Genomic DNA, 68501 nt, shown 5'->3' with positions numbered 1-68501 from the left:
TGCGGGTAAGGGCATCTGGCCTGGGAGGCACCATAGGTCCCTGCACGGCCCTCTTTGGAAGTCTGCATGGGGCTTCCCTGACGTCAGCAGGGCCGTCCTTGGAGACACACCTATGGAGCTGTTACAGAGGTGTAGACCAAGGTGAGTACCCTCACCTCGGTGGTCCTCGTCTCCTTGTACCTGGGCTGTCACTTGGGACTGGAACCTCGCTCATGTATGGTGTAGCTTCAGAGGACTCTGGGGCTCTGTCCTGTCCCCGTCCCTGCACAGGAGGGGCCTCTTGCTTTGGGGCATCAGAAGTCTCCAGTGGGGCTGTGGTGGGGACCCTGAGGCTGGGCTGCAGGGAGGAAGATGACCCCTGTGCCCCATGGTGCCTATGTCCCCAGCCCACCTGCTCGAAACGCCAGCCGTCAGACATGGTGGAGACCATCTGAGTGAGCTCCTCCTCCTGGCACTGCAGCACGCGGTACACGTGCTTGGGTGGCACCTGTGGGGGGAAGGGTCACATGGAGGGCAGCTGCCACCTCCTCAAACATCTACCCTAGGAGGAGGACAGGAGAGAAAGAAGAGAGAGGAGGGAGCCACGCTCTGAGTACCTACTATGTGCCAGGCGCTCAACATGCATGAGCTTATTTAATTCTTCTAGGACCCTGTGCATTGTGGGATTTTTCACTGAGGCTCAGAAAGGCTGAGGGTGGCGCCGCCGGGACTGGAACACAGGTGATACAAGAGGGAGGGCGGGCAGAGCTTGGGAGACATCTGGTCACCAGCTGAGCCTCCCCTCTTCAGATCTGGGCTGGCGAGGTGGGGTGGGGTGCCTCTCTCCCTGTGTGCAGCCCTGCACCTCCCAGGGTGGTGGAGAGCTCCACTCCCTCCCGCAGACCGGTCTCTTTGAAGAAGAGATGACTTGACAACTCTGGCACCTCTCCAGTCCACGAGAGAAAATCAAGGTCCAGAGAAGGACACACAGCAAAAGGAACAGAGGCAGGGACAGAACCCCAGCATGCTGTGACCACCCTCCCCTCACAGATGCTCCGCCTCCCCCAGCCTCCTTTCCTCTCCCCACCTGCCCCACCGCAGGCTGGATGACGCGCGTCCTGACCTGTGTCACTGTGTAGTCCTTCTCCTCCATCCGGTCTTTGATGATGCGGATCAGCGGGCCGATGTTGTAGAACTCAGCCTCCTCCAGGACCCCTGGCAGACACAGCAGCCGCAGTCAGTCTTGCTGCCTGAGCCCCATTTTCCCCTTGTCCCTTCTGTCCCAAACCCACTTCCTGTTCTGGTCATATGCCCTGAGGGGGTGAGCTGGGCATCTGTGGGCTCAGGGGTCAGGCAAGAGGGAGCATTTCCTTCTGGGAGTCCCACATTCCCCATGGAAGCGGTGAGCTGCTACCCTACATCTCCACAGCACTGAGCATGGGGACCCGGCCAGTGCATCACCTGGGACTGTCCAGCACTATGAGGGGCCTGGGTCCCTGAACCACCACGAGGACAGTCTGGGCCCAGCCTGCTACACTGTCGCATTTACCAGGCATGTGCTCAGTGCCAGCCCCTGTGCTCAGAATGTGATGTTCTTTATGGTATTTAATTCTCAGAACTAGAGGTGGGTACTTACATCATCTCCCTGAACTGGGGAAATGCAGGCTCTGAGAGAGGAGCAATCTATCTGAAGTCACAAGCCAGTATGCTGCAGAGGAAACTCAAGCTCCTCGGCCTTCAGAGCCCATGTTTTCCCACCACAGATGCACACACTCCTGTACGTGCAGACCCCCAACTACAGTACTTTACAGTTTGCAGAGCCACTTGTGCTCATCCTAGGTCATGGGGACAAGGGGACAACATCTGTCACCATCCCACTTTACAGCTAAATCTGAGAGATGAAGCAAGTCACCCCCCACACACAAGAAAGCAGGGGCTCCCCGTGTTTGACTTCTTACACTGCAGGACAGGTGACCTCCTGGTCCCTTCTGGCCTCTGGGCTCCTGAGGGACTGTTGTGTTCCCCCCAAATTCATACACTGAAATCTAATGCCCAGGGTGATGGTATTAGGAGGGAACGGGCCTGTAGAGATGACAAGGTCATGAAGATGGTGTCCTTTACGGGATCAGTGCCCTGATGGGAAGTGGCCAGGCTATGGCCCTGAACCTGACCCTACACGCACCACGATGTCAGGCTTCCGGCCTCCAGAACTGGAAGAAAGACATCTCTGTGGTTTATAAGCCATGCAGCCTGCAGTACTTTGTGGTCACAGCTACAATGGGCTATTCTGGGGCCCCTCTCTGACCTCCCCTGCCTTCCCGATGCCCACAGGGACCTCACACAGAGGGGGAAGTCAGTGAGTGCTGCTGCCTGCAGCAAGTGACGGATGAGACATGTAGCCCTGCAGGGCCAGTGTGGTGGGTGCTGCTGTCCCCTCATTTCACAGAAAGGGAGGAACAGAGGGGTTGAATGAAATTGCCAGAGTCATAGAGCTCACCAAATCCCCTCTCAGATCTCCCACCTGCCTGAATGAAGGTGCTGGCAAGTAGCAGGGCTTTGAGAAGCCCAGAACCTGTAAACAGGTGTTGGGTGTGACGCACCTGCAGTGTTCACTTCCCCTCCCGTGGGATCTGCTCTAGGCCCAGGCCACGCCCAGAGCGCCTGGGCTCCCAGAGGGGCTGCTGCTAGGGCTCAGCAGAGCTGGGAAGTACTTGCACTTAGTGTTGAAGGCTTGATCTACTGGAAAGTCACTTGGCCCACCTGGGGGTCAGGGAAGGGAGAGCATGGCCCGAGCGGAGAGGGATAAGATGGGCTGTGTCAACATCCCCAGTGGCATGGGACTCAGGATACCTCTAAGACCAATGTGTGCTCTGCAGAATGCAGGCCATTGCCCCGTTTTAGAGACACCAGTGGAGATGCAGAGAGAAGTAATGTGTCCTAGCTGGCCCCGCTGGGTCAGCTGACCACAGACACACGCTGTGCTCTGGGGAAAGTTGACTCAGCACTGACTGTAGGCCTTGGCCCTGGCTGGGCTATGTGAAGGGACCGTTCTCCCTGCCATGGCTTCCCCACCGTGTGCTAGGCCCAGATGTGGGCATGGCAGGCTTGGGAGAGCCGAAGCCCTCCCAGAGAGCAACCCCTGCCTCCACCCACAACCAGTGCAGTGTGCAGAGGGTGCCAGATTGGGGAGGAGGTACCCACTCCGCCCACCTGCTGCCTGCCAGCCCTTGCCAAGCAGCATCTGAGACGCTGGATCACCCGGAGAATAAGGCTGAGCCTTTCCCACGCCCATCTCCACCCATGCCCCTACCCCTGCCTCTGGGTGAGAAAGGGCATTCCTGCCTACAACAGGCAGTCACTGGCCTCCTCTGCCCGCTGTGTATGTCTCTGTCAACTTCCCTGACAGCATTCATTCAGTGAAAGCTTGGCAGAGACCCTGAGAATGCAACCCTGCCCACATAGGAGAAAGCAGGCATCCAACCTGGCTGGGAGAAAAGGCTCTAGGCCTCCAGGGAAGGACACAGCAGGCTGCAGAGGCAGCGCTAGGACACGGGCCCCAGGCCAGCCCCCTGGACCAACTCACCCTCCTCCGCCATGTCCTTGTCCAGGACCAGCTTGCCATGTCGGAGAAAGTTCAGAATGGGCCCAAAGTAGGTGGGGTCACGGTCGATGAGATAGGCCCCGGTCTCATCCTAGGGAGAAGAGGGCATAGGTGGTAAGAGAAGTGAGCCCACCCCTGGACCTCCCAGACAACCTTTATATGCATGCTCTCAGCAGATCCGGGAAGGGACTTCAGGGAGGGAGAAGGCAGAGGCAGGATGGTGAGATAAGGCCCTGGAGTCAGGTGGACCTAAGTTCAAACCCTGTGCCTGCCTTTTCCAGACTCTGGGTCAGCAATTTGCCCTGTCTGAACCTCTCTCCTCTCCCCATAATTAAGGGTCGCTGTGGACATATGCTGAGAGGCATGTGGTCCAGCACAGAGCTCTGGGAGGGTCCCCCAAGGCCAGCCCCATGGTCCACCAGCTCCCTAGTCTTTCAGGGATGTTTACAAGTTTCCAAAGGAGCCACACTCTGATTGGAGACTCGCAGCCCGCAGGGAGGCAGGGCAGGCATGGATACATCACAGGATAAGGCACTTGCCCAAGGTCACAGCTTAGGCATGAGAGACAGGGAATCTTTAAAGTATCTCCAGACCAGCCCCTTAGGTTACAGAGGAGGAGGTTGAGCCCGGAGGCGGGAAGGGTTCCACCCAAGGTCATGCAGGTGACTAGAGCACCGCGGCTGCCCAGAAATAGTGTCCGATGGGCCAGTGCTCCTCCCAGATTAAGCCCAGCTCAGAAGGCACCCAGGCTCCTCTAGTGTTCTCTTCGTCCCTCCACCACCCACAGCCCGAAGAGCAGGAAGGCGGCCCCTTCAACTCGTCTCCGCAGCGGGGGTCCTGTCTGGGAAGCGGGTCCACCCCACTCCAGGGCCCCAGATGGGGCGGCCTCCAGGCTCCAAGGGGCCGCGGCCTGCGTCGCCCCGTTGCCACGGCAATGGGCATACCTTGGGCTCCACTCCCTCCCCCTCCTGCCAATTCTTCCCGCCTCCCGCTCCTGGGAAAGAATCCAGCCGGGCCCCAGGCTGCGGGCGGAGGCGCTGGCCGGGCCGGGCGGGACAGGGCAGCGTCAGGAGCCCGGACCCCAGTCGCCGCCCCCGCGCGCTCACCCGATCCGACTGCAGCTCTTCCCCCTGGCACAGGCGGCTGAGGAAGGACTTCTGCTCCCGGCACAGCGTCTGCCGGGTGGTCAGGAACACTGTGCCCCCCACGTTGAGCCGCACCCACTTGCCCCAACCGCCCGCGGCGCGGCCACCCGCCCCCGCCGGCCGCGCTCCCTCCCCAGCCTCCATCCTCATCGCCCCCCTCGGCGTCTGCATCCTCGGCTCCGCGCCGCGGACGGTGTGCGCCGGGCATGCCGGGAGCTGTAGTCCGCACGCATTCCAAGCCCCGCCCACCACGTCGCCACGCCCACCACCCCTCCTCTCCCTCCTGCCCTCCCGACGCCCCGCCCACTCCACCGCCACCGCCTCCCCACGCCCACTACCATCGCCACGCCCACTCCATACCTCCTTTCCCTGCCCCACCCCACCTGGCGGGTCCAAGCACCTATGCGTTCCAAAAAGCACGTTGGCAACTCCCTATGTTTAGGGAAGGTCAGGTTCCCAGATACATAAAAAAGAGTCATGTCCCAAGCCAGCAATCCTACCGTTTGTTTGTCCCGCACCGTCGCTTCTTGGCCTTTTGGCTAAGCTCAAGTGTTTGTCCCTACATTATAGTATTGTCCTTTCTTTATGCAGTTCAGCCCCTGCGGGGGCTGAGACTTCTCCCCCTGCGATTCCTGTAACATTTACCTCGATCTATTTTATAGTAATGCGTGTGTGTGCTCTGCAGTGCTGGGTTGCGAACCAGTCCCAAGAGTTGCTGTCACTGAGCTGCCCCCCGGCCAGCTCCGAGAAAGTGCTCCCTGTACCCTGTGCATGTGCAGGGGCGCAAGGATGAGGTGGATTCTTTCCCCACAGTTCTTTGAGGACAGAAGAGCAGCGTGGGCTGGAGAGCACGGGCAGCTGTCCTCTGCCTTGGGAGCAGAGCAGACCGAAAATCCCAGACAAAGGAGCTCAGGGAGGAAAGCGGGAGGGGGGGACCGGGCAGAATGGGTCACGCTTGGGGAGAGGAAGGAGCAGGTTCGAGATCCAGAAGGCGGGGCCCGTTGTGGAGCAGGCCCCGCCCACCTGGGGCCGTCTCACGGAGGGGCGGGCTCTGCCGCAGGACCTGACGGCATCGTGGCTTCCACCCAAGCAGGAAGGTCGTGAACGTGGCATTTTGGGACTGGTGTTCAAGGTGGATGGCGGAGGTTAGGGGAGCAGCTGGGGCTAGGAAGGGAAAAATGGGGGACACTATTCATGTCGTCGGGGCTGCCCCTCCTCCTCTCTCCCACTCCGTTTTTCTCTTGCCCTCCCCTACCGCTCCCTGAACTTCTCGGGGACAACGCTGACCCTGCGCCACTGTATCTCAGGACCCTCGGTGCTTAATCTAGGGCGGTGAATAGGACAAAATATAAAGATCCCTGGCTGTTTTCTGCCTTCTTGCCGCACTTGTGTGTGTGTGTGTGTGCGCACGCGCTTGCGCGTGCACCCGTGTATTTTATGTGGTGCTGGGGACTGAATCCAGGGCATTTACCCTGAACTACACCCCCAGCTCTTTTAAAAATTTGTATTTTTGAGACAGGGTCTCGCTGAGTTACCAAGCTGCCCACGCTGGGCTTGAAGGTGCAAGCCTCCTGCTTAAGCCTCCCAGAGTGCTGGGATTACAGGGGTGCACCACTACATCCAGCCTGTTTTATTTAACTGCTCTGTTTCCCTGGGCCAATGCATCATGGCATGTACCATGAACATCCAATAATGACAAGTTGCCATCTCCTTCATGCCTCCAGCCATGTGCCAGGCATTCTGTCACAACCCCAGCACTGCCAGAGCAGCGTCTCTCACCACTGAGGGCTTTGCCTGGGCCAGGTGGTACCTGCTGCCGGCTCCCACCCTCACGACAACTCGCTTCCCACTTCCACCTTACTGATGTGAGTCAAGGCTCAGAGACCGAGCTGTCCCTAAGCTGTGCTGGAGAAGACCCAGAGAGCACAGCTGGCCTCAAAGCCTCATTGACCCTGAAGCCAAAGCCGGTAGATGGTTTCCCCCACCCCCAGCATCCCACAGTGCCTCGCCTTAGGGGCCCTGATACCATGCAATAGATGAGAAAGCCCTGGACCAGGGCAGATTCATCTCAGCCCCGTGCAGGGCTGTGTACTGTCATGCCTCCGAGCTGGCCTTGTGGCTGAAGTTCTGGAGGTATCCAGTGGAAGCTGGCCCAGAGGGAGGCTTGTCTGACCCTCCTTCCCTCCTCAGAGTCTGTCCCTCCAGTGGATACAGCATGGCTCTCAGCAGGCTCTTAAAATCTCCCTGCTGGAGCAATAATCTCATGGATGAGGAACACAGCCAAAAGCCAGGTGACAAGACCCAAGGTCCCCGAACAGAGCTGACAGCATCCACTGCATCCCTGCCTGTGTCCAGCCTGCGTCTGGAGGAGGCCAGGTTTGGAGGAAAATCATGGGGGCTAGGAGGCAGGAGGGGCTGACCCCACCTGTGTGTGGGTAGGACCCCTCCCTTCCTCTGTCCTGTAACCAGGCCACCATTGTGTTTGCTGAGCACCAGCCATACAGACCCTGGGGACGAAAATGTCAGGGGTTGTCCCTGCCCTCCAGGCAGCTTTGGTCTGGGGGAGGTGGGTTTGAGGGGGATCCCAGAGGCCCCTGTCTGTAACCCCAGACTGTCACTCTTCAATGTTTTTTGCACGTCCTCTATGTAGAAAATAATGGGGAAAAGCCTAAACATTCCTGGGGTGATGCTAAGTTGGAAAAGTCCCAGACTTCAAGGGCATACTGGGTACATTGCCCCTCACTGTCCCCTTGGTTCTGGATTGGCTGGGAAGTGAGACAGGACAGAGCAGGCTCCCAGAGGGGAATACCAGCTTGACTTTGTAGCTTGCTAGCTGGGTGGCCTCAGAAAAATCACCCTCCCTCTCCAAACGTGTTTCCTCATGTATAAGTGGGAAATAGTAACTGTACCTTCCTCCTGCAGTTGCAGTGAGGGTGTCAGGTGCCAAGACGGGGTGATGTCAGAAAGATGCTTGTTATGCCATCTGTGTAAAGGCTGGTGAATATGGCCTTTTGTGCAGCCGTGTATATCCCGATGCCCTGTCCTGTTCAGTGTCTGAGTCATTGGCTGCCCACTGGGTGAACCGAATTACCCTCTCCTCCCTACTGGGGGTCAAGGGGAGGCAGGGGAGAAAGAGTATCCCGAGTGACCCGAGCTCCAGGACTGAGTGGGTGCTATTTCTTCATGCTAAGCCTACATGACCTAAAGCCACCCGCATGTCACTCTGCCACAATAGAACGGAAAGAACAAAGTGGATCTGTGATTCTCATCTGAGTACACCTTGGGGTGTCCTGCTTTGAACCCTGTCTTCCTCTTAGCAGCAGCTCCATATCTGAGTGACTTGTGTCACATCTGCTGGCAGTTCCACGACTAGCATGTCACTCATCCTGGCTGGCATTTGGCATTTGGCATTCAGTTCTCTTCCCCAGGTTCAGGATGTCAGAACATTCGCCTCCTCTGCTAGTTTGGTCTTTCCTGCAAATCCTATCCTGGCATTGCCCAGGGTGTGGGGAGGAGTGGTAGTTCTGCCACTGAGCTTTGATGTAGGGTGCTGGCTTGAGCCCCTACATCTTCGGGTCACCTGGGGAGAGAAAGGGCGGATCCAGGCAAAGACAGTACATCCAACCCGCCAGAAATAGCCCTGCTCAGAGCAAGCTTTGGAAGGCAGCGGCCCAGGGTCTGACTCTGCCCCCAGCACCCTGACTCATGGGTAGTTAGATATGCAATCTCGTCAAAACTCGCCTTAAGCCATTTGCATTATTGAAACCATAGCGCTATTACATACAGCAGAAGTTAACTGCCACGGTTGAGCGTCGGCTGTGTGCTCAGTTCTGGACCAGGGCTGCAGTCTTGGAGAAGCTAAACACGGCCCCATGGACTTGAATGTTTATAACACCTTGGTTACCATGCCTTCACTTAGATGATCCTCGAACTGTCAACAGATACTCACCAGCCTGTCTCCAGTGCTGGGCTGTAGTTTGAGAGAGGAAAGAGACCCTGACGCTCCCCTGGAGCTCAAACAGGGCCAGTAACGTCCGCAGAGAGAACAGCCAAGCTCCTCCCACCTGAGCAAAAGTATATAGGTGGGGGCACCAGAGTCTGGGCTCTGCTCCCTTTAACCAGTAGAGGGCGCGCAGTGAACCCCTCAGCCGGTCTTGGCTCCTGACTCAGTTTCACCACCAGGGGACGCGCCAGCCATGCTGCGTCGCCGAGCAGAAGCAGTAGTCCAGGTGGCCTACTTGCTCAGGAGGAGCTCCTGTCTGGGGTTGGAGGGTCCCTTTTCTTAAACTCAGCTCTGGGAGTGAGACCCTGACAGCTGGCTCGACTCTCACCAGCTCTGCCCTCTCAGCGTCCCTTACACCCCAGGAGACGCGGTTCCACAGCTTGAGCACATTGAACCAGGAATCCACTGTGTCCTGCGCTCCCGCCCCTACTGCCAAGGACGCATTTGTGAGCACTTCCCATGCCTGGCGCTGCAGCCAGCACTTTCCTGGACGATCTCTAATCCTGACCCAGTGGGAGATGCAGCTGACATCGGAAGGGTGCACAAGGTATCCCCTCTTCCTCGGACCCGTTCCACACTCTGCAGCCTCAGCTCCTCTTCGAGCCCCTAGAACCCAGGACGCACAGGTCAAGCTGTGGCTTCCTCCAAGCCCCTCCATCAGCTGGTGAGACCAAGGCGGTTGATCCCAGCACCTGTGCGCCCTCCACAGCTCCCAACCATTGTTTCTTGGAAAGCTCTCTGCCTCCCAGATGCCTCTGAGGTCTCCTCTCTATCTCGCTGTCCCCTTGTTTTAGGACTGGAGCTCACTTAACAGCCTGGCTGAAACTGAATCAGAAAAATCTGCATTAAAACAACAAAACGCCAAGCATGGCGGTTCACATCTGTAATACCTGGACTCTGGGAAGCTGAGGTGGAAGGTTGCAAATTCTAGCCTAACTTGAGTAGCTTAATTACCTAGGGAGACCCTGTCTCAAAATTTAAAAAAAAGTTAAGGAAGGACTGGGGGTGTCATTTAGTGTAAAGACCCTGGGTTCAATCCCCAGTGTCACTAAAAAAAAATCAAAACATATCATGAAAGTAATTTCAGGCACAGAGAAAAGTTGCAAAAATAGTTCAAAAAATTTTTTACACTTTACTGTTTACACTTTACTGCTCTTGTTTTTTCATTCTTCCTCCTTGAACCTTTCTTGCTTTTCTGAACTGTTTTTGAATAAACTGAAGAGTTAGTGACCTTTCATTCCCAAACTCTTCAGCGTGGTTTCCTGAAAACAAAGACATTCTCTTCTACTGCCACAGTGCTATGTTCAAAGCCAGGAAATTTAACATCATCGATAAAATCTCCCTAGGTTATCTATAGATGTCTTTGAACCTCCATCACATCCTTTATAGCACAAGAAAAAAAATGCTAAAAGCATCTGGGATCCAATCCAGGAGGCACTGTGCTCAGTCACCCCTTCTCTTCAGCCTCCTTTAATCTGGAACCATCTCTCTGCTCGTTTCTGAAGCTGCTGGGCTGTCTATTTGGTAGAATGACCTTCACTGTGGGTTTTCCTCATGATCAGATTCACTCGATGGGTTTTCGGCAGCAACGTCACGGAAGAGACGCTCTGTCCCTTCTGCATCTCTGCATCACATCAGGAGGTGCCTAGTGTGGCTCTGTCCCATCACTGGCGAGACTAATGCCGGTCATTTTGTTAAGCTGGTGTCCTCCTGTTTCTGAGCTGTCGTCGCTCTTTTCCCTTTTGAATTAATCAGTACCTCATGGGGAGATACAGTGAAATCGTGCTAATATTCTGTTTTTCATCAAACCAATTTATCTCATCAGTAATTTTAGTATCATTAATTATTCTTCTCTGACATAGTCATTGCTTTGATGCTTGCCAAATTGTGATGTTCTGATTTCATCAGTCCTACATCTATTAGGAGGCGATCTACAGGAGGGAGAGGTTTCTCTTTTCTTTCCTGCCTGTACACACTCATTTGTTTATATCAATATGGACCATTAGATTCTTATTTTCTTCTGGGTTATAATCTGTTTCTATTATCGTTTACTTTGGTGTTCAAATTATCTAAGATTTAGTCAAATCTGTTTAGCTGTTTCGGTATTCATTTTTAAAAAAATAAATAGAATAAAACACAATTTTTAAAATGGTAAAATGTATAAAACATAAAAATTTGCCATCTGCTCCATTTTTAATGTCTAGTTCACAGCATTAAGTACATATGCATTGTTGTGATAGGATCACCACCATCCTGCACAGAAATGTTTTTGCCTTGCAAAGCTTAAACTCTGCATCTGTTAAATAATAACTTGCCATCATCTACGCGGGACCTGGCCAAGATCCCCAACTGCCTGTATGAGGGGTACGGTGAAGGATGAAATCAGAGACAGAGACAATTTTAGTAATGCATGAAAAAGGTGCTGGGAGGTCAGTGCCTCAGGGTGGGCAAAGACAAAGCCCTCTTCGGCTGGCATGCTATTTATTGAGCACATACACACATTTTCAGAGGGGGTAGGGTACTTTTCCCTGGAACAGGGTGGTAACTGCCGTGGGCTAGTAAAAAGGACAAAACATGTCAAAGGATGAGACAAGTGCCAATAGGGAAACTGTTTTTACCCTAGGAGAAATTTTTACTACTGCTACTGCATCACTTTAGAGGTCCTTGTCATCCTCAGCAGGTCTTATCCTGGTCTGTGAATGCCACAGCGTCACTAGCCACAGGCCTGCAGCTGTGACTGGAGAAAGCGGGACATGTCCAAGTTCCGGCTTACAGGGCAGGACAAAGATGGCCTTGAACATCCTCTGGACTCAATTTATAATTTGTGGTCCCCAACATTTCCCCCTTTCTGCTTATTTGATTGCAGAAGTTGAATGAGAGTGAGCTGCGGCTCCAGGGCTTCTAGATGCCGATGGGTTTGAGTTCCTCTGCAGCAGACTAAGAATAAAACCAGAAGACATAAACAAATCACTGCAAGTATAGCCACACAAAACCAGAAATGAGCCTTGAGATATTGAAAAGGAGTCAGCTGATAGAGGGCTTCAGAAAACTTATCCCAACCCCTTATTTGTTCATCAAAATTTTGAGTTTGTTGAGACATAAACAATACTTTTTGTAAAGCGTCTATGTCCAGAGTTATATTTTGATGCTTGGCCCCCTGCGTGTTTTTCAGTGTGTTTCCAGGGGTGAGCAGACCGATTATAAGGTAGGGGAGTTATGCAAAACTGGTGACATTATAGTGACATTTGAGTCTTTGCTGTATCTGTAGGCTTTCAGTTTGATCTCCCGTTCAAAGAACTGTGGTCTCTAGCATGCTTATTTGTGATTGAAGCTTGGTGTATCTTCCAAGCCTTGTCTGCTGTTTTGGTCCAGTTGTCTGCAAAGTGAGCTGTCTGGATGAAGCGAGCAAGAGCAACAGAATAGACAGATACATTGGAAATCAGCAGTACTAAAGAGATTATTCCGGCAATAATCAGGCCAATTATTCTTTTAGTTCTATGTACAAGATGATCAACTAAGGACTGCAAAAGATGTAGCACTGGAGCGTGAGGCCAAGGCTCAGTTACATTAACGAATATCCACACTCTTGGCACACGTCCAGGACTACTGAACTTTTATCAGTAGTATCTCTCTTGAACCCAACAACTTAAGGTACATGTAAGGGAAGTTTCATTCCAGACTACAGTTCTGTAAAGGAAGACTCAAGGATTGCAAATACATACTGAAATTCTCTGACTGCCACTTCATTTAGCCAACATAGTAACAATGTCCTTAGTGGGGTGCATATTACGACCCATCCATTTTTCCAACACAGTACAGGGCAGAGTGAGTTTCCAAACAGTAATTTGTATAGGTGCAAGCTTGCCATTACTCAAAGCACATGGGATTGGTGTGTTAAATCCTGCACCCTCCGAGGTAAGTTCCCCTTCAGGGAGGGTCTCTATGGCTTTCATGTTAATCCAGTTCCATATGCCTCATGCCAATCAGAAACATTGTTAACTCTTCATTGTAGGGATCCCCTAGGTCCCCAATCAATAAAATTTTATTGAGCTGTAGTCATTTTGTCCCCCTTTCCCCTTCCTCTTCATTGTAGGGATCCCCTAGGTCCCCAATCAATAAAATTTTATTGAGCTGTAGGCATTTTGTCCCCTTTTCCCCTTGCAAAGGTCCCAGAGAGGAGGGGCAGTTTTTGCTGAATTATTCCAATAAGTGCGGTTTTCACAGAGGGACATTAAGGTCAAAGGAATCGATCTCTTCTCCCATTACATGAATTGAATCGAGGATCAAAAGGATTGATTGATCATGATTATGTATCAGCTAATTTTGGGCAGCAACAGGAAGGCAATAATTGGACTGTATTGTCCTGTATCCTACACACAATAGAGGGTAAGTGAAATGAGAGGTGTAATTTATCACAGCCTTATCCTACATCTAATAATGATGAAGGGCCAGGTACCCTATCAACCTGACTATGATAAACTTTTGACTCATGATAGATCTCAGGAGAGTCAGCCCAAATAATGTGTCTGAGCAGGGGCAGATCTGGCACATGTACCCAATATTCTTGTCCCATCACAGGGGTTATGTGTAAAGGTCAGGCCATAATAGCCATCATAGCAATGGACATATTTTGGTACCACCATGGTGTCATTGTTTTCTTCTCTCCATGATCACACAGTCTTGGGTGGCAGCCACACTGTTGATCCATCACCTGTTAACACACAAGCTTACCCTCATCCCCATGTGATTAGCAGCGAGGGATCTTCCCAGGTGCCTATTTGGTTATCCTTCCATACGCTGGAGCACAAGGAGAGCTGAAAACAGAAGTAGACTGCCAATGAAGTTCAGCAGGAGCGCGTCTACTTGCTGTGTACAGATTCAAAAAGTTTAAAGTGAAAGTAGCAATGTCTAATTGTGCTTTGGGGGGCAACCGCACTCCACTTTCTGTTTATTTGGTACAGGTGTAAAGAATAGGTGTGCTGTCTCTACAACTGCTTCTCCTTCAGGATTGTAAGGAATGCCTGTGATGTGCTTAATACGCCAGAGCTGAAAGAAGTAAGAAAAGGCTCTAGTTATATAAGAAGGGTATTATCAGTTTTTATGGTATGGGGAACTCCCATAGCTGCCAAGGCAGATAAGCAATGCCGTTGAGTGTGTCCCACCTTCTCTCCTATAAGGCAAGTGGCATGAATCATGTAAGAATAAGTATCTATGAAAACATGAACATATTGGCCAAAGGAGGGGAGATGGGTAACACCTATTTGCCAAATTCAATTTCGATTCAGTTTCTGGGGATTGCTACCCTGAGGCGGGAACAGATCGAGGAATTCTTTGGCAAATAGGGCAGGATAGTACAATCTTTCTAGCTTATGACTGAGACCATTGAAATTCTGTAGTTAAAACTTTGCTATTTTGATGATGATGAGTTTTGGATTGTCTAGCCAAATCAAAGGGAGTCACATATGCTATTAAAGAATCAGCTGGTTGATTACCAAGAGCCAATGGTTCTGGTAGATTGGAATGTGATCTAATATGTCCAGTAATAGTGGGAGAAGAGTGACTTTGAATCACCCATTGTAGTCTAAGGAATAGGTTAAATAATGGAGGTTCTAGAGTGGCTTATACGGTGGCACTTTCTAATGCTTGGGAAAGAAACACGGCACAGGCAGAATCAGTAAGAATGTTAACAGAGGTTTGCCTAGTTAATCCCATAACATAAAGAATAGCAGTGATTTTTAACTGTTGAGCTTAAAACCCTGAGGTCAAAATGACACGTTGGAAGTCCTTACTCCAGACAGCTACCTTTCCTTTGAGGAGCTGTCTGTAAAGTGAGTTGGTTCTAATTGTGTAACTTTAGGTATGATACATGATGTTTAAGGAAGAATTGAAAAATAAGTCCATTAGGAAAATGATTATCAATTTGTCCTATAAAGTCAACAATAGCAACTTGTCAATATATCACTTGTTGTAATAAAATAGACCATTGAGATAAATCTATAGGCAATACTATCATAGGTGGATCAACAGCAAACAACCAACAGGAGCAGGTCCTTCTCAAGACAACAATTTTAGCAATCTGTTCAGTATATTACTATAAGGTCTTTTTTGTTGTTGTTGTTTGTTGTTTGTTTTTCTTCTGGTACCGGGAATCGAACTCACGACCTTGTGCTTGCCAGGCAGATGCTGTGCTGCTGAGCTAAATCCCAAGCCCCCTACTATAAGGTCTTTATCAATTGATGAGGAAGATACAACCACTTAATATGAAACAATTGTAAATCATAAAATTGACCCAAAAGTCCAGTAGGAGAATAAGGAGCATTTAAAATGTACAAGACAGAGGGTTGATTACTATTGATATGATACACTTGCTGTTCTTGTAACATTTTCTCCACTAATTGTAATTCTTTCTGTGCTTCAGGGGTTAATTGTTGTGGAGAGTTGATCTGAGAGTCTCCCTGCAGGGTATCATACAGATGTCTTAATTTGATAAGAGGCTACCCAATTTAGGATGGATCTAGTCAATGTCTCCGAGCAACTTTTGGCAATCATTTAAAGTCAACAGCTGATCTTGTCTTCTTTTAATTTTTTGAGGCCTCACCACCAGCTCTGTTAATAAAGTTCCTAAATAATAATAAGGGCTGGAAGTCTGTACCTTACCAGGAGCTAGGCAAAGGCCAAAAGCCTTTAAATCCCCTTTCACGAAGGCAATCAAGTCATAGAGCTGAGATTTAGAATCAGTTGCTAATAAAATACTGCCCATGTAATGGACAAGATACACTTGAGGAAATTGTTCTCTGGCACTTTGCAGGGCTTGTCCTATAAAATGTTGACACAAGGTGGGGCTGTTTCTCATCCCTTGAGGCAGAACTGCCCATTGCTATCTTTTCACGGGTTCCTTAAAGTGTACACTAGGTAGAGAGAAAGCAAACGTCTGCTGATCAGAAGGATGCAAAAGAACTGTAAAGAAGTGATCCTTGAGATCTATAACAATCAGTGGCCACTCCCTATGCACAGCAGTGGGGGATGGAATCCCTGGCTTCAATGCCCCCGTCAGTTGCAAACAAGCATTAACTGCTCTCAAATCCTGTAGCAGTCTCCATTGACCAGCTTTTCGGGAGTAACACACACTGGAGTATTCCAGGGACTAACTGATGGCTCCAAGTGGCCCAACTGAATCTGTCCCTGTATTAACTCTCACAGACGTACAAGCTTCTCCTTTCTGAGGGGCCATTGATCTACCCAAACAGAGTTTTAGTGTTCCATTCTAAGGGTAAAGCTGTTTTGGGAGGAGAAGCATCAGTGACTCCCACTAAAAATGGGATTGATAGCCAATTCCTGTCTGAGCTGGTTTGACTTCAACATTTGAAGGACTGCCTTGTAAGTTTTTTCCCAATGCCCGTCCAGACTGATATCCCATCCTTTCAACCACAGATGTAGATTCAGTGGTTAATTTTATTTTCCATTTGTTTAATAAGTCTCCCCCCATAGATTAACAGGTATGGGTGCCATATAAGGCAAGAAGGAACCAGATTGGTCCTCTGGCCCTGAATAAGATAAAGGAAGCATACTTTGTAAAACCAGTTGTAGTGATCTGAACACTACTAATGAGGCTGAAGCTAGTTTTTAGGCCTAAAGACAGCCTGCTGATAAGAAGACATCACAAAAATGTTGGTGCCTGTATCTAACAAGCTCCAAAAATATTATATAAATATTAATAGAACACATAGGTCTCTCCTCATTTAGCAATTGAGTAAACTATACATCTCTTTTAGATGTGTCTCTGAAACCTTTGGTTATTATTTGTGGATGTCTATAATTTGCATCATCAAACTTAGGTGCAGGCAATAGAATTAACTGGGTTACATTATTACCTGGCTCAAATACCCAAGTATCCATGGATTGAACAGCAACCTGAATTTCCCTTTTACAGTCAGCATCTATTATACTGGGGAGCACTGTGATACCTTTTAAATTTAAATCTGCCTTTCCCGTGATCAATCTGAGAGTGCCATCTGGTTGGGATCCCCCTGTTCCTCTGGGTGCCTCTACAGGTTTGTCTCCCCCATGAGGGCAACCTTCTGAGCAGCAGAGAGATCTAATTCTGCACTCCTTGGAGTTCTGTAATTGAGGCCTGGGACCCAAGCCTGCTGGCGGGTTTGTACTTGATAAAAAAAACTTTTTTTTGGTACTGGGAATCATACTTAGGACCTCACACTTGTCAGGCAGGTGCTGCACCACTGAGCTAAATCCCCAGCCCCCATGTACCGGATACATTTGGTTGAGGTTCTGACCTGAGGCAAGAGTCACACCTGTTATCTGGGTAGCCCGTGGCTGGCTCCGACCCCAGTTTCCCATCAGAGGGGTTCCATCTTTATGGTATTTTGAGCAAAAGTGTTTTACCCAATGTTTCCCCTTCTCACAGCGAGGGCATGGCCTAGGAGGCACCTCCTTTGTTTCATTTCCCCCAATAATAACATTTCCTGGACCTACAGGAGCAGGGGAATTACCTCCTTTAATGGGTAGGAGCAGTCCATTGTCAATGGAAGTGTTCCGTTTTTCCACAGTTGAAACATCTAACACTCTCGTTGGTATTTCTGACTCTCTTAGTGAGGGTCAGAATTGCTTGAGCTAACACAGCACCCTTGTGGCTCTCTGTGCCAAGATCCTGGCAAGTCTTAGTATAACTGGCCAAATTCTTTGTAGCCTTAACCATAGCCAGAGCTTGCTTGCAATCTTGGTTTAGCATCATCGTAAGCAAGCTGGAGAATAAGGATGTTAGCTGCCTGGGTATGAGGAACCTGACAAGAAACTGTCTCTTGCAACTGAATATAGGATTCTCTTGGATCTTGTAAAATATTGAGAAAGGACTAGACCAATGCCATGTCATTGGGAACAGTAAGCCAAGGCTCCCTCGATAAATGACCAATTTGTTCAAATACCTCATTAGTATATTATATTTGTTGAGCTATATCAGCAAAAACCCCAGTGCCCAATAGCATTTCAGTAGTTATATTGGCTCTAGCATTGTCCCACCTGTTTCTGGCAGCCTGATCCGTTGCAGCCTCTTGTAGCTGAACACTAAGATATAAATATTGGCTAGATGACAAACAAGATTGAGCCAAATGTCTCACATCATTGGGAGTTAGATGCTAAGTTCCTACCACCAAATCTAAAATTCCGAGGGTAAATGGTCCCTCAGCTCCATCATTAACCACAGTCTGTTTTAATTCCTTTAACAATTTGAAATCAAATATCTGATAATGTGGAATAGCTTGGTTTTAATTATTAGGGTCTGGTTGGGCTATCACTAGAAAACAGCAAGGCCCGAGAACCTGCCTATGTTTAGCTGCTTCTTGGACTAAGTTTTGATACTTAGACATACAAGGCACCATATGCTTTTGTTTTAAGAAATCCAGTGGCATGGGTCATGGAGTCTTGTGATATTCCTCATTGGCCCTTGGATCTTCCCCACGTGCAGGGGTTGTACAAGGTGATGCGAATTTTCCTATCCTATTTTTATTTCCCGACAGATCTCTGTCATCCACATCATATTCTTCTGAGTCTTGTTTTCTTTCATTTTGTATAAGGACTTCTTCTGGACTCAATTATAGTTTGTGGTCCCCAACAATCACCCCCTCCTGGATCCTTCGGAGGGGCCCCTGTTACACTGTGAGCACTTTCTTCCTTTCCTACGCAGCACGGTGATCCTGGGCTCAGCAGTAGACAACTTGCTTAGCCTGTGCAAGGTTCATGAACCCGCCCAGCACTGAAAACAAAACAGGCAAACAAATAAACAAAAACAAAACAAAAAGCCAGCAACAGCAACAACCACAAAGCAGTTAGGCTCATGTTGTCCTGTTCCTACTCCTGCAGCCCCTGACACCTAGAACCACAGGCGAGGTGGGCTCTTTGCCCTGAGTGTCAATGCTTCCTACCGCTCTCAGGGCATAGAGCTGGAGCATAAGCATGTGTGCACACTAGTACATGCAAGCACACACACACACACGCACACCTGTTTCTGTGTTTATCTCCCATTGGAACCCTGAGTTCACTACCTCTTCAGCTCCAGCCCAGCACCATAAATTCATTCTCATTCTCCCCTACCCCTTCCTGAATTCATTTTCTTCTCTTCCATAGGGAAGCAGTTGGCTCCCAGGACCCTCAACATAGTCAATTACTTGCTTGGCCCTAGTTTGTAACTGGTAACCTATATCCTGTGAATACCAAATCTACTAGCAAGAGTTCAATGTCTTTTCCAATGTTTTGGTTTGGTTTTGTCTTTTGCCTGAGGTATAAAATGAAAACAGCCAAACACCATGTTCCAGAGCTACTTGGATGGGCAGGTGGCATGGTAAAGTTATGGAGTGGACCTTCCCTTCCTCAGAGGAGTAGTATATCCATTTGAAGACCAGTTAGATTCACTTATTTCTGTGTGTGTTGTAATCTCTTCCTCTCATCATTGTTGATTGATTGATTTTTTATTTAGTATGCCACAACTATGAAAGAAGCTATACCCAGGCTTGGTGTGGTAGTGCATATGTGTAATTCCAGCACTCTGGGAGGCTGAGGCAGGAAGATCAAAAGTTTAAACCCAGCTTGGGCAATTTAGAGACTTAGTGAGACCGTGTCTGAAAATAAAAAATAAAAAGGTCTGGGGGGTTGTAGTTCAGTGCAAATGCCCTAGGTTTAATCCCCAGTACAACAAAACAAAATGAAACAAAACAAAACAAAACAAAACAAAACACTATATGCAGAAGAGTTTCACTAAACAAAACACTATATGCAGAAGAGTTTCACTGCCCGTCTCCCCATCCCCATGGGGAATCAATTTCAATTTCAGGGTTATTTTTTGCTGTCTTTTTACAAGAATTATTAGATACATATATTTTCTCTTATTTCCCTTTTCTTATCAAAGGACCTTTGAATGTGACCTTACGTAGAAATGGTCTGTACAGAGATAATCAAGCTAAAATGAGGAAATTAGGGTGGTCCTAATCCTGATAGGTCTTGTGGCCTTATAAAAAGGAGAAATTTGAGTATGGCAGGGCCACACACACCTGTGATCCTAGCACTCTGGGAGCCTGAGGCAGGAGGATCCCAAGTTTAAGCCCAGCCTAGGCAATTTAGCAAGATGTTCACAAAACAAAACAAAACAAAACAAAACAAAACAAAACAAAACAAAACAAAAAAAACAGCACTGGGGAGGGGATATAGCTAGGTGCAAGGGTCCTAAGTTCAATCCTCAGTACCACAATACAAAGGAAAGAAGGAAGGAGGGAAGTGTCATGGTTTGTGTCTAGATGTCCCCTCAAAGCCTCATGCAGTTATGGGGTGGGCTTCAAGAGCTTATGATTGACCCATGGTCCAATGCTGGGATTATGGGTGTGAGAATCACACCTGTCCTGGGGTGGGTAATTTGCATACAATGTAAGAGAGGTGTCTTGGTTACTTTTCTCTCCTTGCTGAGACAAAATACTCAACCCCCCAAACTAAGGAAGGAAAGGTTTATTTAGCTCACAGTTCGTGGAGGTTTCAGTCCATACTTGGCTGGCTCCGAGGCAGAAGATAGCAAAACAACAAGAGCAAAAAGGGGAAAGGCGGCCGAACAGCAATGCAGCCAGAGCAAAAGGGAGGAATGGCGGCAAGCAGCTTCTTTCTCTGCCTTACATTGTAAACAGGCTACCCCCACCTAAAGGGGTATGTGTAGCTCTCACATAATCTCCATGCCCTCCTCTTCCACAGGCTCAGGATGTATACAAAGTAAGCACCCTGGCTTCCTGCTGAGTCACTTAGCCAAACCTCTAGACTCCCCAAGTTGACATAATGTATCAACCATAACAGAGGGAAAGAGGCTTCTTTGCTGCTCCCCCATTTTGCTCTTGCTGCTTTTGCTATCTTTGGCTGCCATGAACTGTTGCTCTCTGCCATGTGCCACCGTGCCTTGAAGCCAGCAAAATATGGACTGAAACCTCCATAAATTGTGAGTTAAATAAACCTTCCCTTCCTTAATTCTAGGTATCAGGTATTTTGTCTCAGCAATGAGAGAAAAGTAACTAAGACAGAAGATAGGAGAAATTTGGACAAGACACACACACAGAGGGAAGTGATTAACACAGGGGATTGGAGGCAGGTGGGCACAAGCAGAAGCAACTTGGCCACCTACCCCCGGGTAGGTCCCAGCCCCAAGAGGACTAAACTAAGAGAGACAAATGTGCCTGTACTCATGATAGAGGGGTCACCACACTCAGAAGAGCTGGACAGTCCCAGCCCTGTCCCTTGCCCACTGTCAGGTAGCACGAAGGTCTCTGAATCTCTCCAGCCTCAGTTTCCTCATCAATAGGAACAACCCAAGCTTAATCGAATGATGGCAGAGTGGCCATGTGATATTATTGCTTTTTGTTGCTTTTATAAAGATGAGAGCAAAGGGAATGTAATTGCTTATGAACCACAAGTCTTAACCTGTGACCTGTTTCTCAACCACTCTGCCACATGGGCTACAGAAGCAACACCTGTCAGTATGGACCTCTGGCCTCGTACAGGCCTCTAGGGCCCAAAGCTGGGACTAGCACAGAAGAGAGAACATGGCTCTTGTGTCACAATGTGGAGCCGAGTCTCACAGGGCCTGCGCTTTCCCTGGGGCCTAGAACCCCTGAGAAGTCAAGGCCAAGCTGGCAGTGAGGATGAGAAGGACCATTCTGGGCAGAGCCCTCTCTCCCAGGTAGATCCCCAAACCCCGCTGTGTTGGCTCCCAGCTGTGCTCAGAACTCGCAGCGCCCACTTCCTGTCCAGATCCATGGGCAGAGCTGGCAGCACAAGCCCCACCTTATCTGCCCAGGTAGCGGCCAGCTGGTCTACCACGCTTTCCCCAGGCCACAGGGCACCACCCCAGCCAGCCGCTGGACAGGGGACAGGCGGCTCAGTGCAGCAGCCAGTCCCCTCAGCCCCAGCCTCAGCGCTGCAGCTCTGGCAAAGTGTCACCCCAGGCCTGCAGCACAGGACCTGTCACTGAGTGTTCTGACTCCACTGGGACTTGATTTCTTGCCCCAGAGATATCCTCATGGCTGTGTGTGGCAGGTCCAGGTGCTGCTGCATCACTAGCAGAGCCTCCCAGAAGAAGCACAGCCACTTCTCCTCCAACTGCGAACACCGCTCAAACCCCTGCTCCCTGTTCTCCATGCACCGTGGTGCGCTCTGGTCCAGCTCCTTCAAGACCTTCTTCTTGGTCTGCATAAAACCCAGGCATAGGCGGAAGCTCAGTTCCATTGCACCCCAGTCCGTCCCACCCACCTGTAGCTTGTCAGGCACCACTTCCCCAGGTCCCAACCCAAGGAAAATAGCTCTGGAGTGTGCTAGGCTGCAAGTCACAGTCCCATCACTTCTGTATGGTGAATCACACTGCCACCACCATGTGGGGAGGGGGCGGTCACCCTGGAGCTCAGCGTGCAAGGTGCCCAGGGTGTCACACTGCTGTGCTCTCTGTGCCTGCAGAGAAGGGCTGTGCTGAGCCACTCTGCAGCCTCACAGGTTGATAACTGACTGCCCCATATTTCAGCAAGGATGTAGAGCGATGAGAATTCTCATACATTGCCCAGATTAGAAAATACTAAGTCTCCATCTGTTAGTGAGTGGACAGACATGTTTTGGCATAATTACAGTGTGGAATACTGTGCTCCAGAAAGCGCCCTGATAGATGGTAGCATCATGAATCCCAAAGAGCTGATGCTACCTGATCAAAGCCAGTCACCAACGTCTACACACTGGATGGTCCAGGAATATGGCATTCTGGGAGAAATCCATCAACCAAGAGCTGCTTGCTGTGGGAAGGACCGTACGTCAGAATCATTGTGACATGTGTGAGCCACTCTTTTGCGGAGCAAAAGAGAACTTAGAGGAAGACCTCGTCTCCTAATGGCAAACAGGTACTCTCCTCTTCTGGGGTCCCCAGCAGTCTAACAGGTGTCAAGCTTCATTAACGAGATTTCTCTCCATGGGTCCTTCCTCCAGGTGGGGGAGTTTGGAGGCTTTGCTCACAGCTAGAACCCTAATGCCTCCTTTCTAGCCAGGAAAAGTAGAAGGAAGGCTTTCCCACAGTAGCCCCAAAGCAGTCAGAATGGCAGAGAATGAGAAAAAAAGAACAGTGTCAAAGAACAAACAGGAGCAGGCTGACACCTGAGACCTGAGGAATCAGGAAACACTCGGCTGAGTCGCTGCAGGTCCTCGTTGCCTTCTGCGCAACTGGATTTGCTGTTTCTTTTCTGTCAAGATAAAGTCATCCTGCTTTGGCTGGGGTCAGTGGAGATGGCACTTAGTTTATGTAGCTTGTTCCAGCTCATCCTGAGCTTGCCGAAAGCCAAATGCCTGCACTGTCATAGAATGAATTCATAGTGGAGATAAGCACAGGCTCTGTGCCTTGCTCCTGGAGGCCACCAGCAGTGGACTTCCATTAGTGTTGAAAGAGAGGGAGTGATGCTGGGTGTGGTGGCGCATCCCTGTTATCTCAGCACTCAGGAGGCTAAGGCAGGAAGACTGCCATGAGTTTGAGGCCAGCCTGGGCTCCATAGCGAGTTCAAGGCCAGCCTGGACTACGTAGTGAGACCCTACCTCAAAAAGCCAAAAAGAAAAAGGACTGCGATCTCTCAGACACATCATTTTGGTGTTGAGCAGAAACGTTGGGGGTAAAAACTTGCTGAAGTTTGCCTTATCTTATTTCTGCCACCCTCTACACGCTCAGCCAGTGCACCCTGGGAAATTCACAAATGCCCTATTTCCAAGATATAGTATTTCGAAGATTACTGATTGACTGATTTTATAGGAATTTAAGCTGATAATATTACATCCTTTAATGGGGGCAAATGGTTTGGAATATCTTCATTACTGTACTATTTGTAATTTTGGGCAAAAATAATTGGAATGCAAAGTGAAAACTTATGTTCACCAAGAGTCTTCTACTTGAAGGCTTGAAACACATTTATTTGTAATTGTGCAGCACTAGGAACAAACAAACACGCTCCACCGGGATTAAGAAATCCTGGTACCTGCATTCCGTGGGAAATACCTACGAGAAGAAAGAACGCGATGCTGATAGGCGAAGCCGTGTGAGCGCATCTCAGGTGAATGCTGTGGAAGGAAACAGACGGCAGTCTCCAAAAGCTCCTGTTGTGCGGTCCCAGTCTTTGGACTCTCGGAAAGAGTCAAATCTATAGAACTAGAAGGTAGACCAGTGGTATCAAGAGATCTGGGGCGTAAAGAGGGGATGGCTAGAAAGGACGGGGGAAACTTGGAGGAGAACAAATTCTGCATCCTGACGGGGTTGTGGTCACATGACTGTGTGTGTTATGAACACTTGCAGAGCTGTACGCTAACACCAGCGTATTTGACGGTGGGCAGCACAGGATGAGTGGAACATCATGCAGCCATTTGGTGTCACGCCCAGTGGAAGCATATTCAGGGAATTAAGGTCATGCTGGGGAAATTTATTCCAATTCTAGGTCTTGTCTCTTCAGCCAATAATGTATTTTTAAAAAACCACTTATTTAGAGGGACTGGGCGTGGAGCTCAGTGGGTACAGTGCATAGACAAATAAATAAATATACACCATTTATTTATTTATTTGTTTGTTTTGTTTTGTTTTTCTTCTGGTATCAGGAATCGAACTCATGACCTTGAGCTTGCCAGACAGGCACTTTGCCGCTGAGCTAAATCCCCAGCCCCTACACCAGTTATTTAGAAATAGTGAGTCCGCAGCTTCCTCTAGCTGCCCATTCTACTATGCTATTTGGGGGTCTTCAATAAATATTTCTTGTGGCCACTTTTTAAAAGAGCAGCAGGCATGTGAGTGAGTATGGCAGTAACTCAGAGCTCAGTTATTGCAACTACTGTCTGGATACTACTGTTGCCACTGGCGGGCAGGTGGCTTCCTCTAGTGACACTCTAGCTCATCCTCTATTGCCCAGCTCTGAACCTGCCAGCTGGCCCAACACAGCCATGCCCAGTGTGCCCACAGTGGGCTCTGGGATCCTCCACCCAATCCCCCCTGCCAGGCTGCAGCCCTGCTCCTTCCTGTACCCACCCTCCAGGCTGGCATTTGAAAGATCCCCGTTCCAAAGCCACTTTCTAGCTCTTTCTGCCCCAGGTCACCCCACACTGATTACTCTGCCCTCCCTCCCACCTCTGGGGTCCCAGCCCGGTACCAGCACCTCTGCTGAGGACTGGCAGAGCCTCCCTCTGGGCTTTTTGGTGTCTTCCCATCTTGCCTACTTTTTCGTGGCTCTTGGCGTGGTCCATGCTAGAGGGGAGGAGGAAGAGGGTAGCTTCTAAGGGAGGCTGGCACGCATGTGTAGGTGGCAGCTGGTGTGGCCAGAGCAGATGGGTTCCTGGGTCATGCCAGGGGTCCCTGAGTCTAGATAGCAGAAGCTAGACATGAATGCAGGACCTAGGGAGGGCAGGCAGGCAGCCAGGAACTCCCGGAACTGGTTGTGGGGGTGGGAAGTGAGCAGCCTGAGGGAGGGCGTGCTGGGGCCCCATGTGATCCTAGATGCTCTCTGGCTCTGCTCACAGAGGGCCCCAGAGCAGCTGGTTGGGAGCTTCCCACTGGCCTACAGTAGCTCTTGCCTCTAGTCTCTGCCCCTCCCTGCCAGTCACGCATCTCAGGCTCCTACGTCAGGCTCTGCACTTTACTTCCACTTCTGCTGCCGCGTGTGCAGCCCAGCCTGTCAGAAGAGCAAGTGTAACCCGGACCTGAATTCCTTCCCTGAGTCCCTCACCGCGGGGCTCCCCGGGGAAAGAAAGAAACGGAGGCAAACAGAACCCATTTCTACATATTTTGTTTGTTTCCTTTCTTTTAAAGCCGACCAGGCAAAGCAGGCAGCTTAAATCCCCGTCCTGTATGAGGCTCTGTTTATGGGTCAGCATGTGTCATGTGAGCCCAGAGCCTCTGCCCTGCTCTCTAAGCCCTTGGCCTCCCCACACCCCCTTTACCCTCCTGGAGCCACTTTCCTAATGGGCTTGAGGTGGATGGGCAAGCCTTTCACGGACCGGAAATGGGGAAAGCCTGCAAAGCAGGAACCAGAGGGAGTGGAGGACAGCGGCCAGCCTCTGGGTACATTAACCTCCCCACTTCACCTCCCCCGGCCCTGGCTCACCTAGGGACTCCCGGAGGCCCTGCCCACCTCTTCTGGGCCTGCTGCAGTTTAGCTGATGCTTGCAACTAGTTATGGCACCCAGTTTTTGGCGCCCTGGTGATTGTCTGGTTGCTTACATTGTTCTCTACCAAGCGTGACTGTTTTTGTTTGTTTACAGAGAAGGCATCTTTTTCCTCCTTCTTCTCTGAACGAGTCCTGGAGAAAGGTATCCAGTCAGGCAAATGAATTAGCCCCTGGTTGCTTTAGCTCTCATTTGGGAGCAAAGGTGTGGTCATCGATGTGCGTGTGTGTATGTGTGTGAGCATGTGTGTGAGTGAGTGCGTCTGGAGGGGGCTCATGCACTGCCCCTCCCCTCAGAGAACTGCTCTCCCTTTTCTCAGATTTCTTTCTCAATCTTGTCCTGGGGCTGGGGATTTAGCTCAGTGGCAAAAGCGCCTGCCTCGCAAGCGCAAGGTCATGAGTTCGGTTCCCGGTACCGGAGAAAAACCAAAATCAATCTTGTCCTGTAGCACATGGAAGCCCAGTAGTTATCGTACCCGCCCTATGCATAATACAACCCAATCTTCCTGTGTGCAGCACCTGGTTTATCATTTATTGAAGCCTTCTTACCTGTGCAGTGGAGAACGATTACAACAGTTTCTCAGGGCGGTCGGAGGAAGTGGATGCAAAGCACTTAGCATCCTTCTTGGTCCATGGAAAGTGCTCAGTGCATAGGAGGGATCACTAATGCCTTCTGTAGCCCTAAGAGCATATCCAGGTCCACATCGCACGTTCACTGGCCCTGTCCACGTCAGTCAGGGCGTGGTGCCAGGAAGAGGACTGTGAGTGTTATCTCACCCCACAGGGGCTCACAGCCCAGCAAGGAGGCGGGTGCTGAGACAGGGGCGGACAGTAGTGGTGGGGGCTTTGACTTACGGGGCAGTTACTCTGCCAGCTTCTGATCCTAGCACTTTGTACGAAGCAGATCATTCCATCCCCATAGCAACTCACACCCTCATACCACAGATGAGGAAACTGAGGCAGCTGCACATGCCCACAGCCAAGGAGGCTGGGGGCTCTGGGGGCTGCAGTGTGAGCCCTTGCTGCCTGCCTCGTAGGGTCTGTCTGTCTGTCCTCTTCTTCTGCCCAGGCAGGGCTGCCTCTCTGGGACCGGTGAGGGTGGTCGCCAGCATTTCCAGGTGAGACAGGCCACATCTGCTTGTTTCTGGGGCACGTGGGGTAGGTGGGCAACCTGGACTGGGGCAGTAGGGAACAGGTGGAAGTTCCGGACCCCGTGCGGACAGGCAGTGGGGAAGGGAGGCAGAGTCGCCACCAGGTGCAGGCAGCCTCTCGGTGGTGGCTGTGCATGCTGAGCTGGAGAGAGGATGAGGGGCAGAGTGGAGCTGGGGTCCAGCAGACAGCAGCTGTAAGGCTCTCAGATCAGGAGGCAGCAGGTCCAGATCCGGCTCAACGGTGTAGTTGGCATGGGTGGCAGCACGCAGTGAGGGGCGGCCCACCCAGGAGCAGATGGAGGGGTGTGTGGAGGGACAGGACCCTGGAGAACAGACCTTAAATGGGAAGTACGGCCAGCAAGGTCAGGGCACCAAGGACTCAGGCGCTGCGACGTCTTAAGAGTGGGGGCCGCAGGGTATAGGGACAAGCAGCCCCTGTAGGTACCACTGTGTGGCAAAGCCTGAACCAGAACCAGAAGGACGTCTGGGTAGTCACACCCCCTCACAGGTTCGTACGTTAACCCACTACAGCCGTCATCTAGCCTCAACATTTTATGTTCCCCTGAATGACTAATTCTCTGTGAATTACAGATAATAAAGCTCCAGTAGTAAAGCTCCCCTGTGCTTCTATAGCTGAGGCTCTTCCTGTAGGAGGGACACCTGCCATGGTCTTCAGCTTTACCTACCCTACATCACAGCCACCCTGTTCTTGGCAGGACCAAGTTTGCTCCCATTTGTCAGATGAGAAGACTGAGGTCCAGAAGGAAGGCTCTCGGAGACAGGCCTCTGGAAACCTGATGCTAAGCTGATTCCATAGCCCTGGGACCCAACCACTGTACAGACCCATTATTCAGCACCCAGGGGCTCTGGACCATGGTCCCTGCGGCAGCAATCCAGAGAGCGGAGAGGTTCTGGTGCAGCTGGTTCAGCAAGGTTAGGAAGTGCACTTCTACCATCCCTCGGGCAGAGGGCTGCTCAGCAAATATTTGCCAAAACTTTCGCCATCTTCACTGCCTGGTGTGGCAATTCCTGGCTGGGATGCACAGTGGGTGGGGCGGGTGCTGCCCAACTGTGGCCCTGCAGAGACGGGGTTTATTATTCCGGAAGCTGAGGCTTTCGGGGTGGTGGTGGGGGCGGTGGTGCAAGACAGCTCAGGCGCAGCCCTGAGTCCCTGCTGGAAGCTGCCGCCAGGCTACAGCGAAGCTCCAAGCACTCTGGGAAGGCACAGCTGGCTCCTCTGTTCCCCTGAACCTGTCCACATCTGCCCAGGACCGCATCAGAGAGAAAAATAAGCCAGACTCCCATCAGCCTAGGTTTCCATTTTGGAGGTTGAGCTGGGCTCTGGGAGGAGCCCGACTCAAACCGCCTGCTTAAATCCCCTTGCTCAAGGGCTCTCTGTGCAGCTGGGGAAACACTCCACTCTCTGTGTACCCAAATCTGGAAACCCTCACAGGCGAGGCCCATCAGAAAGACTCCCACCCTGAGAATCCTAACTCCAGGTAGGGTCCTTCCAGACTAGCTGTGTGTCCTTATGCAAACTGCTCAACCTTTCTGAGCTCATGTTCTCTCCTGTAAAGTCAGTCTGTTGTAAAATAGAGCATTTCACTGTAAACTTCCCTCTCTGTAAACATGATGGGAAGGACTGGCTTCTCTTGGCTTGGAAGTTTCTCGAAGGCAGTGGTACAATTCTTGTATCCATTCTTCTCTCCTCCCCGTACCCAAAGTACAGAAAGCACGTAACATGCTGAATTCGTAAAAACCCTTTAAAAATAATGACAGTACTTGTTTACTCTGCGCCTGGCACCAGCCTAAACAGTTTCTGTGAGTTATCTCATTAACCCTCCCACTGCTCAAGGAAGGTGTGATTATGCCCATTTGAAAGATAGGAAACCAAGGCCCAGAGAGGGTTAGCAGCCAGTCCAAGGTCAGGCAGCCCCATGTGGCATGGCCAAGGCGGGAAGGCAGATGAGAAGCTCCCGTGTATTTGTGGACAAATGTGTCTCCCGGCAGACACAGAGACAGTCTGGGGAGAGAAAGCAAGGTGCATCTGAGGGGGCAGGAGGGAGAGGGTTCCTAACCTGCTATATCCAGCCCCAGGGGGAGGGGCTCAGGATGAGGGTTAGGGAGCCCCTTCCATATTGGGGTTCCCTGCCTACACTGTTCCTGGCTGCTGTGGTCAACTTCCATTCGCCCCTGGAGCAGTGGTTCTCAACTGGGGGTGATTTTTGCTCCCCCCAGGGGACACTGGGCGCTGACTGGAAATGCCTACGGTTGTCATAACTGAGCAGTGCTACTGACATCCAGTGATAGAGGCCAGAAATGCTAAGCACCAACTGTGCAGGCCCCGTGCCCCCTCCACAGTGAGCTCCCCAGTCTGATGTCTGTGGGGTGGCTGAGTCTGGGAAAGCCAGTCTAGGAAAAGGAGAGCTGTGTGGGGCTCTGGGCCAGATTCTTGTCTGATTTCCCTTTCTCTGAAGCAGACATGTTCCCATTTCATAGATGAGGAGACTGAGGCTCAGAGGGGTTGGCTCTCCCTCCCTGTCCCTGAGGACTTGGAAGAGGGAGAAGAATCAAGTCAGTTAGGAACCTGGACTGGGCCCCAGCTATGTTGTAAATGCCCCTGGGTAAGCCATGGTCCTCTCTGGAAGGAGAGAAAAGCCAAGGTCCCTTCTAAGGTTTCTCCCAGTAACAACAGACAGGCTGCTGCTCCTCTGCTGCTGAGATAGCATCCAGGAAGATGGGGTCAGGTGGCCCAGGCCCTAATGAGGCGGCACCAGGACGCAGACACCTGTGTCCACCTCTGCACAGAGGACACACACAGAAGCAGAGCGAGCCTGGGGTCCACGAGCAGGAAGCCTGCCCCCCCAGGCTCACCCTGCCTGCAAACATGAGCTCCCAGATTTAGGGCCAGGTCCTGCTGCAGGTTGGCTTGACTCAGCCTGCAGTGCCAGGGGAGCCTCCCTGGACATCCTGGCAGTGCCAGGGGAGCCTCCTGCAGGTTTTGGGCCCATCTCCTTCTTGAAAGCAGACATACAGTTGACCTGTATGGAGGCGGCCAAGTCACAGCAGAATTCATCTAGAAGCCAGAGAGAGGCCTGGAGGGTTATGGGGCGGGCGGAGGACTGCTTGCTAGGGAGCATTCCAGTCATAGGCACAGGGGGCTCTGGCCCCCAGCACTGCTCAGGAAGTAGGAACAGGATCCCCAAGACCCGAGGCTCCTCTGAGCCACCTTTGCTGGGTGTGCGGGAACCCTCACTCCTGAGGAGAATCAGGCAGCCCCACAGCTACAAGGATTTCACACTTGGCTGTTTTATTTCCTCAACTGTAAAATGGAAGCAAGGCGGGGCCCCAGCTTAGCACCATTAGGAGCAGTTCTGTGTCCTGTTGGCCCTTCCTGCGCCTGTGTCACCTTTCTCCTGCCTCCTCTGGGACCCCACGAGTACTAATTTCTCAGGTGTCACCCCAAACGTCATCTGAACTAGATGATGGTAAACACTCACACAAAACAGAGTCAGGCCTACCAGGCTGTGCACCGCTGGCGGCCGGGTGTCAGCTGAGCTGGCCCGTGTCCCCTCCAGCCTCAGTGGGTCTTCCCCCGACCCTCAGAGATGATGTTCTCGGGCTGGGCACGCATGTACCACTCCACCCAGGAGCCATCGTAGACGGGCACGTCGGGCTTGCCGCAGAGGTAGGCCCCCAGCACCACGTGGCAGGCTGTGACGCCAGAGCCACACGTGGCCACCAGGGGCTGGGACAGGTCCACCTTCCTCTCCTGGAACAGGTGTCGGATCTCCTCGGGGCTCTTCTCCAGGCCCTCCTCCGTCAGGAATTCCGTGAAGGGGATGTTCACAGTGCCGGGGATGTGGCCGGGCTCGATGCCTGCAGCAGAAGGGCAGCACGGAGGGCACTGTGTTTGTGGCACTCCGGTGCCCAGAGCTCCCACACTAGCAAACCCTCTGTCCACAGCACCTCATTTCATCCTCGCAACCGTGAAACTAGGGCACCAGTGAGGCGGGTCCCATGGCACTGTCAGTGATGCTGAGGGCACGAACCACCCAGGACCAGCAGATCTAGCAAACTCCAGGCTGGAGTCTGAGCTGAAAATGAAGATACCACCACGGCCCCACTGGGACCCAGGTGTTCTGACTTGTGTGTCCAGGGGACAGAGGATACGTGTGACTCCCATCCCGCTAGGATTTGTGGCAACTGTAGGCAAGGCATATGAATCTAGCAGGGCAGACAGCAATGACCGGACAACTGTAAGAGTCCCCCAAACTCCCCACCCCTTGTACGAATGCAGAGAACAAGGCACTAAGAGAAGGCTTGGCTAGGAAGAGGCAGAGGATTGAAGCCGGGGCTCCTGGAGGCTGGCCACGCTGCCTGGGGAGGGGCTGGGCGTCTCCAGGTGAAGAGCGGTCAGCCAGGTTCTGGGTCTGGGCCGGGCATCCCAGGCACAGGGAATCTAAGGGGGCAGGGATTGCACGGTGCGTGGAGGGGAGAAAGGGCATCATGGCAAAGGGCCAGACAGAGGGAGGCAGAGGACCAGACTGTCTCAGTGGGCTGGAGTGAGGCTTTACCGTCAAACAAAAAGAAATCAAATTTTCCTTCCTTCCTTCCTTCCTTCCTTCCTTCCTTCCTCCTAGTGCAGATCGAATCCAGGGGTATTCTATTTCTGAGCTACATCCTCAGCCCTTTTAATTTTTTCTTTTGAGACACGGACTTGCTAAAATGCCCAGGCTTGGTTTGAACATATGATCCTCCCGCCTCAGCCTCCCAGGGTGCTGGGATTACAGGTGTGCACCACCACACCTGGCTCAGATGTCAAACTTAAAAGACTGTTCAGGCTGGAGTAGGGAGAAGAGGACCCGGGCAGGGGCAGAGAGCCATTAATTATTGTGTTATCCCCCTCTATCAGCAGGTGTTTCATCATAGTTGCATTTTCATGGGAGGACCAAGACTTAAAGCAAAATGAACCCTCACTGTTGGTGACTTGAATCTGAGCCGCTCGGACACTAGAGCAGGGCTCCAGGGCACCTTCTGCCTCAATTTCCCTGCACAGTGGATGGTGGCCCTAAGGAAGCTGCTAATCTACATTGGTCTCTATCTTCAGAGAGACAGGAGTGGGCTGTGGGTCTCTATCTACCCGATGCAGAAACTGCGCTTGGTCCACACATCACAGAGCTCAGCGCACAGCAGGGACAAAGAGCGAGCCCTAAGCTAGGGCAACAGCTGTGAAGTCAAGGCTTCCCTGCACCTGGATCCCCACCAGGGGGTCTCTGCCCTGCTGGACGCAGGTGTCAAATTACAGGTGCACCTGGCCAGGCCAGGGGCAGTGGAGCAGGCACAGAGATGACAGGAGCCCTGGGCACCTGTGACTCAGGCTTACACCTGACAGCAGGCCTGTGGACAGTGGCAGGGGGCGGGGTGGGGGGGACCAGCTCCCTTATTGGATGAGCCAGTGGGATAGAGGGACCTGTGATTAAGTGTCTCCTAAGAGTCAGGCCAGAGACGCATTATTAATGCTATCACTGCCCATCTCTGGAATGCAGCTTAGCAGTGTGCAAACAGAGCCAAGTGCTTTACACACTCACTCTCTCTGCCCCTCCCCTGTCGTTGCTCTCTGTTACTGCTCTCTTTGTAACTACACAGAGCTTTGGGTCAGAGAGGTTGGGTGACCTGCTGGGTGTCACATAGTGGGTGCGACCTGGAGCCAGGTGCTAAACCCAGATCTGGGGCCTGGCTGCCTGATGTTGCTCCACCCTGAGGGGCTGAGCTGGGGATCCGATTGTGATTGGGGACTGTCCTTGCCCTGAGGCCATCTACACACCCATCCCTACTCAGGATAGGGTGTCCCCAAGAACTCTGGAAGCACACAGGCCCCATCTGGGCCCTGGGGCCCTGGACGGCAGTTCCTTGGGCCCTTGCAGGCTTGATAGACACAGTGGAAGAATTACTGGTTTCTCTCTGTGGTTAAGGGGACATGCTCGAACTCCCCCTGGGCTGTTTCCTGAGATCTTGGATAAGTTGGGCATCCCAGGCTCTTCCTCCTTTGTGCAGTGACAGCACAGTTGGTCCTTGCTACCTGTGGGAGTTGGTTCCAGAAGCCCCCAAAGGTAAAAATCCATGGATGCCCAAGTCCCTTCTTTAAAATGATGCACTATTTGCATCTACCTAAGCCCATCCTCCCACACACCTACATTACCTCTGAACTACTTTTAATATCTAACACACTGTAGATGGCATGTAAGTAGCCGGGTGTGGTGGTGTGCACCTGTGACCCCAGCAGGTTGGGAGGCTAAGGCAGGAGGATTGCAAGTGTGAGCTCAGCCTAGGCAACTTGTCTCAAGCAGGGTGGGCGTAGGCTATAGTTCAGTGCCAAGATGGGGTTCAAATTCTCTCCCACTGTACCACCAAAAAAAATGATGGTTGTTATATTGTGTCATTTAGGGGATGCAAACAAGGAAAAAGATTTGCACACCTTCAATATAGACAAAATTTTTTTCCCCAAATATTTTTGATCTGAGGCTGGTTAAAGCCATAATCCAGAACCTACAGGTACAGAGAACAGGTAGGGAGGTGGGGGGACCCGGCCACTAAGGTCAGTTTTGTGGGGACCCCTCCCATATTCTACCAGGTTTTCCTAGGGTTTTTTCCTGGGAAAACCGAGTGCCAAGCAGACAGCTCCAGCAGGCTGGGGGCAGCAACCACCCTGTTTGGTGCACCTTATGTTTCTTCTCCCCAAGCTATGCTCCTGAGATTCCTTCCTGCCTCAGCCTCAGTCTCCTCTTCCTCCTGCTCTACCAACTCAGGCTCTACTGCCCAGACCTAACTGAGAGCAGCCCCCCATCATTCTGTAGGGACGGCACACAAGCACCGTAGTGCTGGGGGCAGCTTGGGTTTTCACACTTAGAAATGGCATCCTGGATTCCCAATGCACTTGCGGTGGTCACTGCTCAAAGCCGAGGAGGGAGGGACCAGCAGCAGCATCACCCCACTAAGGAATACAGTGAGTGAGGCTCAGCCCCCCACCTTGCCCCCCGGAACCTCCCACTCCTCTCCGCAGCCCGGTACCGTCTCGGGGCTCCGGGTCAGTGCCGCGGAAGCGGCCGGCGGCTCGGGCATCCACCACCTGGAAGCGGTGGGACTCCAGGTTGTCCTTGATGTCCTCATAGGTCTTGATGAAGGTGGGGTCCAGCCGGGCGCTGAACTCGGTGGGCACAGGGCGGCTCTTGCCAGAGCTGAGCGGAAGATTCAGGTGCAACCAATGGCGGAGGCCGCCGTCCAGCAGAGACACCGCGTGATGGCCGAAGGCACGGAACATCCACCAGACGCGTGGTGCTGAGTAGAGGCCCTGGTCACTGGTGTCATAGACCACAACGTGCGTGGTGGCGCCCACGCCCAGGCGGCCCGCGTACTCTGCGAAGTGCTCCGCGCTGGGCAGCATGTGGTCATAGGGCGAAGTGTGGTCGCTGCAGTGGTCGATGTCAAAGAAAGTGGCACCCGGGATGTGGCGATCTTCAAACTCGCGTCTTGTGTCCCGGCCTAGCTTGGCCAGGTACCAGGACGCATCCAGCAGCTGCAGGGGCCGGCCGGCCTGTGGGGCCCGCAGCGCCTCCGCCACCCACTGCGCCGACACGAGCGCACGGAAGAGCTGCGTGGCAGCCATGGCGGAGGTGGTGGTGACGCGGGGGTTGCAGGCCTGCGGGACAGGGAGGATGTCAGTAGCGAAGGGAGGGAGAGACTGGTCCCAGGTTGCAAAACTGACAGTGCAACACCCCTGGGCTGTGCCAGTGGGTGAGGTGGTTTCCGGGGCAAAGTCCAGGAAAGCAGACACCCTCTAGGGGTGAGCCCTAGCACAGACTTTGGTCACACAGGCTTCCCCTGCCAGGCCACCCTGGAGAGGGTCTGGTGGCTCCTCGTGGACTCCAGCTGGCCCTTTAAGGTACGCAGGGTCAAAGTTTCAGCCCCTCCCTAAAAGGCAGGGACCAAATCCTTGTCAGAGCTCATTACTCCGTCATCAAGCAGTCCCATAAGGTGCCGCCCTGTAGGAACAGTAGCTGGACTTTATTGTCTTTCCTGTGCGCTATTTAATCCTCACCATACCTTAGGACAATACTGGGCACAGCAGACTAGCAAGTACTTATTGAACCAGTCATCTTAAGAGGGTGGGTCTTGTCACTGAGAGAATTAAGGCTCATAGAAGTGCTTAAAGTGCGCCTGGTGGCACCAAGCTCTAAGCTAGGTGACCTGGTCCAGAAGTCCAAGGGCTCAGCACCACATCCTTGGCTGGCCCTAGCAATCTGGAGAGGCTGAGCTTGCATCCAGCCTCAGCTTTCTCTTGGGCCATTTTGGCAGCAGCAAGAGACACAGCCTCTCCTTCCCCTCCCCTGCATGAGATGCACCAGCCCTCTGCCTTCCAGGATGGAGACTTTGTAATCACTGGGACCACTTCAGCCCCTGGGGTTGCATGGCTGATAGTGCACAGGACCTTGTGCATGTTAGAGAAAAAGGGGCCCCCAGCAGGGCGCATGGCTTCGCATGCAAGCCAGGCAGTCCTGCCAAGGAGGTGAAGGATTAGCTAGAAAGCAGTGTTGATGGAGGGTCCTCGTGGTCCAGGCCACATGCTAGGGCCACAGTCCTGGGTAGTGGGTACTACAGTGCCCCCTTTAAAAACCAGGTAACTGGCAGCTCTGGCTGTTCCTGAGCCCGCTCCTTCCCCAGCTCCATAGTGACCAGGGCTTAATGCAATGCTATCTGCCCACCACCACCACAACTTTGTCACAGCTGGCTTTCAGGAAGCCACTTGGTCCAGCGCTGGACTTCACCAGGCCCTAAGGGTGAGGACAGGCCTCTGCACACTCAGGCAGTTGAGGAAGTAATTTGAGACTTTGTGGGGGTGGGGTGGGGACAGGAACTTCAGCTTGACCTTCAGGGTGAGAAGGCTGTGGGGAAAGGGCAAGCTTGTTATCTTTGGGTTACTCCACAGCTGGGTTAGGCTGAGAGAAGGCACAGGCTCCTTCTTGGAGATCCCACTTATGGACCACAGCAATTCCTGTGCCCCTATCATTCTTGGGGATCCTTCCTTTTCCCTCCCAAGGATCTATTAGGAGTAGAAATATCCCTGATTTGGGGACCCCCCCCCCACTTAACTGCTTGTGCGATGGTGGGTATGTCAGGGGCCCTGCGCAGCTCATTATTTAGAATGGTACCTCCAACCTCTACCTCTTACAGAGACATTTAAATAATGAATGTAGAGACACCACTATAATGTAAAACATGTAGCTGGTTTTAATAATCTTTAAGAATGGTTTCATGGAATCCTATTATTTCTTGCATTATTCTTAGGTTACCCTTGGATCCACAGGAGCAAATCAAGAATCTGAGAATTTCAAGGCTGTACAGGATTTAAGAGGTTAGAGATCACCTTGCCCCCACTCTGCTTGGTGGGCAGTTGTTACAAAGGTGTGTGGGCTCTAGAGGGGTAGGGAGGGCAGGTTCTGCCTGTACCCAGGGGGACAGAAATTAGGAAAAAGACCCTGGTCCCTGCGTGCACAGTGGACCAGGCTCCCTGTAGGGAGGGATAACATGCTCCAAGACATAAGGGACAGTCTCAGGCCCATCTCAGGGGGCACAAAACTGCACCAAGTGTGATCCCACCCTGCACCCAGATGGCCTGCGCTGACCAGGTAGTCTCAGGTACTCAAGGATGTCCCCAGCCTGACCCTCCTTCACCCTTTCCTCCCCCACTATTGCGCTCCCAGCTTAGAAGATTCCCTGGATGAATGCTTATTAATGTTTGGATCTTGCAACATGCAACAAACAACAAGTAATTGTAACATGTAACAAGTATTTCTGCACAAAACCAAATTTTAAAAGGGCAGGTCCCCTAGGGAAAAAGCGTTCCAGGCTAGGGCACCGCCCACAGAGGTGGTGTCCCACAGGTTTGCAAGCACCAGTGCTCGATTTTGGTACTTTTTTGCCAGCTGGTTGGGGAACAGCTATTATAAAAACTCAATTGCTGGGCATGGTGGCGCACACCTGTAATCCCAGCACTCCTGAGAATGAGGATTGCCGAAAGTTTGAGGCCAGCCTGGGCTACATAGTGAGTTCAAAGCCAGCCTGAACTGCATAAGCAAGACTCTGTCTCAAAAAACCAAAACAAAGCAAGCCCCACACTTATAAATGAACAGGTCGTTAACAACAAAGGCAATATTGTAAAGAAGCCTGAGCCGTCCCATATGAGCCAGGTAAACAAAGGATCCCACCCACCACGTGGGCTTCAGACCCGTCAAACCCACTGTGTGCCCTGGGCATCTCCCTCTGCCTGGTGCTCCTGAGCTGAAAAAAGTTTCTGGCCTACCCGGCAGGACTTTACAGATTTAATTAACACCCTCGGAGTGCTCAGCAAGGTCACCCCAAGCAAGTGCAAACGTTATTTTCATTTCACCTTAGCAAATTCCCCACGGGTTTCTATTCCTGGGGGGCTCGGGGTCAGCAGCTGTCTTCCCCGTCTCTCCAAATGGCTTTATATGTCCTCCTCTCTCCTTCTTACCTTCTCTGATGACGCCAGGTCACTCCACCCCACCCCACTCAGTGCTCGCCACCCCCCCATGCAGGTGGTCCCAAGCAGCGGCAGAGTCCCCGTCGGGCGAAGTTAGGGGTCCCCAGCACGCCCCTCTCTCCTAGCGGGTGACTCCTCCGCTCGGGCCCCGCGCTGCGCCCAGACAGCGCCCTCTCTCCGTGCCAGGCCCCGCGAGGCGCAGCCGGCGGCAGCAGTTAACCCGCTCTCGGGCTCCCGGCTCCCCAGCCCCGCTAGGGCGCCCCCCTCCCCGCGCCCGCACCCTCCGCTCCCTCCGCCACCAACCTGCCCTGGGCCGAAAGGAGGAAACTTGGGCACAACCCCCTTGTATCCGCGACTGCCCGCGCCTTCCACTGGCCGGGCCCGGGGGACACCCGCGCCGCGCCGCCCAGCCCCGTTTCGCCCCCGCGCTGCCCGGCGTCCCCGGAGCCCTCCGGGGCTCTGAGCGGTCCCCACGAGCGGAGTGGCAGCCCGGACGCCGAGCGGCGGCGAGGGGGGCAGCTCGGAGTCGCGGCGGACGGCGCGAGGTCCCCCCGCGGGTGGCGGGCGATGGTGCAGGCCGCCGGGGGCGCTCCGGCTCTAGCTCTCGGCACCCCTGCTTCTCCGGAGGTCAGGGCGAGCACTCGCGCAGCGCCCCGGCGAGTGAGTGCGACGGGCCACCTCCGGCCTAGGGTAGGGTCCCCGTGGAGAGAGCGGGGCGGGGTGCACGGAAACCCCAGGCCCAACTAGGGCAGTGGGCAGAGAGCCGGGGGCTGCACGCCGGCGAGTCCCGGCTGACTAGAAAGGGCGCAGAAGGGCTGGCGAGGGCGCAGGCCAGGGCGCGCAGGGACTCCAGCGCAGCCCACCCTTTGCCCCCCAGGAAGAAGTCTTCAAGGCCTGTCTTCCCCCATCTTGTGCGTCTGGTCACCGCTCGTTTCTGGCAGGATCCGGAGAGCGGGTATTGTAGCTTATGGGTGCCTGGCGTCTTCCCCACCTGCTGTCCAACCCAAGAGCTCAAAAACTTTTGCCCCACCCTCTTCCGCGCGGGGGGCGGGACCGGGACGGAGGGGCGGGGCCGGCTTTCCTAGGGAGTCTGCAGACCTGCCTGCTGCTCGCCCCAGACTCGCTGGGGTGCTGTTGACACTGCTCGCTGGGTGAGTGCCTGGGAGGAAAACATCTCCTCCTCCCCGCCCCACCCACTGCACCTACAGTCCTTTCAGACCTCTTTGCTGGTTCCCACCTGCGCCAGGTGACACACAGAGCTGCCACCATGGTTCATCAGGTGCTCTACCGGGCTCTGGTCTCCACCAAGTGGTTGGCAGAGTCCCTCCGGAGTGGCAAGCTGGGGCCCAGCCTGCGGGTGCTGGACGCATCCTGGTACTCACCAGGCACCCGGGAGGCCCGCAAGGAGTACCAAGAGCGCCATGTGCCCGGCGCCTCCTTCTTTGATATAGAGGAGTGCCGGGACACGGCGTCACCCTACGAGATGATGCTGCCCAGCGAGGCGCACTTCGGGAATTACGTGGGCCGCCTGGGCATCAGCAACGACACGCACGTGGTGGTGTATGATGGTGACCACCTGGGCAGCTTCTATGCTCCCCGAGTCTGGTGGATGTTCCGTGTGTTTGGCCACCGCACGGTGTCAGTGCTCAATGGTGGCTTTCGGAACTGGCTGAAGGAGGGACACCCAGTAACATCCGAACCTTCAACCCCAGAGCCTGCTGTTTTCAAAGCTACACTGGACCGCTCCTTGTTGAAGACCTATGAGCAGGTCCTGGAGAACCTCCAATCTAGAAGGTTCCAGCTGGTGGATTCACGGGCCCAAGGCCGGTACCTGGGCACCGAGCCAGAGCCAGATGCAGTAGGTAGGTGTCCTGATGGGTAGGTGGTCCATGGGAGGATGGGGTAGGAATGACTGGCACCTTCCCTGGGTTTTGCCCTCACATAGGTCTCACATAGGTCTCAGTCTTTCCATCTGTAAAATGAGAGGGTGCACCTAAGCCCAAAGGCTGTTTCAGCTCTGGTGCACAAGGACCTGTGTATGTGTGGCCATAGCCACGTGCTAACAAGTGACCCAGCATCAGCAGAGGTGTCCGCCAGTGCACACACCCACGCTCCAGTGCCCCCATGTGCACTAGGGCGTATCAAAGGGCGTCATGCCCCTGAGCCAGCATATGCATCGCTGCACAGAAGCCTCCCAAGACACCCAGCTTCTCGAGTCTCTAAGAAACCCTTGCAGCCACCAGCAGTGTCACTCCCCAGCTCCTGCCCTCCCAGCTCTCCCGGGACCCAGACTGGTGTTTGCCAAGGGCAGCCTGCTTGATAACCTTTTTGAGCAACTGCGGTCTGTTTACAGTTGTCTGAGTTGTTAATAGCAGCTTCCAGCTCATGCCAGATGCTTGGCACTGCATTATCCCATCCAACAAGGTGTAGATGCCAGGATATTAAGCCACTTGCTCCATGGCAGAGGCAGGATTTGCACCCAGGACTGTTTGTTTCAAACCAGTACTCTAAACCTAGGTGTATGCCATTCTGACCCATCCACTGTCCTGGGACTCAGAGGGAGTTCCCTCTACCAGGCCTTTCGAGAGGTGGCTCTTGAGTTCCTTCTGATAGAAGGGGAGGCCTGGAGGATGTACTTTACTTGAAGGGCAGGGGCACCCTTAGAAGAGGAAGTGCTGATTTCTAGAAGCTCCTAACCAGAGAGAACCTCAGTTTCTACTCTTCCTGGGCGCAGGGCACAAGACTGGCGGCTGGCACTTCCTGGGTGGCTCTCCCCTAGTCAGAGCCCCTCTGCAGGATCTTGCTCCAGTGCAACCTTTTGTCTAACTTATTGCAAAATGTCTGTTTCTTTGTGTGCCTCTGAGGGAGAGAACAGAATGCTGGGAAAGCCATTTTGTAGTCTCAGAGCTGCAGGGTCTGAAACAAACGGGAGACTGAGGCACAGAGAGGCAGGGCAGTCAAGGCCACACAAACTGTTAGTGACGGAGCCAGCAGAGTGCAGGACTCTGCCCTCCTTGCCCAGCGTTTTCCAGCCCCCTGCTTTCCTTGCCTGGCCTGCTCCCTGAAGGTTTGGAACAGAAGATTCAAGTTCATTTGGCACCGTCCAGAGACTCCTGGCACCGGACACTCACGGCCCCCTTCTGGTCTTGGTTCAGGCGCCTTCTCTCCTTGGGACTTAGAACTGCCCTTGGGGGATGAGCTATGGAGTTAGCTCTCTAGCTGTTTCCCAGCCTGCTTGGAAGCCAATGGAAAAATAAGTGATGCCAGCCCCAGTTATAGCGTGCCCATTGTTTAAGGAGGAAACTGAGGCTCAGAGAGGAGAAATAGCCTGCTCTTGGTAATATCTCCTGAGAGCCCTGAATTCTGAAGTCCGACCCCTTCTCTGTGGCCCAATCCCCACTCTAGTTTCCAGACAGCTCCAGAGATTCTCACTTCAGTGTGGCACCTGCTTTGTGCTGTGATCTTAATCCAGTTGCTTGGCCTTGGGTTTCCCTGCCCTAAAACGATCAGAGTTCTGTCACCCTACCCACCTGGCATGCATGCACTTGTTTAAATGTAGCAGTGACTGCAGTTCTGAGGAGATAAGCAACTGTTCAATGTCCAGGGCCATCGAGAATAACATAGGAGACATACCACCTCCCTCCGTCATTCTCTAAGAGGATTTGCTGCCTCCCATATAAAATGGTTGAGGACATAAAGGTACATATGACTCTGCCAGGTTCATGGTCCTCAGTTGGGTGGGGTAAAGGAGGCACCTGTGGCCTTAGCATTCCAGAAGTAAAACAGTGGGGAGGCCTTAGGGACAGGGAGAGTCCTGCAGGGAGTGACCCCAAGGAGGAACTGGGAACAGGGCCTTAGAAACCTGAGGCTACTTTCTACCCACCTAGGGCCTTAGCGTTGTGTTCCCACCCTGTGGTCCTTTGGTAGAGGGTACAGGGTAGGAATCAGAGGGACCTAAGTTTGCCTCTGGGTGTGGTGCGTATCTGTGGCCACAAGCAGGTCCCTTCCCCTTGACAAAAGGAATCCTGCCTTGTCAGAGGGATGGGGACAAGAACAGTGGCAGTTTTTGTGACCATTGATCTCTTTGCCCCTGCCTGAGGGAGGGGTTGACCCCTAATGGCCCTCAAAGGGAGGGGACAGGGTGGGCGGGGCTTGGTCCTGTTCTGCACATGGGGCCCGAGAAGGGTTTTCTCTGCCACGGCAGGGCACCGTGGCCAAGCCTTGACCCCGGTGCAGCAGGCATCAAAGCCCAGCTGCTCCCCAAGGCCACTGCTGTGGGTGGGGTGAGCGGTGGCAAACATGGGGCCTGGGGAAAGGTCACTGCCGCACCACCGTGTTGCTGGTGTTGCTTCATGGAGCCAAGGAACATGCTGCCTGGGTCCCACCCCTCGCAGGGCCTGGGGCCACTGTCTGTGCAGCATTCTGGTAGTTTCCTTTTCAGCACTGGATTCTCTGGCAGCTTTAGGAGGAAAGCCCAAAGGACCAACCAGGTTCTCCTGGCCTTGAACATCTGCACCTATCTGTGGCCTGTAGAATGTAAACTCACCAGCTTGACATACATTCTTTGCCAAAACTAGAACACAAATTCCTAGACCTGAGCAGTGGCGGAACGAGAGGTCATCTCATCCATTCTCCTGCCTCAGCTTCCTTTTCTCAGGAGGCTGAGGGTTGCAAAGAACACAGACTTTGGCACCCAGCTGACCTGACTTCATATACTCTTGGCCCATGTCCTGGGGCAAGTTACCTCCCCTCGCTGAGCCTGGGCTTCCCTTCACGGATGGGAGGATAAATAACATCCGCAGCTTTGTGAGGACTGTGGGCTGTGGGGGATAGAATTCCCAGGAGAACCCGCTGACTGGGGCTGCCTGGTGCCAGTTTGCAGAATGGAGGTACGAGGGTGGTGAGGAGGGGCTGCCGTGACTGTGACGCTGATGATGGTGGGGAGGGGAGCAGCAGCAGGTGCTGCCTCCAGCCCCGGGGCCCGTTCTTCCAGTTGGCCATGCTCCTGGGCTCCAGCCCAGGCTGACCTTGGTGCTGCCACCCTGCAGCGGCCGTGGTCACTCCTGCTCATTGAAATTACCCAGGCAGGCCCCCGGCTGCAGCCCCAGTGCCACAGAAGCCCCGACCTCTTTCATCTGCAGTGCGAGGGGAGGAAACCAAGCAGCGTTCAAATGTTCGTGCGTCTAAACACCCTTCAGCTCGCCTGCATGCTGATCGCTGAGCGTGTACAGCTGAGTTTCTTTAGAAAGTTCTGGAAACCGGCAGATCAGCTGCTCCTTGCAGCAGGTTGAGTGCTCATCTGCTCTCAGGCTGAAGTCTTCAGACAAAAAAGATGAGATTTAAATAGGAAGCTGGAATTCACCAGTTGAACTTCTGTTCAGTCTGAGGAGCTCTTGTGGAATCCTCTTTGGAACTTGGGGTGAGGGGCTGGGACATTTCTGGCTTGAGTGTACCTGCTGTGTGCCTGGGGTCATTTAGGGGCTTTTATCTGCAGGGGGTAAACTTCCCCACATGTGTATGAGGTTTGGGGGCCTTTCTCCCCATTAAGCAGAAGGGGAGACTGAGGCTCTGAGGGGCAGAGCCTGTCTGGCTCTATGCTGTGGCGGATGGCTCCAGGATATACCTTGCTCACACCAGGCAGGTCCTTTCCCTCCTGCTCCCATCACAGGGCCCTGCCCTGCCCCACGGTCTAGGCTTAATGTGGTGGTGGGATGTGGGAAGGAAGCAGAGCCCCGAAAGATGGGGGCAAACCTGAGCCAGTGCCTCCCTGTGCCCAGTGTCTGTGGGTGCGGGTGTCTGAGGAAGAGCAGCATCCTGGGCATGCTGAGCAGCTGACCAGGCCTGGGCCCTGTGGGTGGTGCCAGCTCTGGCTGGGGCCCATCCCCTCTGGTCCTCTTGCTGGCTTTTCTGAAGTCGGTGTTAGCAGAGGCCTCACTGGGTAAGACAGTTCTAGAAGGACCCCAGGGTCAGCCCAGGCCCACCCTGCTTCCTTCCAAACCTCAGAGGCCCTCGGAGGGGCCTGAAGCGACCACACAGCCTGCGCCTGTCCCGTAAGAGGTGCAGCAGTGGGTGAGTCCCTGCTTTCCTTGTGTCACTTTCCCCTTGCTCACAGGCATACCCTGGTTCTCATTTTACCCCCAGGGAAACTGAGACTCACAGAGGTGACATGACTTGATTGGGATCACCCAGCCGGCAAGAGGCAGGGCTAGGATTTGAACTTATGTCTGACACCAGGTCACAGGCTTTTTTCACACCTGTGCACCTAACAGGAAATCCAGGGGCCTGGGGTTCATTCTCTCTGTGGCCTGAGGTGAGCCATTTTGTGTCCGGGAGCTCAGTGTGTTCACTTGTAGGTGGAGTGATGTCATGTTGGGATTGTGATGAAGTTATCTGGCATCTGTCTTCTTTGTTGGGCCCTAATCCCCCCTGGATGGGGGGCAGACTCTGTTTCTCTCTCACCACAGCAGTCTCAGCAATCACCACAGTGCAGAGCATCTACAGCAGTTTGTCCCGTTTGCTGTTTTCCATAATGCCGTGAGACAGGGCTGTACCACTGTGTCCATTTTACAGATGTCAGAACTGAGGTACAGAGAGGTGGGATGATTTGCCCAAGGCAAAGCTAGTGAAAAAGTTAGCTAGTCGGCTGAGCCAGTCCTCGTACATTCCCCTGTCTTCTTGGGCAGTGTGATTTCATACATCCTTCCTTTAAGACAGGCTTTAGGGGAGGGGTGCAGGCCTCTTAAGTCATGGGCACCAACTATGGGATGGGGAGGGGCAGCTGACTCTAAACTGAGCCCCAGAAAGAGCAAAGACATTATTTCTATTTGCAAAGCTCCCTGTGCTGGTTGTAGCTGGTGACAACTTCCAGGTCCCACCAGTCCCCGCCCTCCTCCTGCCCTCCCTAACCCAAGTCCTCTGCCCCTCTCCAGGACTGGACTCAGGTCACATCCGGGGCTCCTTGAACATGCCCTTCATGGACTTCCTGACCAAGGACGGCTTCGAGAAGAGCCCTGAGGAGTTGCGCGCCATGTTCCAGGCCAAGCAGGTGGACCTCGGGCAGCCCCTCATCGCCACTTGCCGCAAGGGCGTCACCGCCTGCCACATCGCCCTGGCCGCCTACCTCTGTGGCAAGCCCGATGTGGCCGTGTATGACGGCTCCTGGTCGGAGTGGTTCCGCCGGGCGCCCCCGGAAACCCGTGTGTCCCAGGGGAAGGGCGGGAAGGCCTGAGCAGTTCTGTCTTCTGCACACCGCAGCGCCCACCCCGGTTTAATGAGCTGCCCTGAGCGGCGGCCGGTTCTTAGGCAAAGGAGATTGACACACTTTTTTAGAATTTCTATGCAGAGATTGCTGCTCCCCTACATACTGGAATAAAGTGCTTTTTCTGACTAGCGCGTTTGCTGTCTCTCCCTAGCTCTGCATTGGCTCCCTGCTTCTCCCCATCACGTTCCTTAGGCTCCACCAGGGAAAGAAGCTCCCAGTGCCTGCTGGGAGAGCCACCCCGAGGACACTGCTTTCTCATCCCACTTTGGCACAGGCAGCCTCTTCCTGCCCCATGTGAGGTGTCTGAACACCTAGTGGGAAATGGTGCCAGGAAGTCAAACTGGCGAACCAGGCCTAGTGGGCACCACTTTCTTGCCCAGCCCCCCCAGGTGAGGGCCAGCTCCTTAGAAGCTACTGTCCAAAGAGGCGTCCCCTGCCTTAGAAGAGACAACGCTGAGAAGCAGGCAAAAGGGGTGCGGCCTCTGTCTTAGGCCCCCTTCTTGGCTCAGCATAGGACTGGGGAGGGTGGAGGGAGGGGGCTGGGCAGCAGTGGGTCCGGGAGAGCAGTGGGCGCCGACAGGACCCACAGGCTGCATTTCCTGTTTCCCAGAAACAGGTTCTTCTGGAACCCTCCCCAGGGTGGCAGCATGATCGTAGGCCTCATCTACTCTTGGTTCCTGTCTCCCTGCTCTCTAGCTCCCTGGGTAAAGATGAGGTCCCAGAGCCCCAGGGAACACGTCCAGGCTGGAGGAACCCAGCCCCAAAGCTAGGACTGGGGCAGAAGGTGCTCCGGAACTGTGGGGAGACCGGCTTGGGCTGCAGGGCCAGGCTGGGGCATCTGGAGGCTGATACGGGAGCTGCAGAGAGAGCTCTTGGGCAGCTCTTGGGCGGTCTGGGTGCCTGGTGCCCCAACTCCTTGCAGCCTTTCTCATGCCAGCTTCAGGTCCCTCCTGGTACCTCGATGGGTCTGCAAGCAGCTGCTGGGGGCGGTGGCGACTCTGCCTCCTGTCTCTCCTGAGGCTGAGCTGCGCAGTGAGCACGCTTAGGAAGCTCCTGCCCGCAGACAGGTGAGGTGCCCGGGACTGGGCAGGGGCTTCCCAGCCAGCAGAGACGTGTGCTGAGTGGCAGGAGGTGGAGTGGAACAACAGCAGGAAAGGCAAGGCAAGGCAAGGCAAGGCAATAGGACATGTGGAAGGGCTAGGATGTTTCTTAAATTGAGGGGTTCCAGAAGTGCACAGAGTCCTGACCTAAGTGGAGAAGCAAGCCCTGCAGACACTGTGAAAAGGAGGTTGCAGCAGAGGGAACAAGCTGTACCAAGGCCCAGGGGCCTGTGTGCTTGGCGTGTGCAAGAGACAGCTGAGGCAGCATGGCTGGGGTCTGGGGAACACTGGCGGAGAGGGAGGAGCCGGGGTCAGAGGAGAGGGTGGGGGACAGGCAGGGCCTCGTAGGCTTTGGGAAACTCAGTGGCATATTGGGGCCCACCCAGCAAGGAGCTGAGGCTGGCCTCTAGGCGACCAGCAAGACACAGAGGCCCTCAGTCCAATAGACTGTGGGGAGTATGTCCTGCTGGCGACCAGGGGAGCTGGAGGCACATCTGTCCCCTGGGGAGCCTCAGATGAGACTGCAGCCCGATACCTTGATTGTAACCTTTTAAGGCTCTAAAGCAGAGAAGCCAGCGGCCGTGCTCCGACCCCTGCCCCACAGAGCTGGGGTCAGACAAGAGTGGTTAACTGCTAGGTCTGTGGGAGGATCGTTGTGCAGCGATGCATAATTCTTACAGGAGACAAAAGGAAAAAGCAGATGAATGCAGAGGCAACTGTGTAACCTGAGACAGGAGATGGGGGTGACCAGGACCGGGCGCTGGTGGGGGGGAGAGGTGGATTAAAGGATTGAAGCCTGGAGCCATGAGGGTTTGTGGTTGGGTGGCTTGTGCTGTGAGCTCGGCATTGTGACATCTCTCTGGGCTAGGCGCTGCGCTGGGCAGTTTACAAACGTGACACCTCTCACACGTCCCCATTCTCACCCCTACCCCTGTCCTTGCTGAGGGTCGTGGAGCCAGCCAGCTCTCATGCCGATGCCTGCTGCTTCCTCTCCACTCTGCAGAAAAGGAATCAGACTACTGCGTGAACCTTCATCTGCGGCCCTGTGATTCGAGGATTGGGAGGGTCCTTGCTGGCCCATCCCACTTTCATTTTACTGCTCTGGTCCCTGATCCCTGTACATTGTCTCTGACTGTGACAGTCTCAGCCCCCCCTCTCCCCTGACCTACAGATCTGCTCCTGAACACACCTATACCTCTAATAGTCTAGTCTGGTCTAAACTGCTGAGCTCCTATGCATTCTTCAAGATCCTGCTCAAATGGCCCATCTGTGAGCAGTGCTCCTTTTCCCTAGACAGAGTTAGTCATGCTCTCTGATTCCTTTATAATCCCAAGAACTTCCTTTGCATTTGGTGGCATGTGAGCCCTCTATGCGTGGCACACAAGCTGGCACTTAGCACTCAGCGGACATTTCTGAGTGGATGAGAGAGTGGATGACACATGAAGGCCTCTCCTGTCCCCCCAGTCCTCCCTTTTTCTGGCCCTCTCCCTCAAGGGTGAGTCTGTGAGCCCTCTGAGGTAACAGAGCCCTGTGAATAGTGGTCACCATGGCAACTCCAATCAACTATGGGGGAAGGGTGCTCCCTAGCAACCATCCACTGGTCCCCCCCAGTCCACTTTGAGCAGCTCCACTTTGCACTCCTGGGCTTCGGCACCCCCTGGAGAGGTTCCTGTGCTTTCTGATGTTATGAAAGTCATAGAGGAGGTGAGGCAGAGACCTGGAGGTGAGCAGGACTCCACCAGGACCTGGGATCTCACTGCTTTCTCCCTACTCAGGGCGGCTTGTGAGAGACACGCGCTGGGCTGCAGCCAGACCCACCACTCCTCCTTGACCGAGGTCTTTTGGGACCTTTCTCCCAGGTCAGAACTGACAGTGAGTCGACCCTTCCGCCTGACTGGCAGTGGCTTTGGGGCAGAGAGGAAGCTCCGGGGTGCGCGTCAAGGGGGTGGCCAGGGGCGGGGATGAGACAGGAGAAAGCTAACTTGAACTAAGTTAACTTGCGACTGTTCAGCTTTTATTGGCACTCCCCCCGCCCGCCCCATTTTTTCCATTTTTGTTTTTTCAGACAGGCTCTCACGATGTAGTTTTCGGGCTTGCAGCCCAGGCTGACCTCAAACTCAGGGCACTCCTGCTAGGCCTGCCCAGTACTAGGATTACAAGTGTGCCCACCATACTTCCTTTCTGACCCTCGCTTTCACCATCAAAGTTACTCTGCACACCAGATGTACCAGTGGTGGGAGCGCCTGACAGAGGTGGTGCGTTGGTCACCCCTTACTGTGTAAACAAGGCACGCTGGAAGGACATGGCTTTAAGGGCAGCACTCGCCATCTCCCAGTCCTGAGGGTCTGGGATGCAGGAGCAGGTGCCGGGACTCCAGCTCAGGGTCGCTCCCAGGCTGCAGTCTAGGTGAAGCTTGCGGCTTCAGCCTCCAGGGCCACTGGAGAAAGATCCTCTTCTCGGGCAGGACTGGGCTCCTCACCAGCTGGTGGCCCCTTCACTTTTTGTCACCTGGGCCTCTTCACAAGGACCCCGGGTCCCATCAGAGTGAGGAACAAGCACCATCTTAAGGCAGTGTGAATGATACAGGAGTCTATCTTGTGTAGCTTGGAGGTGGCATTGCTCGGCTGGGCCTGTTCTGTTGGCTAGAAGCAAATCACTAGGTCAGCCCACACCCAGGGGGAGGGAATTACACAGGGACTGGGGGACACTGGAGACATTCAGCGCCTGCCACTGTCTATCCTCTGGCTCCCAACAGTCTACGACCCCTCCATGTGCAACACAGGCCCATATGCTCTTGGGATCTCCGAAGTCTCCTCTGATGACAGCGCTCGTCACACTTGAGAATCCGGGGGACAGATTGTGCTCAGAGGGGTTGGGGGCCCCAGTGCTGCTCCCAGGGGAACTTCCTGTGCTGTCTTCCCCCAGCCACAATCAGGGCCGTGCTGAGGCGTGGCTTTCAAGAGTGAGGAAGGAGGAGACCTGAGGGGTCACTGGGGTCCGAAGCTTTGAACTCTAGCCCGGTAGATGCTGGGCCTCTGTCACCATCAGCTCTGCCCTGAGGACTTTTGCATCCACACTGAGGTGTCTTTTCTTTTTAGTCTGGTCCAACTGTCTCTTTCGTTTTGTCCCATCTCTGTCCCTTTCACTCCACTGACAGTGTTTTTGCTAATACAGTTTCCTCGAAAGCTGTGACACATACAGTTCACCCTACTAGATTGAAGCTGCACCCCTCTGTACCGGGGGGGCTTTTACGATTGCCAGAGGCCCTCAGATTCCACTGGGAGGGGTGTGAGGCGCAGCCTTAGTCTCCTTCAAGGACTCTGTATGTGGCTGTAAACACCCAATCCTTGGCTCTTTCTAAGGTTTAAAATAAGTTTATGATCTCACACTGTCTGCTGTTACCCAATTCGGGTTGGGGAGTTTAATAGCCCAAAAATCAACACCCAGGAGCAAGTGTTGTGGTCAAAGCAAGCAGGCTTCATTGAGATACAAGCAACCTGGAGGAGGCCACGCTTCCACGGTTCAAGTTCCGCCCTCTCAGTCTCTGGAGAAGTGGAGATATTTATATGAGGGCCGCCCAGGGGCCTCCTGTGGAAACTAGCCTTTCCTAGGAGTCATGCAAGGACAGTGGTGAGCTCTTATCTCCAGGGCAGACATTTCTGCTTGGGGTCTGCTTTGTGGTCAACAGCTGCTTCCTGGAATCCACACAGAAAAACAAGCAGGGTCAGACGAGTGCAGAGTGAAAGCCACAGTCAGAGATGGGACAGAGGACAGGAACGAGGCCAGATGGAGCCACCAGTGGCAGCAGCCTGCCACAGAAGGTCCTGGTGGTGACATGACAAGGTCCACACAGGTGGCAGGGAAGCTGTCATCTGGGCTGTGTTTTCACATCAAGGACCAACAAGTGGAGGGTCCAGTCCCAAGGTCACACACTTGTGCATATCTTCAGGACAAGGGCCTGAGTCCCTCTTGTGCAGCTGGCCTGAGGCCACCTCCCCTTGGCTCCACATGGTCCCCACGTTCTGCCGCTTTTGTCATAGCAAGTCACCAGGTCCAGCCATATTCAAGAGGGTGAGAATAGCAGGGAGCAGGGGTCATTGGGTATCACATCAGAATCTGCATGATCCCCAGATTAACAGTAATGTAATTATTTTTGGTGCTGGAAATTGAACTAAGGACTTCTCAAATAGTAGGCAGTGCTCCATCTCTAGCCCCAAATAATTATAATGCCAAAATTAATAGGTGGTTTTGCTGGGAAATTTTTCAAGGGAATAGAATTGACCTGGTTTCTACCTGCTATAAACTTACTGGAAATTCTCAAAGACCAACTCTCTCTTATTATAAAGACTCTTACCTGGTAGGACTTGGTTTTGTGTTGTTCATACTCTGACATGCGCAAAAAATCAGGATAAAAGCCGGGCATGGTAACTCAGGCCTGTAATCCCAGCACTTGAGAGGCTGAGACAGGAGGATTGCTCTGAATCCGAGGCCAGCTTGGGCTACATAGTGATTTCAAGGCCAGCCTTGACTACAGTGTGAGACCAACTCTCAAAAGACCCAAATAAACAAAACCCACAAAACAAGTCAGCCAAACAAAAGCATAATAAAAACCCCACATGTAATGAAATAAGAGAACATAAAGAAAAGATTCTCCTAGGAAGAGACACAAATATGAAATCTGCAGAGCTAGCTGTTGGAAGACCCAGGAGTGGGCTCCCTGGGACCAGCTCTGGGGCTCCCTTCCCAGCCCAGGAATGAGCAGTCACAGCGGTTAGCACCCTATCTGCAGGAAGGCCAAAGTGACTGGGTGGGGGTGAGGCGAGCTGTGGGAACCATGGCCTTTTAAAGACGAGGAGCCTGGGAGCCCCTGGTGATGGGTGGATGGTTCCGGCCATGGCAGAGGGCACAGTAGTAGAGCAGGGCCTGGCCAGGGATGTCTGTGGGCTCCCTCTAGGTTGGGCTCATACTTGCTTGGGAGGCTCTGTCATCTGAGAAGGGATGATGAAGTGTGCGGCTTTGTCCACAGGACCGAGCTTGGAATTACCTGCCTTAGAGCAAGAGGCGATGGAACTGGGTCATCGAGCAGGTAGGACGCGGTGGACACAGCCAGGAGCAGTTCCCTCCTCGTTACCCCCACCCCGTTGCCCTGAGGGAAGGAGCTGCTGAGCCCCTTTATCCCGCCAGGCCCATCCTCAGGTGCTCCTGGTCACCAAGGTGGAGCCACCCCTCATGCTCCTGGCAGGGTGTGGGAGGGCAGAGCGTACAACCTAGCCGCAGGAGTGGGGCGGGGGGCGCGGTGCAGGGCCTGTGGCCGAAGGGAGGGATACGGTGTGACCCTGGGAACAAACTGGCTGAGACTGGGAGAGGAGAGAGCTGGCTCTGGTGGCTCTGGGGGACCCTGGCAGGCATGGCTGGGGCAGGCCACTCTGGGAAGGGTCCCTGATGGGTGAGGGTGGCGGAGTCACAGGTCAGGTGGGGACACAGCAGTCCACTGAGGCGGTGACCGCTCCTGCTGGGAGCTTCTTCCACTGCCTGGAATGACCCTGGGACTTTACCTTCAGATTTCTGCCTTTCAGTAGATCTGACACAGCTGCTCTGGGAGGGGCCTGGTAACCTGTCGCATCATCATCAGTAGTAAGAGGAGGAGGAGGAGGAGGTAGAGGATTGACTCAGGGCCTTCTCACTGACTTACATCCCCAACCCTTCTTAAACTTTTTAAATTTTGAGATAAAGTCTTGCTAAGTCACTAAGTTGCCCAGGCTGGGCTCAAACTTGTCATCTTCCTGTCTCAGCCTCCTAGAGTGCTGGGACTACAGGTGTGCATCACCACTTCCAGTTTCCTTCCTTCCTTGCTTGCTTCCTTCTTTTCTTCCTTCCTTCCTTTCTTTCTTCCTTCCTTCCTATATTCATTCAACAAACATTGTGCCTTCAGAGGAGCTCCTTTATAACCCAGCCCCTGGCTCTCAGTAGGTGGTTACTCAGTGGATGAATCGGTGACCATCTTGGCTCTCTGAGCAGGAGACGCAGGACACACTGGGATCGCTGAAATGCTCCTAACTCAAATGGTGGCAGAGGATGAGCAGGCGGTCCCAGCATCATGTGGCCATAGAGGAGACACCAAGAGCACAGGCCAGGCCCTGCCCCAGTGGTGCTGAGCCCTGAATCTGTGGAGCACTGAGGGGAACCTGCCCTGTGCTGGGCCTCAGTCTCCCCAGGAGCAGGCTGAGGGCGGAGGGTGACCAGGCAGGTGCTGAGCACGCTTGCTCTCTGCTGTCTGCCTCTGTCCCTTTGTGAAGGGGGTGCCGTGCCCTCCTGCTGGTCTTCGTTGTCCCCAGAGACCCTCTGCAGAGCCCAGCAGGAGGGACAGAGTCCATCTGATCTTGGCACAGGTTTTCCCTCTGCTTTTTGTAGGTGACTGAGGCAAGGACAAAGGCCAAAGGGTGGGCAGGAGAACGCAGAAGCCTGCCCTGTGCCCGGTGCCCTGGGGCAGGGTCTGCAGCCCCCTCGGGTGGGCGTGAGGGGTCCCAGATCAGTGCTGTCAGGGACAGCACAGGGGGAGCCTGAATCTGTGCTCACAGCTGCCTTTTCTTGAAAAATTAACCTAGACCAAGCTGCAAATCCAGTGACCACAGCAAGGCAACAGGGAGATGCTGGGCTGGGAGGGAAAGTTTGGCCTCCATCACGGCAGAAGTGAGGCTCCAGGGACTGGTTTGGTTTTTAACAGCAACACATAGGCTCTGACCTCATTTGCAGACAGAAGTGGAGCAAAACTAGGCATCTTTTAAGAGGAAGATCAGAGGACCCTTCTGGAGGGGTTTGGAGGGAAGCTCACCAAACGGTTTACAGCTGTGACCTGGGACGAGGGTGATGGTAGGCTGTGAGGGGCTTGGCCTCCGTGTTTTGCACGGAGACAGAAGGTGCATACTGCTTGGTGTTATGTCAAATGTGTGTCCTGGCTGGGTGTGGTGGTGCACACTTGTCATCCCAGCATTCTGTGAGGCTGAGACAAGAGGACTGTGGGTTTAAATCGAACCTGGACAATTTAGCAAGATCCTTTCTCAAAAAAATAAATACAGCTGAGGGTGGTGGCCCACATCTATAATCTCAGCACTCAGGAGGCTGAGACAGGAGGATCACTGTGGGTACTTAAGTGAGTTCAAAGTCAGTCTGGACTACATAGTGAGACCGTGTCTCAATAAATAAATAAATAAACAAATAAATAGGCCTGAGGATGCCACTTGTGCAAAGGCCCTGTGTTCAATTTCCAGGACCTGAAAACCAAACAAAACACATGGCCTAAGTTGCCATGCAATGGCTCTAAAATGCACCATTACTTAGGCATCTCTAAGAGAAAACACTGCTATTGGACCATAAGACTAGACCTTAAGGCCAGATAGGCTGAGGCTGTGACTCCAAGTGCCAAAAGCAGTGTGAGCAGCCCCGGCCTGTGGGAGGTCTGGCCACTGAACTCCCTTCCCCTGTCTCTCCTTTCTCACCCATATCTCTCCGCCCTTCTCCTCTGTCTGTCCCTGGCCCCCGGGGCTGTGTCTGTCATTCCCCCGCCCCACCTGCCTCTCTGCGCCCTTCCTGGCTCCACTTTGCGCATCTGTCTGAGTCTCCTTCCCTCCCGCCCTCTCTGTCTCTCTTCTCCATGTTCAGGTGCAACTTCTTTGACCAGGAGCCCCCTGGGCAGCATGAAAGGGGGGCCCCAAGACGGCAACATCTCCAAGTTCAAGCACCAGACCCCGCCCGCCTCGAGCTCCGGAGGCAGCTCCCTAGGACAGGAGGTAGCCCGGCCTCCACCCCCAAGCCCTGCCAGCAGGGATTCTCTGGGGGTGGGCCCAGGACAAGGGGCTCTGAAGAAGGGGGGCTCCAGACTGTCCTCGAGGGGGAGCTGCGTTTCCCTCCAGGAGGGGCCTTGGCAGGGCAAAAGCCTCGACGCGAAGACCCAGGAGCTGAGAGTTTCGTCTCCCAGCCAGAAGGACAACATCATCCCTGACAACATTCGCCACAAATTCGGGAGCAAAGTGGTGGACCAGCTGGTCTCCGAGGAGCAGGTGTCCTGGCAGGGCCTGGAGGCTAAGGGTGGTGGAGGGGCTCTCATGAGACTTAACAACAAGGACACAAAGAAACCTGAGGAAATCCCTGTCATAGGAGCATCAGAATGCAGTACTTGCTGAGCACCTGCTGTGTGCCAGAGACCTAGCGTTGTTTAAATCCCTCCCATGTAACACCACAACCCATTTTCCTAACAGCCATGCAAAGAAAGTCATATTATTATCTCTGTTTTATAAGGATAAAGAGCCAAAGGCTAAGATGATTTAACTTAACCAAGTTCACTCAGTTGTGGGACTAGAATCCAAACTGCATGGGCAGATTTTGGTGCCTCTGCCCAAATGACTCTGCAGATACAAAGCTTTTGTTTGGATGGGATGTTTTCAGTTGGAACAAATTTCTAAAGATAGGCAATACTCAGTGGACAGATAACATTTTTTGGGAATCAGAAGACCTAGGTTTGAATCCTGGGTCTGCCCTTGAATGCTGGGTAACTTTAGATAAGTTACTTTCTCTCATGGGTGTCAGTATCTACATCTGTAAAGCGAAGCAGAGAGACTAGACAAATTCATGGCACACGGGCTACAGCTGGCCCAGCCTGCTTATGTGGCAGACATGACTAGTCAGTGCTGACACTCTTTCCCACATGATGTACCATTCTAGGCAGCCAGTTCTAATCAGTTGAAACTGGAGATAAAATACACCTGCCATTTCTGGTCAAATGCTATGCATCCTCCCTGTTCTGGCATTCTGAGACATATCAGAGCCAGCATTTCAACCTTTATAGCAACTACATGGTATATTAACTAGGCAGGGGTTAGTATTTCCTTTTTAATACTTGGTAAAATGAAGGCCCAGAGAGGAGTGGAGACTTGCCAAAGTCAGGAGCTGCTATATAGCAGAACTGAAGCTCAAATCCAGATTTCTGGCCTCCTAGGCCTCCTAGGCCGGTTTTCCCATTACTATAAGGAAGGAGTTGGCCTCGTTGAGAGCTAAGGACTTTGATTTGTGTGAGGCTGAGAGGGAAGCAAATCAGGGCTCTTGGCTCCCCAGCTATCTATCTATAGGGCTGGGTGAGTCTGGCCTCTGCCCCAGGCCCGGTTTCCTCAGTTATAAAGTGGTGGGAATAGTGTCATGCTGTGAAGCCCCTCCTGGCACAGCACACAGTGGGTGCTCAATGTAGGGGGGTAGAGGGGGGGCGGATTTAGGATCATCGTCATCCCTGATGCCCCTGCCCTCATAGGAGGGAAGAGGAGTGGGCCTGGGGCAGGGCCTCCAACCTCTCCAGCTCCTCGGCCCTTCAGAGGGTTGAGGGCTGCTCCCCATGGATGGGGAAAGAGGAGGCAGGGTCAGAGAGGAGCAGGGGAGCCGCGGTGGGACTTGCCCCTCTTTCCCCCCCTTGCCACTTGTTCCACTCTCCCATCAGGCTCAAAGCGCCATCAGTGAAGCTTTGGAGGGCCAGAAGAAGAGAAGCTCATGGTCCAGTGAAACCCAGAGTCCTGTGAAAAGCTCCTCCATCTTTTCCGACTACTATGATCTGGGTTACAACATGCGATCAAACTTATTTCAAGGTCAGCCAGAGGGCAACACCAGGGGTCTCTAGGGCACTGAGAGGGGAAAGGGGAAAGCCTTTGGGATGTCCACCCCTTAAGCAATCCATAACCCCACAAGGCACAGCTCCATGGACTCCCACTTCGTGCCCCTGAGGGCATCCTTCATGCTGGACCCATCCTGCTGGGTGCTGGGCATGTCCAAGCCCAGCCACTCTGTCCTCGCTGTGCACATGACACAGCCGGGTGGTGGCTGCCAGCCTCTCACACCCTGGGACACTTCTACCTTCTTAATCTACCAGTGGGAGGCCCGGTTCTGCTGGCCTGACACCTTTGATCACAGTGACAATACGGGGTTTCTTGGGCTCAAAGCTCAGCTCAACCCCTCCCTCCTTGGCTGGCTGTGACCTTTGGTAGAGTCCTTCACCTCTGAGCCTCTCGGCCTCCCAAGTATGCTGGGATGCTGACGACACAGTGGCCCTCACTGGGCTGTGGACAAGAGTCTCTGAAGACATGAAGGTGCTTGGCCTGTGTCACTGGGGAGTCCTGAGAAGCTTCCAGGCCATTAGGTCCCTTACCTAGAGTCTGGGGTGGGGGCGCTACCTGGGGAAAAGGCAGGATGCTGGGAGGCTGTGCCGTCTAGAGGTTTCCTTTGGGTCTGAGCAGCCCTACCTGGTTGGGGGCAGGTAGTTGTGGTGGCAGTAGTAGGTCCATTTTAGAGGTGGATTTGAGGCTGATTACCCGAGACATCTTAGTAATCTGAGGTGGATCTGGGACTGAGATTCAAGGTTTCCTTCTGACGTGTGCATGAGCTATCCTCAGTACCAGGACCAGTCACCTCCTCGCTGTGACACTATAGACCGAGGGAGGGCTTTCCACGGTGCTCACCTAGGGTCCCAGCCAGCACACGGGGCTTCCCTTGGGGCCCACGCTCCAGTGTGGCCTTGCTATAGAAGCTCAGCCTTCTGTGGGCCTCTTTCCTCCCTCGCCACCTCCCAAGCTCCAGGGCCTGGCCGACCTCCCCTACTTGGCTGGACTCCCGGTCACCCGAGGAACCAGACATCCTTTGGAAGCGTTTCTGAGTTTTTCTTTGAGTTTGGAGAGGAGTCGTGCTGGGGGAGGGGGTGAGAACACAGCTCATATTGTCCTCCTCCTGGGCTCCATGATCCCACCTCCCCCTTCTCTAACGATGATCACCTGCAGTTCTTACATACAGCCTTGTGTGAAAAACTCCACATAAACATAAGAGAATAACAACAACATAGCACCCACACCCCATCACCCAGCCTGGCAGGGAGAGCTGTGCCAAGGGTGCACTGACCAGCTCACACCAGTTCACAAGGGTGGATTGTTCCATTTCCTAGAACTGATTGGCATTTAAATGCTATTTTAAGATTGCTGGGGTAGCGGTGTTTACACACCGGAAACAGGCAAACACTGGGAACAGGGCTTTGCCCTGGGGGCAGTGGCACACTGAGGTCTCACTGTGCCTGTCTGCATGTCCCTCTCAGGCTCCACCTGCCTGGGCTGGCCTTGGCACTGGCTGCCCGAGGCTGGTGAGGCCACACGGACCTGTGGGAGGGGAAATCCGAGGGGAAGCAGGCAAGGTCTGAAGACCCCAGGGAGGACTCTCCCTGAGGGAGGTAGGAAGCCATGCTGGGGCGGTAAGCAGAATGGCCCTGCCTGGTTTAGGGAAAAGGACCACTCCAGGTGCTGTGTTGGAAGAGATCTGAGGGAGCTGGGGCAGGAATGGGAGACCAGTGAGGAGGTGACTGTGAAAACCTAGGTGCAACAGGTGACGGTGGTTGGTGTTGTTGGTCAGCTTTTTATTACTGTAACAAATGCCCGTGAGGATCAGCTTATACAGAGGAAAGGGTTATGTTGGCTTGCAGTTGTGGGGCTTCACTGCTTTGGGTCTTCGGGAGGTGTCCCATCATGGGAGAGAGAGAGCGAGGCAAGAAAGCTGCTGACCTCACAACCCAGGAGTGACAAAGAGCACTAGGAAGGAGTTGGGTTCTCTTTGAGGGAACGTGATAGTGACCTTAAACCTCCCACTTCCATTCACAGAGGTATTAGAAGTAGCTTGATATCTGGTTGGGCAACACCCCCCCCATCACCAGTCAGTCTTGGGTTTCCAGTTCTTTCAAGTTTTCCTGTACATTTTAGACTCTGCTCCTCAATATCTGTGAAAGCCCTACTGCAATTTAATTGGAAGCACATTAAATCTATCACACAATTTAGGGACAGTTATCAGCTTTATGACAATAAGGTTGATAATTTATAAATGTGGTATATAGTTTCATTACCTTAAATCTTCCTTCAACACCTGTCAATAACAGTCTGTAATTTTTTTCTAAAGATTATGAGTTTTTTGTTAGATTTATTCAGGATAATAAATAGATTTGCTACTTATTGCAAATGGTATCATTTTGAAAATTAAATTTTCTGGGGCTGGGGTCTTAGTGCTGGAATATATGCTTAGCATGCATTCAATACCTAGCACCAAAACCTTAATTAAGTTAAATTATAACATTTTCTAACTTTGCTCCTGCTGGTATATTTAGAAGCTATTATTTTTATTATTGTTTAAAATTCCTTTTAGCAATGCTGGACTTTGAAGCCTGAGAGCATGAGCTATATCCTCATGTATTTTAATTTTCTTACTTTGAGACAAATTCTCACTAAGTTTCCCAGGCTGGGCTCGAACTTTCAACCCTTCTGCCTCAGCCTCCCAAGTAGCTGAGATTACATGCTTGCACTGTTGTGCTCAGCACAGTTTCCATTTTTGTATATTAATCTTTCTTTTTTTTTTCCGGTACTGGGAATTGAACTCACGACCTTGCGCTTGCCAGGCAGGTGCTGTGCCGCTGAGCTAAATCCCCAGCCCCTTTTGTGTATTAATCTTATATCCGGAAACCTTGCTCGGTTCACTTCAGTTCCAATACATATTTGCAGGTTTGTGGCACTTCTTCTGAATAATAATAATGGTAGCCTTCACACACAGCATGTAACAGATGACAGACATTGCTCCAAGTATGCACAAGAACTTGATGTGGTTTATCCTATCATTCCCATTATTTTTCAGGTAGAAAAAAAATAGAGGCATGGGAAAGTTAAACAACTTGCTTCAGGTTACACAGGTAGGAACAGGCACAGTTGGAATTTGAACCTTGGCAGCCAGAGTTCATATTCTCAACCACCAGACTCTCCTCACCTTTGCCCCGGCCTCTGGCTGACTTATGCATCATGACGGTGCATCTGAGCAGGAAAACGGGTGTTTTTATACCTTCCCTGACTGTCACCATTGCATAATAGTGTTTATTTTTCATAGCCCTGAATACATTTGGGGGGGTGTGTGTTGAGGACTGAACCCAGGACCTTTGCACTGAGCTACATCCTTAGCCTTTTCTATTTTTTATTTTGAGACAGGGTCGTGCTAAGTGATACAATGTTTTTAAGAGAAATTTGAAGATACGTTTTATCGTGTTATGGAGGCTTCCCTTTATTACTCAGTTTGTCTTTTACTTTTTAAAAAAATATGAATGAGTGTTGATTTATTAGCTATTGTCCTGCAGTGTTTTAGGTGATCATTGGATTTTCCCTTTGATCTGTTAATGAGGTACTAAATCATATTAACTGATTTCCTAACACTAAAGCCAACGTGTACTCCTGCATCTAAACCGGTGCAGAGGTGCAGGACCTGTTTTAATTGTGAAAACTGCCATCCCCGCAGAAGTCTGTGTGAAATCCACATGCTACTGAGAGCACAACCTGAGCACACGAGCCGCCTCCCAGGGGAAGGGGGTCGGTTCAGGGGACCTTGGAGGCGCCTCCTGTACTTTTGGCCACATCTGCTTCCTCCCCAAAGGGAATCAATGCCCGGACTTGTGACTCTTTTGCCTGGTGATTAATCCCATACTTATCCCTGCCGAAAAATATACGCTTTATTACAGAAATTGAGCACAATAAAAGAATGGCTTTCAATAGCCTTCTAGTAGTGTGCTCTTGAGCACCTGTGCGTGCCTGGGGTTGTAATCGGTGCCAAGGTGAAGATGGGGTGTGGGGAAGGCAGATGCAGGTAAAGGGGATCGTAGGTGCCCATGTCGGGCCCACAGTCTATTAGGCAGGTGGATTATTATTACAGAATAAAAGAATAATGAAATAGGGTGCTTTGTGCCACATGAACAAGGAGTATATTTGGCATTAAATAGACCAGATTCTGTGGCGTAACCTGTACCAGGTCTTGAATGACCAGAGGAAGGGAGAGAGGAGAGAGAGAGTGGGAGAAAGCAAGCAAGCACTAGGGTGAGTCCTGCTTCAGTCCGGCCAGAGGCAGCCGGACAGCCCAGGCCATCACTGCTGTGTTTTCTTTAGCACGGGGGAACCCTGAAGTGAATGGTGCCAGAGAGCAGCTTGGGAGCTCACGGACAAGGGGGCTTGGGGGAAAGGCTTGGAGGCGGCAGGCCAGTCTGGGGTTCAGGGGGAAGGGAGGTCAGGCAGTTGCCTTTTCACTGGGAGCCACAGCAGGATTTGGCACAAGGAGAGACTTCCATTTATGAATGGATGCACTTGGCTGTTGAGTGGAGACAGACAGAGCCCAATAGGGCAAGAATGAAGCCTGAGAGCCCCTGAGGGTACAGCCCAGGCACTCAAGGTGGGAGAAATGGCTGAGCCCGCATGAAGGTGGAGCAGAAGCCTTTCTGGGTGGTTTTGGGACCTTGGGGTGTTGGGATGGGGGTGGAGGGTGTTGTGGGGGAGAAGCCAACGATGACTCCAGGGCTGGAGACCAGAAGGGTGGGGCTGCGCGGGACTGTGCAGGTGGGGCAGGTGTGGAACCAGGTAGAGGTGTGTGTACGTGTATGGGCGGATTGGTGGGGCATGTGACCCAGCTCAGGGACAAGGGACCAACTTGGAGCCACTGAGCTGGTGTTTGAATCCCAGCTCTGCCCGGTGCCCAGTTCCTCTGTCCCTTTTACCTAAGTTTTCTTCTTTGTAAAATATGACTGATAACAAAAGTCACCTCATAGATCTTTTTTAACAGAATAATATAATAGCGTGTAGTACTGAGATCTTGGCACATAACTGTAAGCAAATACAATAAACTTCTGAGCGGCAGTGCGGAGAAAGAACCATGGTTGGGTGGGGGATCTAGAAGGTCCCCGGGGTACTCTAGGTCCTAGGCCTGCATGGGGTCGGTCCTGTCACTTGCTGCTGCCTCCTTTCCCAGGCTCCAGGGCTGGCTGGGGAGGCTGGGACCCTAATGACCACATGGGGGTTTTGTCTGAAGATGGATTCACTATCTTGCTTGTTTGGCAAGGATTTGAAACCAAGTCTTGCTGTCATGGGCATGTCCGTGGGTCCTGCAGAGCTCTGTGTGTGGGTCCCAGTGTGCATGGATGTGCTTTTCCTCCTGCTGTCAAGTCCCCAAGCTCTGTGCTGTTTTGATGTTTTGGGGTGGCATCCTCATAACTTCTACTGGGGTTCACTGGCTCCAGGAGCTTTGGGGTGGGATTAGCCTGGCTCCAGGCTGATCTTCTCTTCACTGCCCACTCTGGTGTGCAGACCCTGGGTGCCCACTGCATGTGTGAAGGGATTGCTGGCTCTATGCATGTCCTCTGCCATCTCAGGCCGAAGCACTTTGCTTTTCTTGTGTCCTCCAGCTTCTAGTGCTGTATATAGCATCCTGAAGGGACCCATGAAGCCCCTCTAACTAGATTTAATGAGAGAGGTGGGAAGTGGACACCTCTATCCCAGGAGCAGTGACTCAGAACTCTAAAAAAAAATCCTTTAGGATCATCCTGGCTGTTTTCCTCACATCCAGCCATTTTCTAGCTGCACAGAGATGAGTTCTTTGGCAGGTTTTAGACACTTGCTTCCAAGTTCCACAGGAAGGTTCTGCTTCTCAGCTGCTTTGATATCTGATCGCCATCAAAATGGAGGGCTTTGGTCCAAACTTGTAACTTAACGTTGTGTTACATAAGCGTTTCAAGCCATAAATACCAACCTCTAAAAATGGCTTTTTCTGGCTGAATAGCATCGTCCTTAAAGGACACAGCTGTAATGACTTTAGTCCTTTGAAGCTGGTGAGATCTGCTCTGTAACCAGCCAGTGGGCAGTTTTGTAGATGACTCACGTGTGCGTGAAATGGCCTCTTGGGTGCAGGACTTGGTGTTAGTTGAGAACAGCCTTGTTAATTACATCTCTGTAGATCTTGCCATTCCTTATTAATATTCTTTCCTGATCTATTAATTACTAAGAGATAAATCTTTAAATTTTCTACTATCGTAGCAGATTTATCCATTTCACTTCTGATGATTTTGCCTTAACTATTTTGAGATTTTTTTTCAATGCAGCAAATTTAGAATTATTGCAGTACCTTCATTAATTGCAGCCTTTTTAAATGTCTCCCAGTGTCTTTGCTTTGCAGTCTATTTTGTCTGCTATCACTATAGCTAGACCAGACTACTTTTGGGGAGTGTTTGCTTGGTCTGTCTTTTTCTAGCCTTCCATACTTGTCTTCTCTTTGTACCTTAAAATTTAAATTTTGCATCTTAAAAGTACGTCTGAAATAATTTTTACCTGGAAAACATCTGGTGTGGTCTGATCCTGTCGTTGAAGCAGTAGGCTTAGTCCATTTATATTTACTTGACTTATTGACACATTTGGATTAATTTCCATGACCTTATTTTGTGTTTTCTATTTGTGCTTTTTCTATCCTTTTTTCTCCTTTTCTGGATTTGTTTGAGCTTTCTTGTTCAGTCCATTTTTTTTAGAGTTGAGGATTTAGCCCAGGGCTCTTTCATGCTAAGCACTGTTCTCCCACTGCACCCACCCAGCCCTCTCAGCCCCATTTATGTACTTTTCTATTCTTTCTATTTTTTCTTTCTTTCCTTCCTTCCTTCTTTCTTTCTTTCTTTTTTTTTTTTTTTTGAGGTGGGGCCTTGCTTTGTGTCTTGGGCTAACCTTGAACTCACTATGTAGCTCAGGCTGACCTGAAACACACAAGGATCATCCTGCCTCTGCCTCCTTAGTGCTGGGATCACAGGCGTGCACCACCACGCTCAGCTTTTCCTATTCATTTAGTAGGTACCTTGGGCATTTTAATGTGTAGAGTTAATAAATTCTAAAGTTAATCGAAGTATTCAAGTTTTTCTAAATGGTTTAAGAATGTGGAAGGCTTTATCTTTACTTTCTCCTCAGTTTGTATGCTATTATTTCACAAAGTTGTCCACATAAACAAAGTAGTTTAAATTTAGCCTGGGGCCACAGGATCTGAGAGTCCTTGATCTTCACTTACTAACTGTATGACTTGGGACAGGTGACTTAACCTCTCTGTGCTTTAGTGATTTCATCAGTAAAGTGGGGGTTCTAATTGTGTCTGCTTCTTAAACTGCCTGAGAAGATTCAATGCGTAAGTTTGTGTGAGTCTCCTAGAACTGTTTGTGTACATGGTAAATCTTCAAAAATGGTTAGAGGGCTGGGCTGGAGCTCAGCGATGAGTGTCTGCCTTACCTGAGCAGGGTCCCGCAATCCGTCCCCAGAACTGGAAAAAAAAGTTAAAGGTCATCATCTTAATGATTTCACTTCATAATTTAGATACTGGTACTGTTGTTCTAATGAATACATAGCTAGATTTATTCCATTTGCCCTTTCTGTGTCTACCATTCCTTCTCATATCACAGGTCTTTCTTCTGGGGTCATTTTTTTTCTTCCCGAAGTATCATGTTCATGAGGTCGCTCTAGTGAGGTTTTGTTTTTGGTCAGTTTTAGGTCAATTTTTTGGTCACTCTTAGGATTGTAAGCCAGGCATAGTGGCACACCCTTGTCATCCCAGCACTTGGGAGGCTGAGGCAGGAGGATCACCATGAGTTCAAGCCCAACCTGGCTACATAGTGAGACCTTGTCTCAAAAAAAAAAAAAAAAAAAAAAAAAAAAAAAAGGATTATAGATAAATCTAGAATAATGATTATTGCTGATTAGTACTTTGATATGGATCCACTTTTTTACTTTGATGGTTAAGCCAATCAATTATTTTTCTTTATAAGTGAAATGCCTTCTAGCTAGTTTTGTTTGTTTGTTTTAATGGTACTGGGATTGAACTCAGGGCTTCCCTTGTGCTCCACAAGTGCTATACCACTGACCTATATCCCCAGCTCCTCCTATCCTTTTTAAATTTTATTTCTGAGACAGATTTTTAAGCTTGCTGATCTTAACTTGCTTGTAATCCTCCTGCCTCAGTCTCCTGGGTAGCTAGGATTACAGGTATGTGCTACACTGCCTGCCTCAGTTACTTGTCTCTGCTGCTCTAAGTTGCACCTGGATGTGTCTAGCCAAGGAGTTGCTATCCCAGGATGTAGCTCAGTGGTAGCTTGCTCATGCTTGAGGCCCTGGGTTCGGTCCCCAGCATCACAACCCTCACCCCCTGTGCTATATCATTTAAATCCTTGTTTTTCTTCAGGATTTAGGCTTCTCTCTGGTGTTTCTGATGATTCACAGTAACTTCTTATCCATCACAGTAACTTATTTCCGTGTTTGTGCTTTGATCTGGGGCACTGAGATGAATTTTCTGAGGATACAGGCATTGATTGTCATACCCAGATGCTCGGCTGAATGTCCAGTCATTCAGTCTTTCCAACATTGCAAGGGAATCTTACTCCTCTTGATGAAGACATTGAAGCTCAGAAAGGCTGAAAACTTACCAGAGGCCATGCTGCCCAATACTGGAGCTGGGGTTTGAATCCAGACTTACCGTACCCTGGAACCCTCTCCTGCCCCTTCCCTTCCCTACCCTCCATCCACACAGGAAACTTGCCTGTTATAAGCAAGCCGTCACATACCCCCCTCCACTGACTTGGGACTCTGGGGATTTCTTCATGGTATCACACAGGGCCACCCGAAGAGACCAAGAGCCTTATGAAAGCTTCCTACACGCCAGAGGTGCTGGAGAAATCGGTGCGGGACTTGGAACACTGGCATGGCAGGAAGACAGATGACCTGGGTAGGCGGGGCTATGGATGATGGGAGGCGCATCTGCTCCCTCATGGGCAGAGTGTGATAGTTCTGAGGCCCAGACAGAAACCAGAGCTGGACGGGAGCCCTGGGTGGACTTGGAGAGCTGTGGGTCACTGCTGGGGCCTGGGCCCCTCTGAGACTGCTGAGTGATCTGTGCTGCTTCTCTTCCACTTTCTGTAGGACGGTGGCACCAGAAAAATGCCATGAACATGAATTTGCAGAAAGCTCTCGAGGAGAAATATGGAGAAAAGAGCAAATCCAGGGCCTCAAAGTACTAGGTACGGCACGGAAGAGGCACCCTCTGCTCACAGAAAGTGCTCACAATAAAGAAAGAGAGCATAAATCGGAGCCCTGCTCCTCTGCTTGATGTCTTGCTTCATGCTAGAGTGGGGCCCAGGGAGGGCATGGTGTTGGAGAGTGCACAGGAGGAAGACTAGTCCCCGAAGGCCTAAACTATCCCCTAGACTTCCCTACTCTCCACTCCCTTCTGCTTCCCCTATGATGAGGAGAAAATGCACAGCACCATCCTGTCCCAGTGTACCTAGTAAAAATACCATTCTCCCTCCTGGCTTTGGTGGATGTGTTCCCCTACAGGGGACGCTGCTGGACTATACCTTGACATGTCCTTAACAGACTCTCATTATTTCCAGATATCCATTTCCCCCACTATGAGCTCTTAGATTTAGAGGAATTGGCTGCATATATTCCTTTCAATCTGTGGGTGGCTTTAATTGGTTCATGGTAATTCTCCTGTCTCTCACACAAGTGATTGGTTCATTAATGGGCATGTGACTCAGAGTCAGCCAATGGGATGCAAGGAAAGGTGTGTGGTGCCTTTTGGGAAATTCTTTTCTATGTTTGGGGAACATCTCTTGCTCCTGATACCTTGAACAAGGAATTTTGCAGTCATACACACTGCCCCTTGCAGAAGCCATAGGACCAGAGGAACTGTGGACAGTGCAGCATGAACTCACCAAGTTGCACTGTGAACTTGGCAGAAGCTACCCACTTCTTGGCATCCTATACTGTGAGCCTGGGCATCTCCTTGTTTGAGCAGCCAAGAGATCTTTAGTTAATGATGATCGCTGGTGTCAGCAGGGGAGGGACTTGGGGACTGGAACCCCAGGGAAGATCCTCCAGAGAAGGGGTTCCAGAGCAGCTGTGCTTACTAGTTGATCCTGGAGCTTTTCAACTGGTGGATCTCTAAACCAGCAACACCCCCACCCTCAGCTCACTGACTTGTCCTCTCAAGACCTGCTCTATTCATGGGACATTTTTATTTGCTGTGTGCCCAACCTCATCCAGAACTAGTGGCTTAAAAATTTGTTCCCGATCATGCAAATGGGAAAGGTTTAGCAGGTCTGGCTCACCCCTGCTCCCTCTGTCATCTGTGACACACATGCCTGGTGCTTCAGCTGGGATGAGTCCTACAGCTTGGGTGGATACTTTCCATATGGCATGAGTACCACAACTGGGATGTATACCTTGCAGCTAGAATGGGTACTGCGGGCAGTGGCTGTCTGGGCATTATTCTTTCCTCAAGGCTGGCTTGGGTCTCTTCATGATGTGGGGCCTGGGTTCTAAGAAGGGACATTTCAAAGTGACAAGATTCAGTGTGCAAGGATTTTATCAAGCCTTACCTTCGATGGTTAATGTTCCTGTGGCCAAAGGGCCTATGATAATACCCAGACTTTGTGGGAGGAGACCTCCCAAGGGTATTGCTACGGGCAGAAGGGGCTCACGGAAGATAACCTGAAGAGTCTACCACGGTCGTCATCTTGCTTTGCAAAAGTCAAAGCAAAGGGAAAAATAAAAAATCACTGCCAAGAGAAGGGAAGCAGAGTTCCCACATTTCTCTAAACACCCTCCTCCCATAAGAGAGAATGACTTCAAGATGAGATTGGGCCAGAATGCAATGCATGGAATAAAATCTGACTAGATATTTGCTGAGCATCTGAGTGTGTGACAGCTCAAGGTGCTGGGTTCAGTTCAACTCCTTTCTGGGGTCCCTGCTTTCTGCCAGAAACTGTTCTTGGTGCTGGGAAAGCAGAACTTCACCTTTATCAAGCAGGTGCTATGTGTGCAGCACAAGACACACTTGAGTCACGTTACATGTTGTGGCTCAGGCACACTGTGTACTTTGGAACACAGAAATGATCACATACCAAATGCTTTACACATACAGCCATATTTCATCTTGATGTCATCCTCAAAGCTTTTATGAAGGAGAGGACAAGTTTGCAGAAGCCAGGTAAACTGCAGACAATTATACCAGTAAGAAGCTGGGATCCAAGCCCAGCAATTTGTGACAAAGTCCACTTTGTACCTTGCCAGGTAACTCTACTGCATTGTTGCCAAATATGCACTGAAGGTCAAAGCCTCAGCCCTGTTAGGTGAGGCAGGGGACAGCAATAGGGACGTCATGCAGTCCTTGTCCGTGGGCATTGTGCAGGCTGCGGAGGAGTGGTTCAGAAGAAGGGGTCTCTGAGGCTCATCCACCTGTGTGGTTGACAGTATGAGCATCTGTACAGGAAGCTACGAGTGCAAAGGTGAACGAGGCATGCACCGGTCCTCAGAGACTTCTGTCTTCTGGGGAGAGAGTTGACTCAGAAGAAAAGGTTTATGCATGAAGTGGGCAGTGACACAGGGCCGGTGGAGGCACAGAGCAGCATGAGTGTCACTATGGATACACTACGGCCCTGGTTAGACCATAGGCTTCATGGAGGAGGTGCCTCCTGAAATCAGTCTTGAACCTGTGTAGGTGCATTCAGGACTAGAAAAGATACAGCATTCTAGACAAAGGATGCAGTGTGAGCAAAGCCCAGCAGGGTCTGTGAGGGATGATTGAAATATTATAGTGAGTGTTTAAATTTTAAAAATTATTGCACTAAAAAACATACCGCCATTAATCCCCTCAAAATACCCCTTCCCTTCAAATACACTTCTCCCATCATTCTGACCCTTTTCTGAAGCTGTTCCTGCAGTCCTCTTTTGTATCGTTATGAGGTGCAATTTTTAAAAATTGTGAATGTTGCTTCCGAGAGCCATCCAATGGAAAGGCAGGCTTGTCAAAACCCTACAGTGTGTCCTCGTCCTCCTTACCAGATCTGGCACCATGTGACTTTTGGCTTTTCCCCAAGGTCAAAATGACCGTGAAAGGTCAACCTTTTGAAATGATTTAGGACATCAAGGCAGCCATGACAGTGCAACTAATGACACAAGAGAGGACTTTCAGAGCCGCTTCAGACAGTGTCAAGCATATGGAATATAAGACTGCAGCAAGGAGGGGCATTTTGAGGAGGGATTAATGGCACTGTGTCTTTTACTGTAAGAAATATTTTTAAACACTCATTGTAGTTTTAATCATACTGAGTATTTGGGGAGCTTGGCACCCCAAGGTTTGGAGGGACAAAGGGAGGCACAGCCTAGGCCCAGACTGGGCAGCAGTTTGTGTCTGTCATGTGGGACCCAGCGCTCCTTTCTCTGAGTTTACCTCTGGCTGGAACTGTGAAGGGTTGACTATGGCTGGAAAAATCACACAGTGAAATGAAAATATGCTCAACTTCCCTAATAACCAGAGATGCCAATTAAAACAGAACTCATCAGGTTTGCAAAAATTAAAATGCAAGTGCAGGTGAGAAAAACGGAAGTGAAGATATTCACACAGTCTATGAATTAACGAGCAAAGAGCAACAAGGGAATATTCAGCAAAGTTGAAATTATATATTATAACCAAGAAGTTCCAGCCCTACCTAACCTAGTGAGATTTACGCATGCGCAGAAGAAGCCCCGCGCCGGAAGCTGCTCTGCAGAGTCCTCCATAACGTGAATCAGTACAAGTGTCTTTCAGCAGCAAGGCTGATAATTCTGGTAATCCAGGGC

The 68501-nt window shown here is 52.0% G+C and overlaps 4 protein-coding genes across 15 annotated transcripts in view; 2 read left to right on the top strand and 2 right to left on the bottom strand.

Moving 5' to 3' along the window:
• Kctd17 (potassium channel tetramerization domain containing 17) overlaps window positions 1-4958 on the bottom strand; it is a 9753-nt gene extending 4795 nt beyond the window's left edge. For 4 of the 7 annotated variants that reach the window (XR_001233020.1, XM_005379187.2, XM_005379188.2 and 1 more), the window contains exons 1-4: window positions 4687-4958; window positions 3563-3671; window positions 1103-1194; window positions 392-487 (exon numbers count right to left, since the gene is read on the bottom strand). Coding sequence is in view for 6 of the 7 variants with exons in the window: in XM_005379187.2 (XP_005379244.1) it covers window positions 392-487; window positions 1103-1194; window positions 3563-3671; window positions 4687-4896 (507 nt within the window). In the remaining variant the exon portion in view is untranslated. The remainder of the gene's footprint in view (window positions 1-391; window positions 488-1102; window positions 1195-3562; window positions 3672-4686) is intronic. The other 3 variants (XM_005379185.2, XM_005379191.2, XM_005379184.2) reach the window with 2 other exon arrangements.
• Window positions 4959-30365: 25407 nt separating this feature from the next.
• Window positions 30366-34850, bottom strand: Mpst (mercaptopyruvate sulfurtransferase). The gene is made up of 2 exons (XM_005379183.2): window positions 34152-34850; window positions 30366-30959 (listed from the first exon to the last, which is right to left on the bottom strand). Exons 1-2 carry the CDS (start codon window positions 34744-34746, stop codon window positions 30661-30663), a joined length of 894 nt encoding a protein of 297 aa, XP_005379240.1. The 5' UTR covers window positions 34747-34850; the 3' UTR covers window positions 30366-30660.
• Window positions 34851-38607: 3757 nt separating this feature from the next.
• On the top strand, window positions 38608-45030 carry Tst (thiosulfate sulfurtransferase (rhodanese)). The gene is made up of 2 exons (XM_005379180.2): window positions 38608-39503; window positions 44571-45030. Exons 1-2 carry the CDS (start codon window positions 38909-38911, stop codon window positions 44867-44869), a joined length of 894 nt encoding a protein of 297 aa, XP_005379237.1. The 5' UTR covers window positions 38608-38908; the 3' UTR covers window positions 44870-45030.
• A 2503-nt stretch (window positions 45031-47533) lies between these two features.
• Tex33 (testis expressed 33) lies at window positions 47534-64967 on the top strand. Of its 6 annotated transcripts, none has more exons than XM_013511578.1 (7): window positions 47549-47725; window positions 51029-51088; window positions 53662-53789; window positions 53982-54059; window positions 55484-55628; window positions 64495-64605; window positions 64800-64967. In XM_013511578.1, exons 1-7 carry the CDS (start codon window positions 47689-47691, stop codon window positions 64895-64897), a joined length of 657 nt encoding a protein of 218 aa, XP_013367032.1. In that variant the 5' UTR covers window positions 47549-47688; the 3' UTR covers window positions 64898-64967. The 6 variants fall into 6 exon arrangements, with proteins under 6 accessions (XP_013367033.1, XP_013367032.1, XP_005379235.2 ...); XM_005379178.2 differs by having other exon boundaries at window positions 47555-47725; window positions 53913-54059; XM_005379177.2 differs by adding an exon at window positions 47778-47861 and having other exon boundaries at window positions 47560-47706; window positions 53662-54059.
• The last annotated feature ends 3534 nt before the right edge of the window (window positions 64968-68501 follow it).

This window comes from Chinchilla lanigera, unplaced genomic scaffold (assembly GCF_000276665.1).
Source record: "Chinchilla lanigera isolate Chin_1 unplaced genomic scaffold, ChiLan1.0 scaffold00012, whole genome shotgun sequence".
NCBI classification, from domain to species: domain Eukaryota; kingdom Metazoa; phylum Chordata; class Mammalia; order Rodentia; family Chinchillidae; genus Chinchilla; species Chinchilla lanigera.
Note: the sequence above shows the minus strand (reverse complement) of the source record. Positions and strands in the feature narration are given on the sequence as shown.

Bases quoted from the DNA above. Each gene is read 5' to 3' on its own strand.
- Mpst (XM_005379183.2), bottom strand. From the start codon at position 34,746: ATGGCTGCCACGCAGCTCTTCCGTGCGCTCGTGTCGGCGCAGTGGGTG. The intron at 30,960-34,151 runs GTACCGGGCTGC...CTTCTGCTGCAG, and splicing joins TGACCCGGAGCCCCGAGACG to GCATCGAGCCCGGCCACATC.
- Tst (XM_005379180.2), top strand. From the start codon at position 38,909: ATGGTTCATCAGGTGCTCTACCGGGCTCTGGTCTCCACCAAGTGGTTG. The intron at 39,504-44,570 runs GTAGGTGTCCTG...GCCCCTCTCCAG, and splicing joins GCCAGAGCCAGATGCAGTAG to GACTGGACTCAGGTCACATC.
- Tex33 (XM_013511576.1), top strand. From the start codon at position 47,689: ATGAAAGTCATAGAGGAGGTGAGGCAGAGACCTGGAG. The intron at 47,726-51,028 runs GTGAGCAGGACT...CTTTGTCCACAG, and splicing joins GGTGAGGCAGAGACCTGGAG to GACCGAGCTTGGAATTACCT. The intron at 54,060-55,483 runs GTGTCCTGGCAG...CTCTCCCATCAG, and splicing joins AGCTGGTCTCCGAGGAGCAG to GCTCAAAGCGCCATCAGTGA.